The sequence below is a fragment of the Arachis stenosperma genome, chromosome 4, assembly GCF_014773155.1.
Source record: "Arachis stenosperma cultivar V10309 chromosome 4, arast.V10309.gnm1.PFL2, whole genome shotgun sequence".
In the NCBI taxonomy this organism is placed as follows: Eukaryota; Viridiplantae; Streptophyta; class Magnoliopsida; order Fabales; family Fabaceae; genus Arachis; species Arachis stenosperma.
Window position 1 is genome coordinate 141626806 of NC_080380.1, and position 72089 is coordinate 141698894.

At 32.6% G+C, this 72089-nt stretch overlaps 3 protein-coding genes across 3 annotated transcripts; all 3 read left to right on the forward strand.

Moving 5' to 3' along the window:
• Positions 1–14139: 14139 nt before the first annotated feature.
• On the forward strand, positions 14140–18162 carry LOC130975743 (TPR repeat-containing protein ZIP4). The gene is made up of 5 exons (XM_057900484.1): positions 14140–15494; positions 16037–16226; positions 16339–16371; positions 16776–17392; positions 17559–18162. The coding sequence occupies exons 1-5, from the start codon at positions 14140–14142 to the stop codon at positions 18160–18162; spliced, it is 2799 nt and encodes a 932-aa protein (XP_057756467.1).
• A 492-nt stretch (positions 18163–18654) lies between these two features.
• Positions 18655–22674, forward strand: LOC130973608 (rhodanese-like domain-containing protein 4A, chloroplastic). Its single transcript, XM_057898226.1, has 4 exons — positions 18655–19396; positions 20286–20388; positions 20654–20905; positions 22296–22674. The coding sequence occupies exons 1-4, from the start codon at positions 18693–18695 to the stop codon at positions 22344–22346; spliced, it is 1110 nt and encodes a 369-aa protein (XP_057754209.1). The 5' UTR covers positions 18655–18692; the 3' UTR covers positions 22347–22674.
• Positions 22675–34515: 11841 nt separating this feature from the next.
• LOC130973795 (polyphenol oxidase I, chloroplastic-like) lies at positions 34516–36535 on the forward strand. Its single transcript, XM_057898458.1, has one exon. It carries the CDS (start codon positions 34526–34528, stop codon positions 36359–36361), a length of 1836 nt encoding a protein of 611 aa, XP_057754441.1. The 5' UTR covers positions 34516–34525; the 3' UTR covers positions 36362–36535.
• The last annotated feature ends 35554 nt before the right edge of the window (positions 36536–72089 follow it).

Sequence of the window (72089 nt, forward strand, 5' to 3'; positions counted from 1 at the left end):
GGCGCGGGATCGACAAAAGATATCGACGTGATGGCTCTACTAGAGTATCCGACACGAACTCCTCGTCATCATCTTCTGACGAATCGCTGTCGTTATTCGCAACATAATCCTCGTTAGATTCCTCGCCGTCAACGTCCATGTCGTCCAACAGACTAGCAACATGGATCAACAGTGGTGCAAAAGGTGGATCATCCTGCACAAAGTTCGACTGTCCAAATCCACCACCACCTACATCACCAACCTCCGCGGACAGCTCCATCACTTATTCGGCCATGATTCTTCCATGGATGTAAAACATCAGTCGCACATGCTTATTGCCATGCAGCCAAAACAGACAAAACCGAAAATCTCCATTTTCTATCGATGCTAGTAGCCTATATCCTACCCGTTCGACCTCTTTTCTCCCACTACCATCGACATTCTTCAATATCAGATTCTTCAACTCCGACAACGAGGCAAGTCGCCGTGTACGGAACAACACGGGCTTCTCACACTCAAAAACGACCCCATTATCACCATTTTTCATAAGGTAATTGGAATACACACATACAACCAAATATCCACTACTATTAGACATTATGACTAATTTGTGAAAGAATAAGGTTTCAGAGAAGTAGTAAACTTGTTGTGAAGAATACAAATGGGTTGCACATCCTTTTATAGCAGATAAAAATTTGTCGTAACGTATTTCATTTACACAGTAAACGAATTAATTTTACACGTATTTTATTTACAGTGTAAACGAAATATACACGTCTCATTACACCCACCATATTTCGTTTACAGTATAAATAAAATATATGTAAAATTAATTCATTTACACTGTAAACGAATACAATGCGATGTAATTTGGTAAAAACGCGAGAAATTATCTATATTGGTAAATAATACAATTATTTAATGTATATAAAAAAATCCCATATATATGCTTGTGAAAATATTTTTCATTTTTTTCTTTTAATCAATATGTGATTTAAAATCTGTGGCGATATTGTATTGTTATATGAATATTACCATAATATGTGATAATCATACATCTATATCTAGATTTTATTTTATCTTATTGACCATATTGGATATTTCATATGAATATATGATGCATGTGATACATTATTTATTTATTCAAATTATATTAAAGTCTAATTTTGTTCTGCGAGTTGACTAACATAAAGCCACATATAATATTATGAGTTTGGAAGTTAGAGGATCTATATATATTTTAAAGATGAAATTAAAGGATACCTAGCTAGTAAATAGATCTCAATTGTTGGAAAATTAAATTAAGTATTAGCTTTGAGAAGAGTTATAATAATAAATTGGAATAAAAAATTAAACAAAAGAAAAAAACAATAATAAAAATTGACCTTATTTTGAGCCTTATTGGGAGTTTGTTTGTCTACCTTCGTTTGTGTGATTGTCCAAGTTATTTATAATAAAAAATTTTGTTATCCTGTCTTAAAGAGATTGGTTAATTATATTATAAAAAAATATTTTAATTTTATTTATCATAAATTTTTTTCATATTTTTAATATATTAAATATATCAAAAACATTAAAACATTTTTTTATGATATACTTAACTAATATGTTTAGAGCACAATATAACAAAACCCTATAATAAAAAAGTGAAGAATGAAAGACAAAATTAGGTGTTGCATGGTTATTACTTCAAGTCCTAGATGCCTTGGATTATTTGGTATTATTATATACTATTTGGAAATAATTCAGACTCCTAATTTATTATTCTAACTTTTTTATTTTTAAATGAAAAAATCTAATTTCTTAATATTTTAAAAAATAATATATATCTAAAATTTTATTTAAAATTTAATAAAAGAATTAAAAGAATAAATTAAAACTTCCAATCATTATTCATAAACAAGCATGAATATTAATCAATTGTTACACAGTAGAATGCAAAAATAATTATATAAAAGTAGACAAAAGTATGAGTATCGTAATGATCGGTTCGTTGATACTTAATATTCATGTTTGTCATATATATAGTGTAGATTCGCAGAAATTTCTTTCATGGTTGTTAGGATAAGCTCTTCCAAAGAAAGTAGTTTATTACTTTATTTAATTAATTACTTGCTTTTCTCATTAAAAATTCATTTCATGTGGCATGAATAAAAAGAGATGGGAGATTGTTAAAGTGAGGAATAGGTTTGGAAACATTGTTTTGGAACCAAAAAAATAAAAAGACAATGATTTCTGATTGAGGTTGCTGGGACCAAATTAAACCAAAGCTGCTTTATCATCATGCAAAGCTTTAGCTTTGAAAGCTTATCCAAAAGAGAAACTTTTTCACACGATCATTACAATTACGAAGTATATCATACAATAGTTAAGTGAATCAATCAAATCAACTAGGGAATCAAGAAAAACCATCTCATTTATTATGCAAGTTTTAACTTATGGAGATGGGTTAACTTAAAGAACACTAACATATAAAATTCGCTTTCAATAGCAATTCCAAAAATTTCTCTTAAGTGATCTCAATTTCAGAATTTGCTTTCTCAAAATCTTATCACATTTTGAAATTCTTCCAATATTTCAAAAAGTAACGCATGCATCTAATAATAATTTTATAAAAATAAAATATTTATAAAACATTTTGGGTTTAGTTAACACATATCCATCTCATGTTAATATTATCAATTAAAAATATTTGTATAAAAAATATAAAATCTAAATTTAAAGTAAAAATATAAAACTTTATATTAATATTCTTAACGTAAGTTCTTAAAATATATATTGACTAACAGAAATATTAAACAACTAATTTTTTTAACTAAGTTCAATCAAGTCAAATTTATATATTCTTGTTTATATTTTTGTTCTCGTTTTTTTTGTCTTTTTTTTTTCTCTATTTTCATTATCATCTTCATTATCATTATCATATCTTCCCTTCTTCTTCTTTTTTTTTCTTTTTTTTTTCATCATCTCTTTCTTTCTTCGTTTGATTTTTTCTCCTCTTTTTTTTTCCTTTTCCTCCTCTTTGGTTCTTATTATATATCATCATCATGATCTTATTTTTCTTTTTAGTTAGTTTAATATCACACAATTAATTTAACGATAACAAAAGTGACACAAAAATCTTAGGTTAATGGCATAAAAAAATTATTAAAAATGACATTGAAATTTTTTATAAATAATACAAGAAATTTTTAAAAAATTACATATCCAAATTCTTAACTCACTCAACCAACAAAATATATTCAAATATATTTTGGAACAAAAAATATAAAAATTTGTTATAAATGACATAGGAACGAAAAAATATTTTACATGTGAGTTCAATACCACTTAATTAGTTTAATGATAAGAAAAATTGGCTATAATTATTTTTATGTCGTGGTTAAGAAATTTCTATGCCAAAATTAAGAAGCTTTATATGTTACAGTTAAAAAATTTTGGTACTATTTTTTTAATAAATTCTACACAATTCAAAATTTTCATTTGTTTTCCTCTTCATCATCATCATCATCTTTTTCTTATTGTTTTACGTTTTCATGATTCTTTTTGTTTCACTCTTTTAACAAGAACCTGTGTCATGGTTAAAAAGTTTTGATGCTATTTCTAATAAATTTTGCACAATTCAAAACTTTCATTCTTCTTCCTCTTCTTCAACATCATCATTATCTCGTTTCACATTCTCATAATTTTTTTTATTTTACTCTCTTAACAAGAACTTGTGTGACGGTTAAAAAATCCGGTATCAAAATTAAGAAATTTATTGTGTCATGGTAAAAAATTTCGGTACTATTTTTCTGGATAAATTCTATACAATTCAAAACTTTTCATCCTTCTCTTTTTCTTCTTCTTCATCATCATCTTCTTTTTCTTTTTGTTCTTCATCTTATTTTTATTGTTTCACCTACTCATAATTTTTTTGTTTTACCTTCTTAACAAGAATAAAAACAAAAAAAAGAGAAGAAGAAATATCAAACAAAGAAGAAGAAATAAAAATGGTGCAACAAGGAAGAAAGAAGGATGAAAAGAAAAAAATCGCAACACCAAAAGAATGACAATAAGGAGGAAACATACGAAGAAGATGAGGTGTGTGATTCACGTGCATGTTTTGTGAGTAATTTTTATTGGGTTTGAGCTAACTTATTTAGACTTAGTTGACAAAAACGCTTGGATGTATAGCAAGACCAATTAATTAAACCCAAATATTTCAATCAAAACTAAATGAATAATTTAAGCATTTTTTTAGGAAAAATAACCATTTGTGCTCATGAACTTTACAAATGCTGAGAAAAGTACCATCAAATAAGAAAACTAATGCTGTACCTGTGAAAGATGGATTTCGTATGACAAAAGTACCAAAACCCTAATTTTTTGTTGACATTTTAATAAAATTTTTAAATTACTTCCACCATTTATTTTCAACCTCAACTCCACACCATCTCTTCTTCCTCAAATCCTAAGGTGGAGCTTCAGCGGTTATGGGCAATGACATAAAGCAAGCTGTCTTTGGGCATATAATCAGTAACGAAAAGCTTCTCTCCTCCCGATGGTAATCGGTAAACCAAAGGCCCTAATATATTCTTATGCCTCATCTCAGCATCAAACATATCCCTTCCCATTTTGTTCATATCCCTCATATTCTTCACCACTACCGACAGCCCGTTCGTCATCGTCGTCATGTACGTCGACCCCAACCCCCTGTTTTCCAATACCTTCGTTGACGCCTTCATCAAATCCTGCAAACCAAACACCCCTCTCTGGTCGTTCACCTTTACAAGGTCCCCTATTCTCCCTCCCCTCCCCTCCTCTCCCTCCTCTGGTTGAATTCCGTCTCTTCACCATCCCCACCTTCGCCATCGACCCCTCTCCCTCTGACACCCTCTAACTGTTCGTGCTTGTCACGTGAATGTCTACCATTAAATTCACATTGTTTATTCGAACTCGTCGTTTTTTTGCCGCACCTTTACGAAAACAAATAAAAGTGCTGTCACTACCGCTGGAGGCTCCAACTTGGGATTTGGGGAAGGAGAGATAGTGTGAAGTTGTGGTTAAAGATAAATGGTGGAGATAATTTAAAAATTTTATTAAAAAGTCAACAAAAAAATTAGGGTTTGGATACTTTTGTTACAAGAAACCAATCTTTCATGGGTATAATATTAGTTTTCTTGTTTGATGGGTCCTTTTGTCAGCGTTCGCAAAGTTTATGGATACAAATTATTGTTTTTTCTTAACAACACTTTATAGAAATTCGATTGAAAATAATTACTTGTTGTAAAGATTTAATTATAAATTTTTAAATCGTAATAACAAAATAAAAATTTAGTAAAATAAATTTACAAAATAATTATAACTATATTTAATACATTAAAAGTATTAAAAGCTTCTAATTTCCATCATTGAAAGTTTAGTTAATGGTGTTCAATATGATATCAGAAAAAATCCTTTGTTTATTGGGTAAAACACATACATAAACCAAAGTAATGCCAATATTACATGAATCTCTTAAAACAAATAATGTTATGTAGATGTTTTTAATCATACTTCTGTATAGATTGAATTAAAGAGATTCAAATTACACATTATAGTAATAAATCGAAACAAGTGTGTTCGAATTACATTGGAACATTGTAAATCGATATAATTAGCTTCGATTTACATGCGAATTCACCCATGGTATTATGGCACATAGTAATTCGATACTGCCTGATTCCATTTAACCCATGGTATTGTGTCCCATGAAAAATCGAATTATATAAATTTGAATTGCATCCCATATATAGTAATTCGAATGAACTCAATTCGATTTAGTAGTGGTGTCATGCTCATAGTAAATCGACACAGCTAAATTCGATTTAGCATAGATTTCGCTATATATAGAATTCGAATTTACTTGTTTTGAATTATATTTTACCATACCAAACTCCTCCAAAACGAAAAATTCAGAGTAACTTTAGAAATATATACTTCAAACTGTGAAAATGAAAGACGAGCCGAATCGAATTTATCGGTTGGACGGAGTTGTCCATATTGCTGGTAGTATCTATGAAGAGGTTAGTGAATACAATTTAATTTAATTTATTTTCTTAAAAAAATAAAGAATTGTTAGTGATATTAAATTTCTTAGAACTTGATTATTAGAATTACTAGAATTTTTAAACTTCAAATAGTAGTTAGAGTATTGATTTAAGGGTAGTAGTTTGTTAGAGCATTGAAATTACAAATGCATGTTAGATGCAAGATAACTAAGTGTGTTGACTGAGTAGTGATAATCGGTTTGGTTAGAATTTGTAAGTTTTTAATGTTAGACGTTTAATTTTTTGAGTTTGGTTTAATTTAATTTAGGTTTCTAAGTGTTAGATTAAGTAAGGAGTAGAAGACTAGCAAGGATCTGACATGATTTAATTTATTAAAAATATAAAATATTAAACGTTAGATTAACGAGGCACTACAAGTTTAATTATAGTTTAGAGTTCAGCTTTCCTTCCTAAATATTAGAGTAACTATGTTCCATTAGAATTTCATGTAATTTGAGTTAATTTGGTTTAATTTATTTTAACATAATTCAACAATATTAGGTTATTTATGTTCAGGTTTGCAATACTCGTTACATGAAAGATTTTTTTTGAATTATCTGTTTTAGGTGATTTTTATTTTCTAAATTGTTATGGTTCTTAGAGAATTTTTTCATCATCGTGCAGTTCTACCGATGTATCACGCGCATGAGTAGGCAGCATGATATGCCCCTAGACAAGAGGATCATGTCGTATCTGCAGATGGCAGAGTTAGCCCATCTATCGAGACTCAACGACTACTGGTTTAGGTTGAATGAGCCATTAGTGAGTGCAATTGTTGAGAGATGGCGTCCAGAGACGCATACTTTTCACATGCCATTCGCGCGAGTGTACAATTATGCTGCAGGATGTAGCGTACCAGCTAGGGTTCCCGATCGACGGACAGTACATCAGCGGATGTCTGATAGACTTCAAGCGGTACATCGACGGCGGTCATCCAGGGCCCAAACGAGGAGACAGTCAGGAGGTACGCGAGAGCGTACATCATGATGCGATTATCGATGCAGCACTTCGGTTACAAGTCCGGTACACGCATGCATATTAGGTAGCTGCCGTACGTAGCAAGATTAGTGGACAATGGCAGATATAATTGGGGACCTGCCACTCTGTCGTGGTTATACTGGTGCCTATACCGTGTTGCCAACAAGCACGTGGTTAAGTTGGTTAGTCCACTGTAGCTCCTCCAGTCATGGATTTTCTGGCGGTTCCTGGATTTTATGCCCGATGGATTTGACACCTTTCACTAGGTCTTGACAATGAGGTACTCAATGTTAATAGTTGTTTTGTTTGTTATTATTTTTACGGTTTATGCCAATTGTTGATAACATATCGTGGGTCGCAGGTGGTCAAGTTATCAGCCAACATTGAGCGAGAAGGGACCTTGAGTCACGCACTGCAGACTGAGGATAGATTTACTTTAGGTTGGCAATGTGAGTTTCTGACATTTTAATCTTTTATTGTTCAGTTATTTTGTCTCATTACTGGTCATGAAGCCTTTTTTGGAACTATTTCTCGACAGTTCGCTTGGATTCCATACAGCTTGCCAGATGTCGTACAAGTAGTGCATCCCGAGATACTAGAGCCACGGTACACGGTGTTATGGAGGTATGTGACGACATTGATCTACTTTGCTCTCATAGAATGGCATCATGTAGATCGGGTGCTACCACAGCTTAGAGGAGTATAGCATTGGCCGCTAGCCGCACTCAACATTGATTTCTTGATGTCAAAAGATGACAGAGACAGTGATAGGTGGTTTTCTTTTACCTTACAGATTTGGAACATCCATTAGACCAACCGGGTGTAGCATGTGTTACGATTTGATGTTGTTCTAGATCCAAGACTGTCACGTGTGTATTTAGAGTGGTGGCATCAGCATGGTTGGTGATTCTTGTTGCCTAAGCTATTCTTCAGTGACCCCAGAGCAGTTGCGATCCCGACAGAGGCATTGCAGAGAAGGTCAGGACAGGCTCTAGATATGGATTAGGTGCTTGATGTTCCAGACAACCGTCGTATTAAGCGAAAACGTCGTGTTGAGACACGTTCAAGTCAGCGTGAGTGAATGGGAGGGGTCGAGGTAGAGCACGATGTGGAGGGAGAGGCAGAGAGGATGAGGGTAGTAGTAGAGATGAGGGTGGTGATGGTGGAAATGATGGTGCCGATGACCTTAGTGATGGAGGTGGTGGTGGAGGATATGACAAAGGTGACGGTAGTGGAGATGGAGGTGGTTACGGAGGCCATAGTGGTGGACGTGATGGTGGTATGGTAGTGGTAGTAGAGTTGGTGATGGTAGTAGTTGTGGAAGAGGTAGTGGAGGTGGAGTTGGTCATGGTTATGATTGCGGTGGATATGATAGTTATGGTGGTAGCGGATTATGTGACGATGGAGGTGGCGGAAATGCCGGTGGAAGATTTGGTGATTATTTTGTTGGGGTTCCTAGCAATGACATGGCGGTGCACGATAGTTAGACGTACATTAGCACAGGTGAGATGCTATCCAACTTGCTTAGCAGTGAGGGCCTTGACCCGGAGTTCGGAGGGTCACACTTCCTTGAGAAGATTAACGTCATCATACAGGAGGATGATTTGACACGATGCAGATCTCAGGTAAGTGGATCCCATACACACCTAGATGTGAATCTAAATGAGCCTCCTACTGGACCTGTAGATGGTACATTTGCATTGGGTGGGACACTCCCCTCAGCATTTGCTACACATACATTGGATCATCCCGACCCATCAACTTCAAAGGAGTGCATACCAGACGAGATGGAGCATGACGGTGACAGAGACAAGGATGGGGTCCCTCTGACCCAGAGAGCACGATAGATCAGGCGCCCCCACCGCTGCTTTATAGGATCACATCTCTTTTAATTGGGGTTTATGACACTAGGCAGTTCATGTTACGTCTTCCATGTTGTTACATGTTATTAGATATTATTTAGTATTGCATCTATGGTCATGTTTTCTCTGAATATGGTTTTGAAGTTGTTAGTATGACATGTATGTTATGTTTTCATGATCTTTTCATTATCTGTTTTTTACGTTTCTTATGTACGAAATAACAATACTCAGAAGCACATGTATGTTAGACCATTTAGAAGCACATGTATGTTATATGACTATTTCATAATGAATTACCGCTATCTTATAACACGAGTCGATAATATGTAACATGTGCGAAAATCAAATGATAAAGTTCAATTAATTGTGGTCGGAGAATGCAAACAACAATAAGACTTACATGAAGACACCATCATTAACATAAACAACAACAAAATTAAAGACAAAACATTACACTAAATAAGCCCAACACTAAACATTATGGGCGGAAGCATAACCAACGTTGACTCCTCCCTGTGGACACACCTACGTGTGTGACCAGGCTATCTGCAAAGCCCACACTCTTAGGTATATTTGAGTCAGGCTCGTCCATTGTAGTCTGGATCCTAGTAGTCTTGGGATGCCCTTCAGACACACGTCTCTTGGTGGGATCGGTTATGACTGTCGGACTATCATATGGTAGCCAAAACCCCTCAGGAATTGGAGTTGTGAATCCCATCCAGTAGATATCGAACACCGAGTTAAGGCGATACACCTCATGAACATAGGTTCCCAATCCAGACGTGAGTATGCACAGCACGCTAAGGCATGGCGACATGGATAATGAAGTGCTTGAAAATATCTACAATCACAGGTCTGGTCTCTGAGGGACACTCTGTAAGAGTCAAGTGAGAAGCTCCCTATCGGAGTGGTCTCAGCTACAGTGAACTCAGAATTATCCCTGTCGTACAAAGTCATCATGAAACACATTGAGGCCTTCAAATTAATTTGTATTGCTTTCATCAGATGCTGACTAAACTGCTGCCCGGTTCTTAATTGTGCCTTTGCTTCTCTTCCTTTGCGAACAAATAGCTCTGCTAATCTCCCACAGGTGGACTTCACAAACAAACAAACTGGAAGGTTCCTTATACCCTTTAGTATCGAGTTTACACACTCGGAGATGTTCGTAGTCATATTCCCGAATCTCTGATCTTCATCTCGATGCTGAGTCCACTGCTTATACTTAATCTGATTAGCCTAGTCACACATTGCAAGGTCTCTGGATCAGAGGATGTCAAACTAATAGTCAAACTCGACCTCAGTCTTTGCATAAGCAACATTCACTAGAAATATCCATGCATCCTTGCCCTTAAAATTCAGGACAAAATTCGCCACCATGTATCGTATTCAAAATGCCCGGTATGCATTAGGTGGAAGCCAACTCCCATCAAAAGCCTCAAATGCATCCTTGATCCTATTATGTCTATCCGATATGACTAGAATATCCGACTGAGGCGTTACGTGTTGCCGAAAGTGAGATAGAAAGAGTGACCACGAATCTGCATTCTCACCCTCCATAAGTACGAATCCGACAAGAATGATATTGGAATTGTCGTCCTGAGCAATCGCAATGAGCAGTGTACCCCCGTATTTGCCGTACAAGTGGGTGTCGTCGACACTTACTAACGGCTTACAATGTCGGAAGACCTCGATACACAGTAGAAATGTCCAAAAAAGCCGGTGAAAATAAGCTGGCGACTTATCAACTTACCCACAAACTCGAACATGACTCATCCTCAACACTGTAACACTACCTGGCATCGTCATTTGCACACCTAGTACCCATCGCGACAACTCATTATATGACTCTTCCCAATCTTCGTAAATCTGAACCACGACCTTCTGCTTAGCCAACCAAACCCTCCTGTAAGTCGGTCTAAAACCGAAATGTGCCTTTGTCACATTCTGCAGTACTTTGATCGACACGGCAACATCAGCTCTAATGATAGGCAGTATGAAGGTTGAGATCACATGATAATCAGACATGTCCAGACAAGTATGAGGTCTATTGTACCGTTTCACCACCCAAATACCTTTATGCTAGCGGAGACGGGTCCGAATCAACCATGTGCAGTTGTTGCTAAACTCCTTACACTTCTCATAGTACTTGCGATAATCAGATTTCAACACTTTGTACTCAATCCCACGGTAGATGCTATAAGTCTTAACATTTAAGACGACCTCCTCTTTATCCTGAAACTATAGACCAACTTGGAACTCAGCTAGTCCTCCTGTATCCTATGTATCTCTGGCCCCAATTCCAACAGGTACGCCAAGTATCTCCTGCTGTGTCATGGCATCCAAGTCTAAAGTTGAAAAATGCGGAGGGTACTGTTGAATTTCTGAACTAGCTGCTCTACCACCCCCAGCTGAATTACTCCTCGCTATGTCATCATCACTGTCATCATCCTGCAGTACATCATCCATACCATCTGGGGCTCCACCCTCTCCGAAAACCGGGACCATAACAGAAGTACCGGCCATCGCAATCGCAAGCTCTTTGAAGGGTCGAGTATCACCTATTTCTCCATTATGATTTTTGTTTAGATCAGTTGCGAAAGATGGAGACACAACCAAAACTGCCTTAGGTGTAATCACGGGCACAGATGATGAGGCAGCAAGAGGCATTGAACTAGAGCAGGCTGGCAATGCTGAAGGTTGAGGATTCTGGTTTTGACCTCCTGAACTACATACCACATCTACAAGCTTGGCCAATAGCTTAAGGGTCCTCACCTCGAAAAACTAACGACAACAAAGAACATAACTTGCAAAACTTCGTTACTGCTTATAACGAATGAATCGTATTTCACATCATCCCCGTAATACAAAAATCGGAATTTTATAGAATAACTTCACCCATTTAACGTCTTGCATCCTCAGTTTTTGGATTATAGTATTTTAAAACTCGATGAAACTCGTTGAAAGTTTGAGGAAAATACTAAGCTGATCTTTATCAGTGAATTTAATTCCAGATCGCGTTGTTTTCTTAATCGACTTTCTATAGTGCACCAGAACTAAAAAACTATCATCACTAGCCATTGTGAGTCCCACTATGACGAGGAATTCAAGTTCAACTCCTATTTATATACGTTGGTATCATACTAAATCAAATTCTTTAAATTCAATTTATATATATAGTTCAATGCATACTAATTCGAACATAATGGATTCGATTTACCCCTCGTCACTATTGAGCATAAATCGAATTTGTTACATTTAATTTACTAAAAAAATATAAATTAAATTGACTTAATTCGATTTAGTAGTGCACCATGAAATTCAATTCGTTTTATACTTAAATTCGGATTCCCGTGTAATTCGAACACACTTGTTTTAATTTAGTACTATAATATGTAATTCGAATTTCTTTAATTCGATTTATATAAAAATATGAATAAAATCATCTATCTAACGTTATTTATTTTGGGAGATTCATATCATGGGAACGGATTCGGTAAGCCGGCCTCTTTTGAGCACCGAAATGCCAAAAGCTTATTTGGCTTATTGGTGCGCATTTTTAATAGGAAGCCATTAGATCTTTTATATTTTTATAGTTCTAACGGTGAAGATCATCCTAAATATAGTTTGATATATAATTAATTATTTAATACCTTTTTGGCTTTTTGCAGCTTTTGTGTCAGTGGGTTACTTTAAAAATATTTTTTTATGGTTATTGTTGTTATATCAGAAATATACGTGGGTTTATATTAAAAAATAAAAATATGTAAGATTAAATTAATTAGAGTTAAACATTTTCTATTATGTTAAGTGCCACCTTCAACTCCTTCAACAGCGAAGCCAAATCGTCTATTCCTTAATGCTTCCTTAACACTCTCCAACATCTCATTCGCCGCAAGAACTATTCTCACAAACCTTTAACAGCCTCACTCATCTCCTAATCTCTGCCACAACCTCGCACCTCGGCATCAACCACCTAGTCGGAGATGAGATTGAGGACTCCGGCGTGGTTGTCGGAGAAAAGTTGGGACTGAAAAACGACGCTATTGGCGAGTATACACGCGCCACTGCAGTAGGAGTTCTTGCCAGATGTGGAGGAAGGAGCGTGTCGGAGAAGACGGTGCCGAAACCGCCATGGGAGGGCACCGGAGAAGACGGTGTCGAAGCCGCCATGGCCGAATGGAGAGGAGAAGTAGTTGGTGGCGCGACGAAAGAGTGAGTAGGAGAGGTGGTGGAGAGGTTTGTTGTCGTCGCCGGCGGTGAAGATAATAGAAGAGGTGGTGTGCTTACGACGACGGAGGAAGAAAACGAGGAAGACGAGAGAAGTGGCGATGACAGTGATAAGAGGGAGAAGAATACTGTGGTAGTGGTGGTGAGGGAGGGAGATTTGATATTAGTTTTTGGAAGTTCAACATGAAAAGTAAGGGTGGAGGAAGTCGAAAGACATGGATGACCGACGAGGAGGTTCTAAGTTAATGATGGAAGGGACACTGTGATTAAAGTGAATAAAATAAAAAGATAAAAAATAAAAAAATATGAAAACATCCCCCTCTTAAAAAACGAATATGAGAAGCAAATGGAACGGTCCACGGTGAAGACTCTGGTGTGGTCACCGATGTAATGGAGCTCGCCATCGGTAGCACGTGGAAGGATCTTGCCGCCGTAGTTGCAGAGGAGCTTAATCGTATGGCCGGGACTCGTTTTCATGGCTTGCTACTCAGTTAATTAGGAAACAGAAGAAGTTTAGAAGATTCTAGAAACAGAAAACTGAAGAATAGGAGAGGCAGAGGAAATGTTTGAGTTATTGTTGGCGATGAAGATAATAGAAGGGGCAGCTTGCCATGGCGGAGGAAGGAGAGGAAGAGAACCAGGAGGACGAGAGAGCAGTAGTAATAATAATTAATGGTCCAACTAATTTTAACAATTAAACTAAATATATTCTTTTAAAAAATTAGTAACTAATTCCTCTATTTTTTAAGTAATTGCAAAAAAGACTCCACTAAAATGAATATTTTTATTTTGGCCTTCCCTAATTGATCGGTGCGCCAAACAAATTTTTAGCGTTTCGACGCACTATGATAAGCTGTGTACCGAATCCGTGCCCTCATATTATGCTGGCATTGCTTATGTACATCTTTTACCCTTATTTATTTATTCACCTAAAAATTTGCAATTTTTAACTATCAACAAAAAAACTACCCAAAATGTGAAAATCTTTTTCATTTTTTCAAATTTTCCCGCCAAAAAGCAAAATGAGAATCGCCGAGATCTCATCGCCGGACCTCAGGGCAAGTCCCCCTGACAAAACCGACACTTACCACCGACTCATCCCCAAAATTGAGTCCACCATCAAGCAACTCGAAGCCCAATCTGCCTCCGGAAAATCATCACTGGGAACTACCTCCGCCGCCGCAACCGAGCTCAGGCAACTCGTGACTCAGCTGACTCAATTCGCTCCGTTTCCCAACTCCCTCGTGCTCCAGATCTGGAAGCTCAGCTACCGCCTCTGGAACGCTTGCGTCGACATCTCCAACACCGCCGCCGCCACCATCTGCTCATCCGCCTCAGAAAACCATGCCGAACTCCGGCACATAGCAGCTGACTTCCTTTCCATCGCCGGCGACGTATCCGGCGTCCCTTCTCCGGCGATAAAGACGGCCTCGTTCTACCATAAAACCGGCCTGATCTGGCACAACCTCCGAAGGTTCGACCTCGCCTCCAAATGCTTCGAGAGAGCTACGGATCTTCTCTCGAAGCTCGACTTCTCTTCGATCTCAGACGCCGGAGAGCGAAAACTGCTCCTAGATCTGAACCTCGCTCGTTCCCGAACCGCGTGGGAGATTCGAGACCTGAATCTCGCGGTTGCGCTTCTGAATCGAAGCAAAAGCTTGCTCTTCGGTTCCTGCACTCACTACATCGAGCTCGCGAAGCAATGCATGGAGTTTGGGAAGCAATCGCTCTCGAGAAGCAACGAAGAAGAGAAAGAAAGCGGTTATAACGGTTTGGGCGAAGCGTTGAAGCTGATGAACGAGGCGTTGGAGGTTTTGGAGAAGGGATTGTGTGCGGCGAGAACACGGGAAGAGAAGTTGGAACTGAGAGGGTTGAGGTATAAGGCTTTGAGGTTCATTGCGGCGATTCATTTGCAAAAAGAAGAGTTTGAGAGTGTGATTAAGTGTGTAAAGGTTCTGAGAGATTCCAATGATGGCGGTGATGATCACCCTAGCATTTCGGTTTTGGCTATGAAGGCTTGGTTAGGGTTGGGGAGGCACGGAGAAGCGGAGAGGGAGCTGAGGGGGATGGTGATTGATAAGGGGATTCCGGAAGGGGTTTGGGTTTCAGCCGTGGAGGCCTATTTTGCTGCGGCGGGAACTGCCGGGGCAGAGACGGCGAAAGGGGTGTTCTTGGGGCTGTTAGGTAGGTGCCATGTTAGTGCCAGCGCAGCGGTGCGGGTGGCACATAGGGTGGCTGGAAATGGTGGTGGTGAAGGGGGTAGGGTGAGGGCTAAGGTGGTTGCTGAGCTGGTGTCTGATGAAAGGGTGGTGGCACTCTTTGCTGGGAAGGAAGCTGATAAGGATAAAGTGGCAATGCATGCGATTCTATGGAATTGGTATAATAATAATTCATTGATGGATTTGCTAGTTGTTTCTTGTTGCAAAGCTGCAAACAATTTCAGTATGACACATTAATGTTTTATTGAATTCAGGCATACTTTTTTGTGTAGAGTTTAGGGTTTAAGACATTTTTACATGAGATGCAAATATAACGACGATTCATACTCCATAAAACTGAACATTTTGTTTTTCCCCTCAAGGTACAGTCAACTGTTTCGGATTCTATGAACTTTATCATGAGTGCTATTATATATGAACTATTAGATTTGTTCTATAAGAAAGTTTCCTTTATTTAAGATTAATGGATGATAAACTAGATGGTTATTTGATAAATTGAACTAGAAGGACTCGTCATAATTCCAGAAGTAATAAATGAAACTCATTATGGGTCTGGCATAGAATTTCTAGCTGACATGATTTGTCGGAGCAGTGTGATAAGGTGGGGTGTGTCTTAAACTGTTGAACTTCAAATTCAGTAGTAGTTGGATTTGGTAGTCATCACCAGTTTTATCATTTCAAATTTTTATGTGATCGACAGTGCTGCTGATAATTTTCAATCAAAAGATTATGAGACAAGTGCAGAACTCTTTGAAAAATCAATGCTGTATATTCCGTATGATACAGAGAACAGAATACTTCGAGCCAAAGGCTTTAGAGTTTTGTGTCTCTGCTACCTTGGTCTCATGCGGCTTGATCGTGCTCAAGAATACATAGATGAGGCTGAAAAGGTATTGTACATGAGTCACGGACTAACGACAATGAGAATGTTGAATTTATTAATCTGATTTTTACCTACCTATGAAACCCTGATATATTATTCATAATTTTCAATTTCTGCAGCTTGAGCCCAACGTTGTTTGTGCTTTTCTTAAGGTGCTCTCTCTCTCTCTCTCTCGGGCTTCAATATCTAATCATACAAATATTTATGTTGAATTTATCTAACCATACAAATATTTGTTAATGATTTAATAATGGGAAGTTTATATTGAAAAACTAAAAGCTTAAGTGTCCAATGCATTAAATATAATCAAAATTTAAAAGCTTTCCCTGTCTAGAAAGTAGAATCATTTAACTCGTGACCTTAGCAAAGCACCATATTGTTTTAGGAGGTCTATAGTAGCAGAAAATTCATAAAGTTTACTGATAGGTCGATTTCCCATGTTATTCATTAGGTTGATCACACAACTTTAAGACCAACCTATTTTCTTTTCATTAGGATAACACTCTTGATTGATATGAAATGATAGCTTACAGTAGCGTTCATTTGTTCAAGTCAGTTCAAAATTTATCTCCAGAAGAATGACCACCAAGGTGCTATTGCTCAAATCGAAGCGATGACTGCATGCCTTGACTTTCAACCAGATTTTCTGTCACTTTCATCCCATGAAGCTGTTGCTTGCCATGCTCTTCCTGTTGCTGTTGCTTCTTTATCAAGTATGCTAAATTTATACACTTCAGGGAAGTCCATGCCAACAACAGAAGTAACAGTCCTTCGCACCTTGGTAACAGTCCTCTCTCAAGAACCAGGCAATGAGCAACAAGTCCTCAAATTCTTAAAACACGCTCATACCCGGGCATCTGATCTTGGTCCTGATTGTTTCTTTGGAAAAGAAGAGGTTGGAAGACGGGAACGGAATTGGTTTGCTGTGACTTCCTGGAACCTTGGTTCAAAAACAGGGAAGGATAAGAACTATGACTTATCTGCTGAGTTCTTAAGATTGGCATCAGATTTTTATGCCCTACTTGAAGGGTCCACTGAGAACAATATCATGGTTTGTAAGTCACTGGTACTTTCTGTATCATCAATGGTAGCTTTAGAATTTCAAAGGGAGGCTGCTATGTCAGAAAATGAAGTCAAGCGAGTTGTACAATTGCTAGAAAGAGCCGGGCAGGTATGAAATTTGAGGGGTTTTTATTTTTTATTTTTATTTTTCATTAAGTGTACTATGTTAATAAGTAGACATTGGAGAGTATTTAGTTTTTGGTTTTGTTTTAATTTGGAATCCTGTTGAATATTGTCTTGTTTCTCTGTTGTGTATGCAGATGCTGAAGTCAATTACAGCTGGGAACTCACTCAGCGATGATCAAGATACCATTGATCCTGAACTTTTTTTCATATACACTTTCTGTGCTTATGACATACAAGGCAGGCTGAATGATTTAGGTTCACAACTCCTCAGTGTGAGAAGTTTCGCCAAGTCAAAGGCCTGCAAACCCCACCACCTCCTTCAGATAGGCCTCTATGCCTCCCAGGGTGTGCGGTCGAATCATGAAGTAGCCACCTTTGCTCTAAATGAGTGCCTCTCATCTTTCCTTTCATCACCAACTCCAGATTATCAAAACGTTGCCCTTGTTGTTCGCAAGCTTATAGCCATTGCCAGCATTCACAAGGGCGATACAGACGATGATCTTGTGTATGGCATGTACAAGCAAGCATACCGGATAATGGTTGGTTTGAAGGAAGATGAGTATCCAGTTGAAGAAGGAAAATGGCTAGCTATGACTGCATGGAACCGAGCTGCAGTGCCAGTGCGGTTGGGTCAGATTGAATTGGGCAAGAAATGGATGACTGTTGGCTTAGACATTGCAAAGCATGTTTCGGGGATGGATGCTTACAAAGCATGCATGGAAGATCTCCTTGGAACATTGGAAAAGAAACCTTGATATGGAATGAATCTAAAATCCAGTTTCTGACAATTGAAAAAACTCTATATACATCTTGCACAGGAAGGAAGTCATATAGGACTAATAGAATAGGAGTGTATAAATTAAAAAATAGCTGGTGTTTATGCTTTGTGTGTTCCGTAAGATTTATAAATAGAATTTAACTAGAATTCTATTTTGGGGGGTTTTTCTTTCACCAAACAGTAAAATTGGCTGATTTTTGTCCTAACAATTAAGAATTAACAACTATTTTCATTACTTAAAAGAAAAGTAATACTTTTATACTCTTACACAGATAATAAACATCAAAATCGTAATAATTATGTTTTGTCTAGATTTTTTTTTGTATTTTTTATTTTAAATTAAATTATAAAATCCCCTCTGGAATTCCGGATATAGAAAGGAGTTTTGAATAGAATAAAATAATGTGTTCAAGTACAGGACATATATTTTATGTACATAACATAGATAAGATACACATAAAGTAAGCCCTATCTCTATCCTTGTGTATGTAATTTCTCTCCCTTGTCATGGATTCACCATCTCTATTCCTCTCCTCTTATCCACTCTTCAACAAAAACCACCCTAAAACCCAGAAATTCCCCATCTTCAAATCCTCCTCTTTACTCTCAAACCATCACACACCACACTCTTCACCCCAATCCTCTACATCTTCTCCTCAACCCTGCAAGAATATATCATTTTCCACACTCCAAACCCATTCTCCTAGCTCACTTCAAAACCTTCTCTTTCCCCAAAATCTCTTATCAAAATCTTGCTTTTCATTAACTGTGATTGACCTCTTTGCTTCTCTTCCATCCCTTGCTGATGAAGCTGCAGCATCATCCCCTTTAGTTGAGTCAGATGCAGGCAAAATCAACTTGGAAGAAATTCTGGTCTCCATTGATAATTTCTTCAACAGATACCCATTTTTTGTTGCTGGGGTTACCTTCATTTGGCTTGTTGTTATACCAATTGCACAAGAGTATTTCAGGAAGTACAAGTTTGTGTCAGCCATTGATGCTTTCAGGAAACTCAGGGATGACCCTGATTCGCAGCTCTTGGATATCAGGGACAGAAAGAATGTGAAGTTTTTGGGGTCTCCCAACTTGAAACTGTTGAATAAGGAAGCGGTGAAGGTTGAGTTCACAGAGGGAAACGAAGATGGGTTTGTGAAGAAGGTATTGGGGAGATTCAAGGAACCTCCAAACACTGTTCTCTGTGTTTTGGACAGGTAACAGGGTTCATAGAAAAGTAATTCAAATTGAATTCTGTATCACGTACAATCTGTGTGATCAAGATATTAAGATTTTTTGTTATTCATTTGGCATTTACAGGAATGGATGACACTAGTGAGTAGATATAAGATATGCTTAATATGTTTAGCTACCGAAGATGTTTAAATAATAAATTAACATTTTGTTTTCATTTTTCTTTTCTTCGTCATTTAGGGATATAATAAATTTTGGTGCAGATTTTCATTTTATATTTTGTATAAGATACACATACACCCCTCTGTGGCTTCTATTGTGTGTTTTGGCGAATTTGGATATAATTTGGAGAATAAAACTCCAGTTATCTAATCATTGTTCTCTCAAGTCTCAGAATGATTTTATTTAATGTCACACAACCTTTTTGTTGATTTTGCATGATAAAATCCAATTTTCTAAACATAATTTATGACTGAACATTATAACATCAATGTAGCTGTGTGGAGTTTGCAGTTAATAATAGCTTGTATCCTTTAACTTGATTTCTCAAATTTCTCTTTTTCATCTTTCAATATATTATTGTGAATGAATGCATAGTTGATTGATTCAAACTCTGGTTATCTTGCTTGGAAAGTGCTGCAAAATTCAAGTGCAGCAATAAGCTGATGATCTGTTTTAATCATAGATTTGGTTTGCCATTTCTGTTATATTGTCTTCTCCTTCACATTTTACATTTCAAATCAAGGATTGGAAAAGAATAAAAATAAATAAAAATCTGTTTACCGAAAGATTCTTAACTAAGATTATATAAGTCACTTTGTTGACTAAAGAATTTTCATTTCTTTTACCCTACATTATATAATACATGTTAGCAAACTTTTCTCATTTCTCTCTTTTTTGAGTGGAAGGTAGTTTTGACGGTAATTCATTGAAAGCTGCTGAGTTGCTATTCAAGAATGGCTTCAAAGAGGTCTATGCGATCAGAGGTGGAGTTAGAGGACAGCAAGGGTGGATGGTATGACCTTTCTCTTCTCTTTTGCATGTTGTTTTATTTAGCCGAATGCACAGTACATCCTGCGGATATTTTTCTTTGGTTAGAAAACTATTCAAATTTGATGTAACTTGACATTCTTACATATTACAATACATAGAACAATCTAAATATTACATTCCAAAATCAAATTTTAGTAAATTCAATACTGTGCTTCAACTTGAGTGAACTGAGAAATGATTGTATTTGGTTTTGGAAAATCTGGATTTACTTTATCTTTGTGCTTCAGGCTATACAGGATAGCCTTTTGCCGCCATCGGTGCACATTAAACGAAGGAAGAAGAAAAAAGCTTCACAAGAAGTCGGTGCAAATGGAAATGGAGCCATTCAGCAAAATGATAGTAATTATGAGAGCGCCTCAACCCCTGATATTCCTGCAGATGGAAATCAAGAAAAAGAGAATGGTCATGTGAAAAGGTCTGAAGAGTCTGTTCCAGAAGGGAAAATCAGTTCAGTAGTTTCTTCCTCTCCCTATCCCAATGTATGCCCTCTCTCTCTCATGTGCTAAAATGAATGTTGATTGCTGAGTTCTGCAATTTTTGTAACATATTTTAATTGTTTAGCAGATTTGTAAATTAGCAATAGCATTGTAGGCCTTAATGTTATCTTGGTTTTGAAGATTGACATTGAATTGGTTTACTGAAGTATAACTAATCCTAGGGATTTGTATTAACATTTTTCAAGATTGGATTTGTAAATAACCCTAGGCACAGCTCAATTCTTACCCAAGTGATGTTATTAATGCTGTTGTAGTAGATGACATACAATGACTACCTGTAGAGATTGGAAAGAGAATCAGGAAGATTGATGTGGAAGGATCATAAGATGGATTTTAGGGTGAAGCCCGTCGGTTCATCGGACCTATGGGGTGTTTTAATCCTTCCGACAATGGTTCTTTTAAGTCCAGGTTACTTGGTTAAGGGGAATGAGCAACTAATACTCCAACCAACCCTTCATTGGTAGAAACCTATATTATTTCAGTTAAAGGATGATGAATACATTTCTTGGATTTTATTGAACCTAGAATCTTTCAAGGCTGAAATAACCATAAGCAGCACTTCATATATGCTAATGCAGGACTAAGAATTACCTCTTTTTTTTTTTTAGTTTTCTTTCTATATGAATCTTCTAGTTGCTTCCCTTCGAATAACCTTATTGAATGACTGCATTTTCGGTTGAGGGAATGAACAATTGACAATTCCAATTCCAATCAATGTTTGTTAGTTGATTCAAATGGCAGAAAGAACACCATGCAATTGTAGGAAAGTAGGCCAGACTTGGCCATGAGTCTTCCTGGATGACCAGAGTGGCACTTGCACCTTCTTGGACAGCAGGACAGGCGGCCAAGTCTGGTCGGCCATAAATACTAAACCCTAAACTTAGAAAATATTAACATTAGCTCCTATGAACACTCTTGAGCACAGCTGGATGGCTCGAAATCGCATTATATGTATGATAGGATATTAATTATAGAAACGAAGACCTTGCTCATTAGCATGTTATTCATTTATTTTCTGTAGTTCACAACAACCTGAAAGCTTGAATAATTTAGTATTTACTTGTTGAGTGGTCACTGATTGTGTATTATATCTCTAATCATGATTAATCATATTGGTATATCAATCATGTTAAATAACTATTAGTATGTGAATGTTGTTATTTTATAAATTTAAGAATGAACTACATCTAACTATTTGTGTTCTCTCGTGTATATTATCATTTTAAAGACGATCATATTCTTCTATATAACTTTGATTAAATATGATTAAAGTGTTAAATACAATGATTTTAAAAACATGGGAATATGTTCAATCCTATTATTCTTATAAGGTGGGAGCCACCCTGATCATTCGTATCTTTCTTCTTTGCAGTACCCAGATTTGAAGCCACCATCATCACCAACTCCTTCAAAGCCACAATAGTGATGTTAGTTAATATTATCATACTCAACATGCATGCGTCTCTTGGATGGAAATGATTATGCAAGGAATAGTACAAAATGGTGGCTGTCAAACTATTCAATTTCTAATTTTATAACGGTGATCTATTATTCCTTACATGGCTGTCAAACTAGTACAAAATGGTGGATGTTTAGCCAGAGATTAAGTGGCGAGATGATCAAAGTACTTTGATTGAATTGAATATGACTTGGGAGATTAGTAAAATGATTTCCTCAACTTGAGGGCAAATCTTACTTTGTTCCTAACGTTATAAATGTCTTATTTTAATGTCAAAAAGTTTTTTAACGGATTCAATGTTGTGTTAAATTTGACTCGAATAATTAATGAAAAAACTTTTATATTAGTGATCATTGGCAGATCGATTTTATTTATGTACTAAAATTGAAGGGTAAAATACCTAAATAAATTAAGGAGCCACTAATATTACTTAATAGTCTCAATAAAAAACGTTACATAAATATCTCAATGCATGCATATATTTATGTAAATCGAATTGATTTAATTTGAATTACACATTTTGGTACTAAATCGAATCAATTTGATTCGAATTAGTAGGGTTATTGATAAATCGAAGTTATTTAATTCGAATTATCAAAGATTGATATTCGAAATATAGCCAATGAGTAGTGAATCGAATCTACTATTGAACAACTCATATATAGTAAATCGAATTAACTTAATTCGATTTAATACTGATACAGATTATTGACATTTACTACTTTTAAGTTAATTTATTAACTTTAAAACATAAATGTCAATAAAAAAATACTCCCATTTGGATTCAAATAAAATATTAAAAAAATCAAAATAAATAAGAATAGAAATCCAATTTGTGTTTTAGTTCAAATTCCAGAAAATCTATATTTTTATAAACTTATAAATTTAAAACGGAACAATAAACGATTTCTAAAAATTCAGTAAAAATCATTTTTTGACTCATTAGCATCTAAAGAATTATTACCGGGACTTTTGATGTTGAAAAAGTTAATATAAAGTATAGCCCTCTAAAGTAAAATAGGGGTTAAAACTTGAATTTTTTTAGAATAAAAAATAACAGATAGTTATACAGTATAAAAAGACTAACTATATTTATACAATATGTAATTTGAAACTTTCAATTAACTTTGAGAAACTTTAAATTTTGAGAAATAATATATTTAAAGTTTTAAATTACATATTGTATAAATGTAGTTAGTCTTTTTATATTGTATAACTATTTGTTATTTTTAATTCTAAAAAAAAATTTAAGTTTTAACCCCTATGCCACCTTAGAGAGCTATATTTTATATTAACTTTTTCAACATCAAAAGTCTCGATAATAATTCTTTAGATGCTAATGAGTCAAATAATGATTTTTAATTTTTTAGTGAATTTTTAGAAATTATTTATTGTTCTGTTTTAAATTTATAAGTTTATAAAAATATAGATTTTCTGGAATTTGAACTAAAACACAAAAATTAGATTTCTATTTATATTCGTTTTGATTTTTTTTTATATTTTATTTGAATCAAAATGGGGATATTTCCTTATTGATATATTAACTTTAAAGTAGTAAATGTCAAGAATTTGTATCAGTACTAAATCAAATTAAGCTAATTCGATTTATTATATATGGGTTGTTCAATAGTAAATCGAAGCAACTAGATTCGATTTATAGTTGATTCGATTTACTACTCATGAGCTATATTTCGAATATCAATAATTGATAATTCAAATTAAATAAGTTCGATTTACCAATAATCCTACTAATTCAAATCAAATTGATTCGATTTAGTACCAGAATGTGTAATTCGAATTAAATCAATTCGATTTACATAGATATATGTATTGGGACATCTAGGTAAAGTTTTTATTTTGGGACTATTAAGTAATATTGGTGGCTCAATGGTTTATTTAAGTGTTTTACCCGAAATTGAATGTTATATTGGCTTTTAAATATGCTAATTGTTCGTGTTGATTTTAACTGTAGGATAACATTAAAGTCCAATTTCGATAAATAGTTTAATTAAGTTTTTTTTTTTGAAAAAGAGCTTAAACAATAAATATTTATATTAAAAATAGTTTATAAATAAACTATTTTGTGTTTAGTTTTTTAATCTTAAAAATATTTATTTTAAAAGAAAAATAATAAAAAAAATTTATTATAAAAAAATTATTTTTTTTAATTTCTGTATAAATACTTAAATAACTTTTTAAAAAATTATAATTTGATTTTAAAAATTACACCAAATATTAATATTATAATTTTTTACTAAATTAAAAGTAAAAAACAAAAGTTACTTATGAACTTCTCCAAATTGGTCCTGAATCTATTTAAATTTTTTTACAACATTTGAAATGTTAGAAATTATAGTAAGATTTGACTTACATGTCAGAGACCAAAATAATTAGGTAACTAATGATTATAATTTTTTCCTCAAAATAAACGTTTTCTCTTCGTAGGTTCATTGAATAATGTATCTAGACAATTCTATTTTTTTAGATACATTGATTTTTTAATAAATCAAAAAGTGAAAACCTCATTCATTTTGAAACGAAAGGAGTAGTTTTTTGCTGGTTTATAAGTACTTCCATGGGTGCAACAACTAATTTACAATTTTTAAAGCTTTTCTATATCTAAACAAAAAATTTAACCTTCTACGTTCGGTTAGGTGAAAATCATAATAATTAATTTTTTTTTTACCAAAAATAGAAAAAACTCGAACCCACAACCTCTTAATTGAGTATAAAGAGACTATATTATTGGAGCTATTACTCATTGGTTAATAATTAGTTTTTCTGTTTTAAAATAACAGTAGTTTTTATTTTTTGGTTTAATTAAAAAAACTCATGTATCTAGATAATGGGTAAAAGTTGTGCATAAGACCAAGCTGTAATTGGCGAAACTAACTGTCTTACTGTGTGCATTGATAGATAGTGTATCAATTTGATAAATTTAGTACGAAAAATTATGTTGCCTCTCTTGATATCTATAAATAGAGTAAATGTCTAAAATGATCCCTAAATTTTAAATCGTTATTCAATTTAGTTCTTAACTTTTAAAAATGATCAATTAAATTTTTAAAATTCGAAAAAATGCAGCTCTATTAATCTCTCATAAAAATGCTGTATAAACGTGATGATGTGGAGCGTGAACTGCTGTATGAGAATTTCAAACGACGTCACTGAAGGAGAGAGATGCCCTAAGTGTGTGAAACGACGTCGTTCAACATCTTCTCCCCTTTTGAATAAACAATTCTCACTGGTCCCCTCACCCCCCATTTTCGAATTTTCCCACCAAAACCTCAAAAAAACATTCTCTTCTTCTCTGTCCGTTCGTTTCTCCGTACTTTTCACTCATATTTTTTTGCCGGCGATTATCCTTGAAATCTATTCTCTCCGATCAGTAAAGGGCTTATCGATGAAGCATCTCCTTCGCATACTACCGACGATGAGAGGTAATGGTTCATGTTGATCCTTCTCTTCTATTTTTTGTATTCCATTGAGAGTTCTTGATACTTATGTGTGAATGAGTCGTTGTATATGTAAATAAGTGATTTAGAATGCCGTGGTTGTTAGTGGCGCAAATGTTAGGATTTAGGGTTTCTGATATGAACCTTGTAAACACTATGATCATAATTTGGTTTAAGTTATATTCATTAGGAAGTAAATATATGTATTCTTATTACAAATATAGTGTTGATTTCTTGTTCTATGCAACATGGTTGTTTTGCTACAAAATGACTAATGCTCTTTGGTTTTGCATTGTGCTATAAACTTCATATGCCTGATCGATTAAAATTTATTTTTCACCATGGTAGAAAGTTTGAGACAGATCCTTATAGAAGTGTTATCTACACGTCTGACTTGTATGATGAATCGGTTGGAGTCGATAAAGACTATCTTGACGTGTTTGCGATAGCAAGTTATTATAAAAAATTGGGGTATGACAAGACTGAAGCATGTTGGTTTTTGGATCCTAAAGATGGGTTGAAATTTGGTCTTAGGAGATTACAAGTGGATTAGGACCTTGTTAATATGATCAGGCACTGTCATGAGAATAACAACGTCATCCACATCTATTTTGAGCACGGACCTTTGGTTCCTGATATAATTGATGTAATGGAATTGTGTGAGACTGAAGATGATGATGATCATGCTATAGGCCAGAAGGTTGGAATGAAAGGCATGGAAGAAGTTAAAGTAGAAGGTGTTGAAGCTATGAAGAAAAACAACACAATATTAAGTCAACTTGAAGAGCCAATTACTTTTATCCCAATTGAACTGAAACCCACTGCCTCCTGCCCACTGCCCCCAGTCCACTACCTCCAAGCCCACTTCACCAAAATCCACTGCTCTCAAGATAAATGCCCCCAAATCTTGCTCACAGGCCAAGTTTTCTAAATCTCTATCCCAACCAAATTTCATTACTTCCAAACTCATATATCACAAAGTCTTCTCTCAACCCAACCCCTCAACCAATAACGCAAACCAAAAAACCTAGTGCATCAAAGAAACAAGCCAAGCCTATTAACTTTAAATTCAATACATTTATAAAAATACCTAGAAGGTATATCAAAAGATCACAAGGCTGGAGAAAATAAGTAAACAAGGAGTCAGTTCACTTGAATGTTGATAGCTCATCTGATTCTTATGAGTCTGCAAAGGACAGTTTATACAAGCCATACATACCACTTGAGTGTGTAGAATCAAGCAGTGACAACGATGATGTTGGTCTTTTCAGCGATAAGAGGAAAAAGAAGGCTGATAATGACAATGATAAAGGCAAGAAAAAGGCTATTGGTGATGAAGATGTTCTCCATCCCCCTTCAATGGATGCATCTACTTATAAGAAGGAAGTAGATGATGATGAGGAAGAAGAAAACTAGCAATGTATGTAAATTATATGTTTTACTATAATTAATGCCATTTAAGTATAATTACTGATTTTATTCTTTTTTTTGCCGGTGGTGTAATGCATAAATCTGTATAGCAGTATCTTTTTCTGATGATAGTTAGAAATTTGATGAACTAAAGACTCTACCAGACTCTGAAGACGATGCAGACCCAGTTGTGAATTTCATCTTCAATGATGCTGTCAAGTTTGGACATATGAGGTTAGAGTTAGGTATGAAATTTACAACTAGGGATACTTTTAAGAAAGAGATTAGAAATTATACGTTGCAAGAGGGTAGGGGTGTTAGGTACAAGAAAAATGACACTACTAGATGTAGGATGGTATGCAAGAATGAAGATTGTCCCTGGATAGTGTTTTGTTTTTATAACAAAAAGAATGGATGTTGGTAGATTAAGACTTTTAAAGATGATCATACATGTGAGAGAACTTTCAAGAATAGATGTGCAACTATGTCTTAGATAACTGATATACTTGTTAAGAAGGTTAGGAAGCTCCCTACATTTAGACACTGTGAGGTTTTTAATTACTTTAAGGCAAAAACTGGAATAAAATTGTCTAGGACTACAATTACAAGAATTTTGGGTGATGCAAGAAAGATAGTGAGTGGTGATGAAGCCGCAGAATATGATAAACTCAGAGATTATGCAGAGGAGCTATTGAGATCTAATCCGCGTTCAACTATCAAGTTAGGTGTTAGTCCGATGCCTAACGGAGACGGTGTATTTAAAAGGTTTTATGTCTGTTTGGATGGATACAAGACAGGTTTTATGGGTGGCTGTAGACCCTGGGTAGGACTAGATGGGGCTTTTTTGAAGACCTATTATGGAGGTTGGTTGTTGTGCGCCATAAGTTAGGACGCGAATAATCATGTATACCCAATTGCATGGGCTATTGTTCATGTTGAAAACAAAGACAACTGGAAGTGCTTCTTGGAGCTCTTGCATGAAGATATTGGAAACCAGACAAAGCATGGTTGGTGCTTCATCTTTGACATGTAGAAGATAACCTATATGGTTCAATTAGAAGTACGATATATGATTTTAAGGATCATTTTAAATTAATAAACACAATTCGAAGGACTATTTTGTATTAATAAAAATATTTTTGTTCAAAACACACCCTTACAAAATTAATATCATTGACAATTTGCTTATTTAAAGGCCAAAAGAGGTTGTTTTTCATAATGTCTGCTATGTTTGGGGTGAACTCATAGTTACTATCACTTGATATATTAAGTTCTGGAGTACTTCATTTGATATATTAAGTTTTTGGTGTCCTTTGTTAACTTAGACTAGTTCTTATAGACTAACCTTGCTAGAATTCTTTTTTTTGTGACTAGCCTTGTTGGATTTATATAGCATAGAAACTTGATTAGAAACTTGCTGGATTGGTAATACTGATCCAAGAACTCCATCTGTTATCTGTCCTTTGTAGTTTGTAGCAATATTTATGCTACAATTGGATTAAATGAACATGAGTTGTTCTTAACCTGATATATTTTCTGATGAGAATGTCATTGAACTGCTACATTTCTTAAAAATGTTTAATTACGAAATATTGAACTATTGTTGTTTCAATTGCAGAATTTAGGAATCCTTAAGTGCACACACTTCAAATTAGCTCCTGTTTTTCAATTTATTATTATATAACTGGTAAAAGTCAAGAAGTCTTTATTTGCTCAAGTGTTTGATTTTGAAAATAGCATCCTGTCTTGTTGAAGGAGCTAAGGATGTTATTGGTGAATGTAACATATATTGAATGATTATTTTGTTACCTTGTAGGGTTTGATCCCAGTATCGCGTCAGGTTATGCCAGGTGCACATCGCCGCTTCTGTGCGTGGCACCTATAGCAAAACTTCCAGAAACAATGGAAGGACTCACACTTGAATAGCTTTCTTTGGAAATGTGTTAGAGCAATGACTGTCCAGAAATTCAACGGGCATATCCAGTTAATAAATAGGGTGAATGAGAAGACGTGAGGGTATTTAGACAAGTTTCCTAAGTAGGCATGCACCAGGGCTCACTACAAGAACTTTCCAAAGGTTGACAATATGTGTAACAACATGTCTGAGGTATTTAATGCTGCCATTAAACCATACAGATGCAATCCCATCTGGACTTTACTGGAGGAGGTTAGGAGGTATGCCATGACTAGTATGGCAAGGAAAAAACTGAAACTCTTTAGCCATGCGAGACACTTACTTCTGATTCAACAAAGTAAACTTGCGAAGGAGTGATATCACAGTAGGTATCATATACTAATATGGTCTGGAGATGCGGCTGAGGTCATGTTTGAAGTGCATGATGAACCACATAATGTGGTGGTTGATTTGGGAAACCAAACATGTAGCTGCAGGTCTTGGCAGTTATCGGGTAAATAATATTTTGTTTTTTGTGTGTAATTGCACGGTAGCATATCTATCCTAAACACTTAATTACTCAATTTAATTGTTTGCTAGAGTTACCTTGTCGTCCTGAAATAGCTGCAATTTCAGTCATGAATTGTAGGTCCGAGAATTATGTCTATGCATGGCTAACAATGGAATCATACAACAAGCCTTATGAGTACCATATCAACCCAGTAAGAGACCAAGAGTTGTGAGAGACCTCACAATACCTCCATTTTTTACTACCTGTAAGGAGCAAGCCCCGTGAAAGGCCATCACATTATGCAAGAAAAAAAATGCACATGAGGCACCTGTTCGGGGGAGCCAAGAACGCACTACAACAAAATTAAAAAAAAATATGGCAAATTCACTTGTTGTACATGTGGAGATGTTGGTCACACAACAAGGGGTTGTAAAATAGCAAAAAAACAAAAGGTTGATGAGCTAGCAGTTGCTGCAAAAGTTGTTGAAGATGCTACAAATGAGGATGACGCTAGTGTTAAAGGTAAGGAAGGTTAGGTTGTTGGTGCAGAAGATGAGGCTGGTGCTCAAGGAGGACAAACTAAAATTCAAACATAAGTTACCGCTGAAGGGGGTCAAGAAGCTGAACAAGAACCTGCAACTCAGGTAATAATAATAATAATAAAAACATTAATCAAAATTAGAGTTTGAGTTAATCAATTTGGATTGACTTGTGAAACAGATTAATCGTTAGAAACAAATCCATTTTCTTGTTCCTTGAGAGGATATATTTTTGGTTTCATGTTATGATTCTGGACAGTGTCGTCATCCATATAATTATACTTTTTATTGTCATAAGTCCTTCATCATTATTATTATTAGCATTACAAATGTTATTGTTGTTATTGCTATCACATGGTGTAAATACTACAAAGAATGCTAAGAAAGGGTTTTCGAGGACTAAAAGTGAGAGGCGCAACAAACTCCTTATCAAGAGGACAACTGTATCCACTACTGCTACTACTGCGGCTACTCCACATCCAACTGAGATTTCAAGAGAGACTATTCAGGGAACTAGTGCAGCAATCTCTAGAAAACTGGCTTTTTTCTTGAAGTTTGTTCCAACTCCAGGATTCAACCCAATGAGAAAAAATGTCTAGCTAGTACAATGTGAAGTCGCCTTTTGAGTTCATGTCGTTGTAGTTGAATGCTATGGTTAAACAATGTCATGTTTTTTGTAATTCAACTATTGAAACATGTATGCATGGCCTTTGATGTTGTTATGGTCTATGATGTTTTGGGTTGTTGTGATATTATGTTATGCACAATGTGCTTTAATACAAACAATACTTGTTTCATGCTCCGGAAAATGTTATGTTAAATTCAATTCATATTTAGCTTCGTTGAATGTTTTGATTTATCTCTTTTTTGTTTAATTGATCACAATTTTAGCAGAATAAGTGCAGCATTAAGAGTTGAACTCATGCAAAATTAGTATTTCATTTCATTGCATCTTCATCAAAACATTACATACCACTTAAAAAATTTAAAATTTCATAACATAATCATCATTTATTGACTATAAACCCCAACAAGCTAAAACCTAAACACACACCAAAAGTAACTACAAAAGCCACCAGCAGCACCATTGTCATTATTTTCAAGGTCTTAACATCACTCTCCAAACTTGTCATCCTCCAATTGAACTCATGCAAAATTTTTTGTAGAATAGGTATTACACAAACTGGTTCTTCACATCCATCAGTCCAGTAGAAAAAATTAAAATGAATTTCATATTGTAAATTAAAAAACGCTGGTGATCCAAACTCAAAGTGAAACCATCTTAACATTTTCTTCAGAGTTATAACCTTACTTCATAGTTTGGGCAACCATAAAATGGTCTACAAGATTCTCTGTCGTCGTTGAGTACTTCATCACCGTCCGAAGCCTGCAATTGCAGAAAACAATGTTCTTACCTCTCCTATTGCGCACTCCTTTGCTGCCATAAGGTCTCCTTGCAGAGTTGTTTTTACTTGAGCTACTTTAGCTTCTCTCCCCATCACCTATCATCATTCACGCAGACGAGAAAACAAGATGAACTGGAAGAGAGCGAAGAAGTCGAAGAAGAGAAGAAGACAATACCGAGGTCGAAAAAGAGAAGACAATAATTTTGGAATTAGGACTTTATAATTAAAAATGGACTCATTTGAATATTATTAAGCAATTTCAGATACTAATTTGAATCAAATTTAAATTTGGTATACATTAGCATACATCTAGAATTCTACATAACAGTTCACACTATTTTACATAATCAACATTTAGACGGAACTTTTACAAGAGACTAATAAAAATATACTTTTTTTAGAATTTTAAAAATTTAATTAATTATTTTTTAAAATTAAAGACTAAATTGAATAACAATTTAAAATTCAGAAAGTATTTTAAAGCATTTATTCTCTATTAATCTTTATAATGTGTTATGTTTTGTTTTTGTTACTCATGACTACGACTTGACCAATTTGATGTTAGTTTTGTTAGCTTTATAATATTTAGAAAAGTACTATAATATTAAATTTTAATAAAAATCTAATCTAATCCTCTAATTTACGTGGACTAGAAGTACAAATTGTGGGAACATATGGCATATAGATAGCATGTTAGTATTATCGTTCACCTGCATGCATTTATGACTAAACTGTGATTAATAACCCCCCACCTGCCTCCTCACCTACGTGCATTTATAATTCTAATGCCTCCCTCCCTCCTCCTTCAACTTTCTATAGAATTTATATTGCTTCTTGAGTATCAATGTGTGAACAGAGACAAATCAAGAAGAAAATTTAATTGGAGAAGTACTTCAACCTTGCGTGGAACTCGTTTATTTGTACGGCCGTTGAGACGGAAAACAACGTTCGTCAAATTATAAATGGGAACTACTTGTTAAAAATATTTTTTTATAAAAATATTTTTTAATAATTAAAATTTAATACATATAATCAATTAAATTGTATTATTTTTGTCAAAATTAGGTTAGATAAATTAATTGGATCAAAAAATAATTAATCAAATCTTGAACTGATTTAAATTAATATTATTCTTTTATAGAAAATAACTACAATATCTAAAAATGACTAAAATACTTCTATTATATATATTAATTTTGAGAATTCTAAATTTTAGTCTTTTATTTTTCTATCATAAGGTTAGGATTTAGAATTTTTAAAATTAATATATATATATATATATATATATATATATATATAATAAGAGTATTTTAATCATTCTCTATAATAAAGGTATTGTAGTCATTTTTTATAAAAAATAATATTAATTTAGATCAGTTCAAGATTTGATTCACTATTTTTTTGATTAAATTAATTTATCTAGCCTAATTTTAACAAAAATAACATGATTTAATCGATTATATATATTAAATTTTAATTACTAAAAAATATTTTAAAAAAAATATTTTAAATATTTTTATCTAAGCAACTCCCATTATAAATCCAAACCAATCATATTAAAAAATATTCTCATTTAACAGAGTAACATTGTAAGATAAAAGAAAAAGTAACATTCATTTTTATTTAAAATTAAACAATATTGTGCCCTCTTATTAATAAATTATAAAAAAAAGTTTTAAGATAGGTGAGACATTTTATATAATATGTAAAAAATATGTAATATTTATCATAATTTTATATATATATTGATATGTTACTGACACATCATCTTAAAATTATGAACGTATCATTTGTACGTCAATTTTAAATTATTATATAATTTTTTTAATTACGTGAGCTCCTAAGCGTATATAATTGAAAACATATTTAAATTATTAGAGACAAAATGAAAATAAGTTAAATATTAAAAGTATTTTTAAAATTGTTCAGAAAGTATATTTTTCCTTTAGGCTTTAGACAGTGGTGTAGTATTTATTTAGTTACACACTACACATTAGTTAATAAAGAGAAATAGATTCTCTCCAATTTTTTTAACACTTGAAAAAATGCAATGTGATCTTTTATCGTTAATTTTATAAATGAGACTAAAATTAAATATAAAAAAAAAACATTGAAAAATAAGAGATCACAATTGACACTATCCAATTTTTTTTCACTTGAGAGGATCCACTCCCGTTAATAAAGTGACAATAACAAATAATATATCGACAAGATTTTTTTTTAAATGACTATTATTGTAAAGAGGAAGAAACCTCATTTATATTAAGCCGATTTTTTATTTAATGTATCAAAATTCTTTTTTCTCATTTATATTAAGTCAATTTCTGATAACCATTCTTTTTCTTCTGTTTTCACCTTCTTATTCATCTTCTTATATATGTTGCTTTTTTTTTTGGCTGCTGCTTCTTCTTCCACTCATATTTTTATTGCCATTACATTTTTCTCTCTTAATACTTTTATCGTCTTCTTCTTTAATTATGTTATTTATACATAATTGGTTAGTTATATATATATATATTATTTTTTTTCAAAATTTTTTTATTTTTTATTTCAAAAGTTTATATATTTATTATAAAATATTTTATGTTTGTTTCATAAAGTTTCCATATTTCTATTATTTAAAAAATAATAACTGTTTAGAGACATACTTAGAATTTGATTTTAAAAAAACTTATTTATCCGATATTTTTCTTCTTTTTTTTTTTAAATATAGTACACGTTTATTGTATTTCATTATTCTGGTTATATTCAAATAAAAAATATATACAAAATCTTATAGTGGCAACACCAACCTTATACGAGTTCATTAATTGGTGGAGCAACGCTCTGGAATAACTTAATCCACACATTCCTTTTCCTACTCTTATTATTTATACAATTTCTTCAAGCATGCATGGAGATATAAACATCCACTAGGGAAAAGCTAGCATGGCAAATGTAATAAACCATCCTTCAAGGTTTCTCCATTTAGCCATCTACCTAATTATTCTCATAATCTTCCTAATACCCTTAATCACCTTTCTTAATAACAACTCATTGATCTTCACCATTATTACTAAGCCCTACTATTCTTATTACTTAGCCTCCTTCAATAATCAAAGCCACCAATCCCATTATCCTTGGAGATTTTCTTGGAGGAATACCTTTATCAATAGCTTAGAATTTGAAGGAAATGTTAATTATCCATCATCATCATCATCATCATCATCTAATTATTCCAATGATGTTTCTAGAGCAATTTCACCAGATTTTACAAAGTGTGGCCCAGTTGATTTACCTCCCAATGCAATAACATCACCCTATTGTTGTCCAACTTTGGCAACTCCCTTTAAATTCATAGATTTCAAAGATTATTTAATCAATGCCACTTACAACAAGTACAAAAATAATAGTTCAATTATTAGGGTTAGAAGGCCAGCACATTTGGTAGATGATGAGTTCATAGCCAAGTTAGAAAAAGGTATTGCCATCATGAAATCACTTCCTAATGATGACCCACGTAATTTCATACAACAAGCTAAAGTTCATTGTGCTTATTGCAATGGTGGATATCCTCAAAAACACCCCTTCCAAGATCAAAAGATTGATGTGCATAGGTCATGGCTTTTCTTCCCTTTCCATAGGTTTTACATTTATTTCTTTGAGAGAATCTTGGGAACCCTAATTGGGGATCCAAGTTTTGCTTTACCTTATTGGAATTGGGATTCCATTCAAGGTATGCAAATTCCATCATATTTCACCACTCCAAATTCTTCACTTTACCATAAACTTAGACACTACAAGCACATGCCACCCCACTTGGTTGATCTTAACTATGATATTCTATCTCCCAAGATTAGAACACAAGATCAACAAATTTCCTATAACCTTGCCTTCATGTACAAGCAAATGGTTTTAGCCAGCACCAAAGAGTTATTCATGGGAAGCCCTTATCGTCTCGGAGACCCAGCTCAACCGGGTCCTGGCTCGGTTGAGCTTGCTCCTCATAACACTATCCATGATTGGTTGGGTGCGGTCGATACACCCAACCATGAAGACATGGGAACTTTCTACACGGCCGCGAGAGATCCTATTTTCTATGCTCATCACTCCAACGTGGATAGATTGTGGGAGTTATGGACAAAATTGGAAGGTGGTAGAAGAGACTATAGGGATGATCCTAATTGGTTAGATTCCAAATTTTTCTTCTATGATGAGAATCTTAATCTTGTTCGAGTTAAGGTAAGAGATTGTCTTGATACTAAACTTTTGGGTTATGTTTATGAAGAAGTTGATCTTCCTTGGCTAAATGTTAATCCTAAACCAAGAAGAACAAAGATGCAAAGGGAAACAAAAAAGTCTTCAATTTTGGCCTCAAAGCCAATTACCAAATTTCCTTTTGTTTTGGATTCTAAGGTAAGCATTATTGTAAAGAGACCAAAGAAGTTGAGGAGCAAGGAAGAGAAAGAACAAGAGGAAGAGGTTTTAGTGATAGAAGTGACTGAATTACAAAGCTATGAAAATGTTAAATTTGATGTTCATATTGATGATGATGAAGACATGCTTAGTGATGAAAACCATGCAGAGTTTGTGGGTACTTTCGTGAGTTTGCCCCATGGAAATCATGGACATAAATCAAATACTCGCTTTATGGTTGGGATATCTAAGGTATTGGAGAATCTAGAAGCTGAAGAAGATGATCATATTGTTGTTACTTTGGTACCTATGATTGGGAAAGGAGATGTTACCATAGGAAGGATTAATATTCAGTTCATGTCAAAATAGTAAGTAAGATCCTTTTTGAAATGTAAGAGAAAAGTAATTAATTATAGTATTTATAAGACTATATGAAGTTAATTTTAGGAATTAAAAAGAATTGTGTAAAATAGTAATAGTTTAGACAGGTCATTATAGTATAGAATTCAGTGCAATATATATAATGGGCAAATGCTATTCGATATGGACAAGTAGTTAATTATCTAACTCTAGATTTTTTTTTCCATTATATAAGTTTTGATTTATGTTATAAAATTATCTATTCTAAAAGTTTAAACGATTGAATAAAAATACATAAATAATTATATATCTAACCATTAATCCATTATTTAAACTCATGCAAACTTGTTTTGGTATGATTGAGAAATAATGAGATGAACTTGCTGTTATTCTCTTTAATAAAAAAATTAACTAAAAATAATTAAAATTATTTTATTTATTAATTATTAATAAATATTAAATAAAATAAAATTTTACTTTTTTTTATTTTGTTAATATTATTATTTTAAATAATAATTCTAGTATAAACATGACACATCCAATATAGTGCTGGCAAAAAATTATGACTCACGGTGAGAGATTATTTCAATATAGAAGTATGTATCTTCATCATTGCATTAATTTTATCTATTAAAAAATTATTTTTAATAGTCATTTATTTTTTTTAATGATAATAAAAATTACTATTAATATATTTATTAACAACTAAATATTAATATTCATATACTTTATCGTAAAAAAATTTTGTTAACAATTATATATATAATTACTAGTAAAGATTTTTTAATGATCATTAAAAAAATATATTTATCTCAAAAATATATAATTACGATTTTAGTCCTTAAAATTTAACTCGAAAATTGAATTTGTTCCTAACTTTTTTTTTATTCGAATTTGTCCCTATAGTCCATTTTAATTTTAAAATTGTCATTTGGACAATTATATTCTTACCTCACCTTATCACCATCTCATTCTCTCTGTGCCATATCTCTTCCTACTTTCTCTCTTCTCTATCTCTGCAATCTCTTTCTCTCTCCATGTCTCTGTTCCTGGTCTCTCTAAAATTGTTGTGTTGAAACGGAAAAATAATCACAGCAAAGATGCTGAAAGATGCACACTACAAAAAAACGTTGAGTACCGTCGAAAGAAGAATAAAATACGATGCTAAGTTAATTATTAACGAATTTACCATCGGAAGTAATCCGAATGTATATACCTCGTCAGTAATCAATTATCGTCGGATTTTTCATCCGAAGATAATTACTATCAGATTCTGCGACAGACTACATGTCAGAAAAATTATTTGATTACCGACAGATTTTTTTAACGATAACGTTGGTGTCACAACATATAGTTTTCCGCACTATTACCGTTGGATTATGCCTTCGGTAAATCTAAGGGTAATGTCAATATTTTTTAAAAATATTTTGATGTAATCTTTTAAAAATTTTTCTTTTTAATTCTAATTTTTTATTTAAATTTATTTTTTACACAATTAGTGATCAAATTATAAATAATAGAAACCAATTATGTAATATTATTAAATATCAAATGTTTAAATAAAATTAAAAATAAAATAAATCAAATACAATAAAATAGTAAAACAAAGCTCTAATCCCTAAAGATTCTTATAGTCATCGTCGTCAATCCCGTGGTCCTGCTGATTCGACAAAGAAGGCGGTGATGTCTGTGTCCCGCCAGCAGCACTGCCACCACCAGCAGAGCAGTGCTGCTGCCATCAGCAGTGCCACTACTACTGGCGCGCATCTAAGTCTGGTACACCGCTATCTGCTACTCCATTCGTTGAAGCCGCTCCAGTTGCTCCTTCCACTCTAGCCTGATCTCATCCGTGTCCGTCATGCATGTGAGGATCCCCAGATACCTCTCTCGAGTCTCATTCAGCTCCCAAGCCTATTTGTGAAGGCTCCAGGTGAGCTCTTGCACTTGCAGCCTCAAATTAGTACCTTCCTTGTGATCGACGACTCGATTGGTGACAGAGGCGGACGTGGAGATGTGGAGGCTACTGGCGAAGAACAACTCCAGCCCGTATACACAGTTCTTGTACACCGCTGAGGCGCTCTCGCGCCAAACTGTATCGGGATCGATGACTAAAGCAGCAAAGCCACTAGCATCCTCCCCACTTTACTGAGATTTCTAAGTTGCGGCCTCCAGTCTCTATGTGTAAGTCTTCTGTGTAACACATGTTATTATGATTAGGACGATAGTTGTACAGTTAATTGAAAATTTTATATCACATGTTCAGATGTTTACTCACATAATGATCCGCAGAGCGCTGATCAGCAAATCTCTCTTTGTTCTCCTTCAAAGTGTGGGTATACTTGAAGGTCTCCGCCAATGTCGCATCAGGATCCAACGACTTCGAGTTCACATGTTGAATTAAAACAATAATTTAGGATGCATGCCTACTAATGATATGTCAAAGAATATAATTAAGTCAATAACAAAATTAGAGAAGCTACATACCAGCCTGCCTTAGTCTTCATGAAGGATGCTGAGCCGCTAATATACTTGGATGACCTGGCTGATGCTCTGTTAGCCCTATTTGTGAGACGCTGCTGCCTGAACCCCTCATCGGTCTCCCAGTGAACGTACGAAGCCTTCTTGAGTTCCGGGCGGAGCCAGGAAATGAGATGGTCGTGCCTCTCACGTACATCCTTCAGCATCTGTTGTAGCCGCATATCCATACGATGGTCTTATATCTTTCTAGTGATAAGATCGTGCTCCTTGTGCCGTATAAATTTCAGCTGCAAAAAGAAACTTTAAAATTAGTTAATCAAAATATATCGTATTAATAAACAAAATAGAAGATATAAACTAGCTAAGAAGGTTTGACTATATTAAGTTGTTACCGCCCACTTCTGAAACCATCGCTCTCTAGTCTCAGAGGGAATCTTCTTGTAACTCGGCCATGGATGGTCATACATCAACTTGATGACGTTGATCATCTCCTGAGTACATGTGTTGTTGTTTGGCGCAAACCTATCAACAATTCACAAACAAACCAATATGATGGCAATATAAATTAAAATTTCAGAAGCAAATAACCATAATATATAGAGAATATTTTAGAAATTTCAGCAGAGTTTCATCTATAACTAGAATGTGCCACAAACTCTATCCATAAACAATTAACTTAAACAGCACCAATTGTCAACAATCAATGAAAATTATATATCAAACACTTTTAGCAATTCAAACCTACAACCCTAAATCCACTAAAACTAGAATGAACTATCAAGAATCACTAATCACGATATATCAAACACTTCAGTAGTTTAAACCTACAACCCAAAATCTACTAAAATTGGAATCAATAATCTGACATTTTTAGCATATAGAAGACTTAAAGTAGTACTTATGTTGTTCCTCTATCAGGCTAAATCGTCAACCATACGATGGGAGGTGGCGGATGGACATCAGCTGGGTCACTTATGTGAGAGGATTCCGAGGCCGCAGTGTTCGTTGCTGGAGGCAGCGTCGCCGAGACATTGGGCTGCTAAGCGGATGGAGGCAGCAACATCGCCGTCACTACAAGAATTTGACAAATTAGCGACGAATTTTTGCGAGAAATATGTTTTGTCACTAATCCATCACTAACTTGCGAGGAATTAGTGACGCACTAACGACAAAATTAATGAGTGGTCACAAAATATCCGAACTTGAGAAAAATGACTGATTAGCGAGAGATTTATGAGTAAGTTTGTTTCTCGCAGATTGACTTTTGTGGCAAAAAAAAGAGCAGAGAAAATTTCCTTGCTAATTTGTCACAAATTAATTAGCGAGTGACAATGTTCTAGCAAATCAGTCGTTTAGGGGTTCAATCAAATAAAAGTAAAGTAACGAGTGATATTATTGTCACTATTCCGTCACAAGTGTTTCATATACAATTAGCGAGAAACAATTCACACACTAGTTCGTCGCTAAATAAACTTTGTGCGAAATGACTAATTAGTAAGGAACAACATTCCTAGCTAATCCATCACGAAGAATTGAAATGCATTTTGCGATGGATAATTTCCTAGCTAATTTGTCACCAAAGCTTTTATTTTTTAGCGAACAACTAGTTTCTCGTTAATTTGTCGCATAATATTGTAAAATTCAAAATAAGAGTAGCGACAAAAAACAGTCGTCGCTAACTTGTCGCAACAAATAATTAGTCGCTAAACTGTTCCTACGCGTAGACACAAGGACATAGTTGGGGTTAGGGACCATGATGAACGGCTGGTCTGATGCACCCAAAACCTATGAGGTCACCGGGGCAGTCGGAGTAAAGTGAGAGGATTCAGAATTCTCAGGAGTACCAGTACAAAAACCATCCCCCTACCACGACCACGAGCATGACCATGACCACTAGGCTGATTCGCAACACCTCTACATGTCATCATGTCTACAAAGTACATACAAATTAAACAAAGAGAACTAAATCAACTATAATCAACACAAATCAACAATAATTAGAAATTCAGAACAACAAATCAACCTTATAAATTATAATAACTAGTTCAAAACAAATCAACCATAATCAAAATATGTTTTAATTAGAACTGAAACAAGTTTAGTACCCTAAGTTCAAAACAAGTTCGTACCCTAAGTTCAGAACTAAATAAGGAACTCAAATCCGCCAATGTTATAATTAAAATTGAAACTACACAAGTTCAGTATCCTAAGTTCAGAATTTTAGAAAATCATAAGTTCAAAACAAGTTATGTACCCTAAGTTCAAAACTAAATAAGGAATAAAAACCAAAACATGTTCTAATTAAAATTGAAACTAAACAAGTTTAGTACCCTAAGTTTAGAACTAAATAATCAACAATATGTTCAAACATAAATGTAATTCTTATAACTAATACCACAAGATTAATTTCAACATTTGAAATTCATTCCTAATATAACCTAAAACCAATTAAACATACAAAGTTGATATAGTTGGGTTAAAAAGGACCAACTTAATTAATCTTGTACTATTAAATAAATGTCTCAATCATTAAAAAAAATCAAAAGTTTTGGTCAATAAAAAATAAATCAGATTCCATTATCAATACATAATAATAATCATAACATGCAAACGAGCATTGATTTTCAAGAATTAGAACAAAAGTTGCATTAAAAGCTCTAAAGCATATGGACGAACACTTGGCATGCACAAACATCAAACATGCAAAATCAATATCAAATAGCAATTAACAGCCCCAATTTCAAATCACCAATAAACACCAACAACAAATAATTCAAAACCAGCAACAACCAAGCATAATCCAAATAATCCGTCAATCAAATCTCAGCAAAACCAGCCGTAACATAGTGAATCAATATAATTCAGACAATTTTAAACAACTCTAACAACAATATTTAGCAATTCAATTCAATAATCCAAACACTTTTCAATAATTTAGAACCTAATAACCTAATCTAACCTATCCTAACCACCTAAAATCTACTAACAGAAAATTAATTCTAACTAACTAACTAGAAATCAAAATAATGAAACTAAAATTAACTAAAACAGAAATTAAAAATAGAGTAGTAACCTGGGTTGCCAAGACAGAATAGAATGAAGAATAGGAAAGGAGTTACAATGGCACTATGATGTTGCCGGTGCAAGAAGCGGCAAATGAATGCTCACCGTAGTTGGAAGCTAGCCAGAACAAGGAACAGGGGATATGTTGTTGTTCTGTTCTGCGAACGAGAATGAGAGACAGGGGTCAAGCTAGAGCAGATTAGAGAGAGAAGGGAAAAAAGAGAAGGTAGCCACGACTGCTTAGGGTGGCCGACGGTGACAGGGAAGGAGGAGAAACAGGGGAAGAGAAAGAGAGAAGGGATAGAGGGTTAGAGAGAGAGAGAGAGAGGGGAGAGAGAGAGAGAGAGAAATTCAGATGAGGGAAAAGAGGGTTCGTGCTTAAAATTACAGTACAGTTACCGCCAAAAAACTCCGACTGTAAACCATTGCGGGTTACCAAAATGCAACTTCACTAAGTGGGTTTACTGTCATTTTTTCCAACGGTAAATCTGACCCTAAAGGACGCGCCAATTTATTTTTGTTTTCCTCCAATTATTATCGGCAAATTTTCTATCAGAAACTTAAATCCGTCGGTAACTACTTAACCTTACAAATTCAACACCGTTATCGCCGGTAAATCAGCCACTACTCAACGACGCTAAACCCGACGATAAATCCAACAGTGCTCATCATTTTTCTTATAGTGGCACATGAGCAGAGGCTGTCGCAGCACAAAAGTGGCAGAGACACAAGGTCAAAGTAGCGATGCAGGATGAGAGGTTGAATAGAGCAACGATATCAGTGATGGAAGTCGGCAACGGCGTAACTTCCATCGATTACAGAAAAAGAGAAGGAAGGAGAGGTGAGCGATGGAACGATGTCGATTACAGAATAAGAACAATTTTAGCAATGGTGGACGAGGCCATTGATGCGAGCAAGGTGAGCGGCTTGGACAACACCAATGATAGTCGCCTTCTAAAGCCGTTGCAGCATCACCAACCACAGCATCGACAAAGCAGCGGCGGTAACACCCACAATCGAAGGCAACAACCCTCTCTCTGTTTGCATCACTCCCCTTTCTCTATTCAGTGAACCAACGATGACTTCTCTCGCTGTCACACCTTCCTTCTTCTTCTTCTCTTTTCAATTTTGCTTCCCGCTCTTGCCATTTCTCTCCTTCGTTCTACCCCTTTCACTCTCGCTATTGTTGCCTCTCTGAGAAGGGAGAAGAAGAGAAGAAAACATTGACAGAGAGAGAGAGAGAGAATGTGTGTAAAATCTCTAAAATACCCTTCTCTTTTTTTTCCAAACCGAAATCATAACCCTAATTTTGACATAACACACTCCCTCACACACACTCAACAAAACCCTAGCAACCCTTACCCTTTACCCAACAGCAGAACAAAAGAACAAAAAGGGAAATGAAAAGAGGGGGAGAACTGAAAAGGGAAGAGAAGAGGAAGGAAGGGAGGTGGCGCGGTGGGCGTCATTGCCACCGTCGCCACCGTCGTGTCGTCACGAGGAATCTAGAACCGAGGGAGAGAGAGATCACGCGAGGAGAATGAGGCGTCACCGTCAAGGTCTTCATCGTCGCCGTCGATGGAGGTTCGTGAACAGAGGGAAGACGTGCCGTTCTACCCAGAGACGCTACGGGAAGGGTCGTCGCCGTCAAGCCCAGCCACCATTGCTGTCGTTCGTGCCTCCGTTTCGTGCCGCCAGATCTATCGCTGTCGCCGGGAGAGAGACAGAACACGCGTGGAGAGAGAAGGGGTTGCATGGAGGTTCTGCCACTGTTGGAACTTCGCTGCTGCTGCTGCCATGGCTGCCGTGCCTCTGCCACCAAGAAACGCCTAGCCACCGCCGTCAGAGCCAGCCTCATCGTCGTTGTCGTAGTTGCAAATTTGTAGCTTCGAACACAGAGGAGTTCCCGGAGAGAGAGAAACGCCAAGTAGGAGGGATCGTCCACTGCTGCGCTGTTCCTATCGCCGTTCGGATGTACCTGAACTAAGCCATCGTCCTTGCCGCCGGAGTTGTTGGTGCTGCAGGAGCTGAACCGTTCCTGTCATTATCCCGGTCCAGCCCTTTTCCTTGATTCTGCTCTAGCTTTCATGTCTTATTATGCCACCATTTAATCTGTCTTGTCCTTGTTTTAATTCGATTTTAGTTCTGTCTATTTTAGATTCCTAGAACTATCGCCAGCTCCATCTTGTCGCTACTCCGGTCCAAATTCTACGCTCATTCGTTTTATTCTACTTCAATCCTCCTCACCTTGAATTTGGCACTTCGAGTTTGGTATCTTCGGTCTCTTGGAATCACATTGTGAGTAGACTTTACATTTATAATTAGTTGACTTTGCATCTATAATTATTTTAATTTGATATACATTATTTTGAACTTATAATTACACTTACATATTATTATCAAAGGATTTTAATTACACTTACATGATACTGTATATTTTTATGAGGTTATATGCATGTTTGATGAAGCTTTATATTATTTTAAAATATTTGATTTTATTCGAATATATATTTTTTTAAAGCATTGAAGTATTTGTTGCTACTCACTTATTTTGAAACTGTGAAATATTTTTAAAATGTTTTAAGATTGAGAAAATATGATTGAAAAGGATTTGGATGAAAAAGTTTTACTTGATTTGATTTGATACATTATATGTTTGAAGACTGAAGAATTTATTATATTTGAAATTATATGTTTTGAATTGGTTTGGGAGGCTCGTATTAGAAAATCGTAGTTAATGGCCGTTATGACGTTAACCTAGATGCATCTGGCTCAGTCCTCAGCTAGCAGGGGCATTGCTAGCCTAACGTGTAGGCCACAAGTTGGATCTGTTATTCCATACGGATACACTAGAGAAAAGGACTACCTATAGAGGTGGAGCCGCCCAAGTGTGAACTTTTGTTTTGATTTCTGTATGAGAACTCCCTTATTGATTCACATATTATTATCAACTATTATTTTCTAATTAAAATTATTTTGATGATAATGTTTGTATAGTCTCATGTCAATTATAGATGTATTGTCTAGTCACTGAGTTGTAAAACTCACTCCGTTTTTTTAAAATATTTTTCAGGAAACAAATATTTAACTATATGAGACTTTCTATTCAAGATTAATGGTCTGCAATGAGTACCTATCTTTTGTCGAATTCCTAGAAGTATATACTCCATACGTCACAGGCAAGATCCAACCATTCTTAGTTATTTTAATTTTTTTGTTAAAATATATACACTACAACAATATAAATTATTTTTGAGGGTTATATGTGTAAAAAAAGAATTAAAATTTGTCAAAAAAATAAATTTTGACACTATTTTAACTATGAAAATATGTTAGTAAAAGTTTTGTCAAAAATAGTATTTTTAACATATAAGTAATTGTGAAAAAAGTTTAAATCTTATTTTGATAAATAATGGCTGTCAAAAATAATTTGTTAGAAAAATTTGAGAATATATTTTCTGTGATGCTTATTAACCGTCAAAAATACTATTTATTTTGACACTTATTGACCATAAAATATTCTCAACAAAAGTTTTTAAGAAAGAATGAGATGAAATGTTGAAACTGAAGAATAAATTGAGAATTTGAAGATAAAGAATGAGTAGTATAATCCCAAACTGAGAGCAGTATGATGTCAAAATTGACAGAGCCCAAAAAAAGAAAAATACTGGAGTAAATTGAAAACAAATGAGTGTCAAAATTGAGAAGTAATTTTCTACGGTCAAATTATTTATCAAGAAAACAAAGAGAATTTGACATTTGTGATATTTGTCAAAAATATATATTAATTTTGACATTTAATTATGGTATTAAAAAATAAAGTGTTAAAATAGCTCTCTTTTCTTGTAGTGATAAATATTTATTTTAGAACTTACAAAATATTTGTAACTTACTTACTCAACTTATATTTGAATATGTTAGTCTTGTTATAGGATTATTTTCATGAGCACTGGTTGTGACTCATTTTGGATCTTGACGGAGAGAAAGAGGGGAGTATAGTGGAGGGATAATGGTAGGAGTATTTTTGTCATTTAAAAAATTATTGTCTTCAAAATAATAATTTTAATATTAAATTGAACGTTCGAAATCATTTCGAACCCAAAAAAAGATTAGGGACGATTTCAATTTTCATGTTAACTCTAGGGATCAAAATCGTATGTATTTTATTATAATATATAATAATAACGATAAATATATAATTATTTTAAAAATATAAATTAAATAAAATATATAGTTATTGTTATGTTATTTGCCACTAAATTTTTGTTGTAGTGATATACATTTGATTATCTGTATGGAGACTACTTTAAAAAAGATACTAAAATATCTTTGTTTTAAGATGTTTATATGTATCACGTTATTATTGGACATCTTTATTAAATCGGTTAATAATTTATTTTTTAATAAATTAGAACAAAATCGGTTTATTATAACAACAATAATAAACCCAATTGTCTGTATTATAATTATTAGACCTAATTTGATCCGATCAAATTAAATAATCTAAATCGAATATCTTTAAATTTTTTGATAAAAAGACAAATATATCTTTGACTTTTGTTTTGCAGACATTTAAATCCCTAAAAATTTAAAAATACAATTAGATCTTTAAAAAAAAACTAGGTTTATTATTATTATTATTATTATTATTATTATTATTATTATTATAAAAAAATCGGTTTTATTCTAATTTGTTAAGAAATTAAAAAATAACTAATTCATTAATACGTCCAATAATAATGCGGTATGTAAGCGTCTTTACAAAAAAACATTTTACGCTTCTTTACGGAAGCATCCCCTATTTGTATTTGTACTGTTTTGGTAGGTAATAATTTTTTTGTCTACGCTATCTCTCAATTCGACAGATCAAGAATTAATTTATTACGGATCTAAATCACATACACAAAACAGAATTTAAATCTCCAACATTTATTTAAGCAGACGAGTGAACTAACTACTTACAATCCAAATTAATTACTGGTTCTAATTTAATATGTATACGAGTAACAATCTTAATTAACATATAACGTTATTATATATGAAAGAATGGAAAGATGTGTAAATCACTATTACGTACAAAGTATTTATATCTGATACAGTGTGATAGATATATGTCCTAATTAACCATTAATGAAGGGAAGAAACAATCATTTTCAGTTACACAGTATACATAAAGCTTTGTTGTTAGGCGATTAATAATGGCTTTTAATAAGCCATTGAAAAATTCAATAATGTCGGCAAGAACATGGGAGTATACATATAAAGCATTCAAAACACATTTGTAAGTTTTATGTTTTAGCTAGTTTTGTTTCGGAGTAAGATTAGAATCATCTTTTATTGTCGTAGAACATGAACATACAGTATCAGAATATAAAGCTGCAATGAATTTTTTTTGTTTTAAGTTGGCAGATCTACTGGTGACTGGTGAGATTGTATTTTTATAAGACTCCAATATGTATGTCAATAATAAAATTTTAAAATATATATATATATATTTTGGTGAGTGCTAATTGCTAAGGGTTTGTTTGGGTGAGTTTTTAAGAAAATATTATTTTTAAATTATTTTTTTCTAAAAGATCTTATGAAAAAGTAAAAATAATTTTATGTTTGGATATCTCATGCAAAAAGATCTATTTATCTATCAATTATATTTGGGTATAATAATATAAAAGTACTTTTTATTTATTTATTACATATTTCTTAAAGAAAAAATAAAAAAAGATGTAAATTGCAGCTTCTAAATTTTTTTTTATTTTTCTAGTATTTTTATTTTTATTATTAAAAATTTGTCAAACACACTAAAAAATAAAAAAATGATATTTTTTCTTTAAAAAAAAATTTATCAAAATAATAACGTCCAAACAAATACTAAGTTCTTTATGTATAATATTTAAAAGAAAAAAATTAAAAAAATGTAATTAGATTTTACAATATAAATAAAATTTTACGTAAATATAATCTGAATTACGTTTTTTATGAGTTGACATATCTAAATAAAAAATTTTTTTGATCAACTACCATTTTAGACCCAACTTGAGAATTAAATAATTGTATTAGCATTGAATCCTTTGAGCTTCTTGTAATTAACTTAGATTAAAGAATAAAATCACTCTCATATTGTTTAGGATAAGGATTTCTTATTAAAAGAAAGAGTTAATGTAACTACCAATTTCGTTCCCGACTTATGATAATACTACAAAAATTCCCAAATATGAAATAGCCTTCTCTTTCTCTGGTAACAAAATTAGTTGAGGTGGCAAACGAAAATGATAATTGTTTTGTTACACCCAAGGTTGCGAGAACCGGATCGGTCATTGAACCGGTCAAGTGACCGATTCAATGATTTAATGGTCCAACCGTGGTTCAACCAGAATTCAACCGGTTTAATTAAAATATACAATAAAATTATAAAAAAAATTCAATATATAATAACAAATTAACAATAAATTGAGTTTTCTTAATAGTTAACCAAAGTACCAAACATTTGTTCCTTTCATAAGACTATCTTAATCTTTAGATTCATTGAACAATGAACAATACATTGCCATGGCAATTGATTGTTACAGCTTCCATATGCAGCAATCATGAGTTTTCTTAATAGCAGAAGGTTTGTTAACCAAACATTTGTTCCTTTCATAAGATCATCTTAATCTTAGATTCATTGAACAATACATTGTCATGGCAGTTGATTGTTACAGCTTTCATATGCAGCAATCATAAGGAGGGAGAACCATTAAACAGAGGATGTCCCTGTCTTCAGTAAAACCGTATCAAATATTATCACAATTTTCGTTTCTTTTAATCAATAGAGACAGTAAGAATTAAAAAACAAATATATACAGTAGCAGAAACTCAAATTCAGTACTTCCACATATCAATAAAACCTCAGCAACAAGAAGAAATAAGAGATCAGAGCTCAATTTTTGTTAGATGATGAAGAAACAGAGGAAGAAGACTTTAATCTAATCGCAGATCCAATTGCGATACGAACTCGCAAAGTTAACACAACAACATGCAAGCAAAAGGATATGGAGATTGCGGTGAGGAACATGCAGTTGCGATGGCGCCTGGCGAAAAGAGGCAGACGAAGGAGGAGATTGAGGGTGCTCTACCACCATCTCCAATCTTCAGTGGTGATGTCACTAACGATGCTAGTAGCAGCGTCACGGTCGACGCCTCTGCAGAAGGGAAAGGGAAGGCTGTTGCAGTGATGGAGATGGTGAACGCGACTCCACTAGATCTGATCTGCGACACCAGTGGTGCAGTGCTCCGAAAACCGAGATGAGCAAACGGCAGCTACATCGTTGCAAAGAGGAAGCAAGCGAACTTCTCTGGCGCGTGGGATTATGGAACCTATCTGGGAGAAGATCGCAGAAGAAGATGAGGCTGGTGTGGTGGAACTTGGAAGAGAAATTAGGGTTGAGGTGTGGTGGCTGGTGAATGAGAGAATGAGTCTCTCTGTTTGCATAAGGGGTAGGGTAATTGGGTTACCGGGTCAGCTTGTAAGTGGGTTGGGCTTGTTTTTTTTTTCGGGTCAGCTTGTAAGTGGGTTGGGCTTATATTTTTTATCCATTGTAAAAACCATTAAAAACCCGACCAGTTTGACCGGTTAACCACCAGTTCGACCGGTTTTTTGCAGACTGGTTTTTGGAATCAACCGGACTGGCCTGATGACCGGTTCCCGGTTAATCCGGTTGAACCGGCCGGTCCGGTCCGATTTTCAGAACCATGGTTACAATCCTCCTCTTTTTTCGCAGTTGTTCTCTCTCACTCTTTCCCGCCCCAAATCTCTCTGAAGTCATTACAACGACGACAACAATAATAATATCTGTTTCTCTCTTCCTTTCTCCCCATGCTTATGTTTTTAATAAGTTCAATTTGTTGGGAAAAAATATTTTTTTTTCAAAAATAATTTTATTATAATTTATGCAATTAAATAAACAATGTCAAAGATACTTTAAACAGCAAATATAATGATAGAAATTAAATATTCAAATATCATAATTTTTATAGTAGAAAAATTTTTAAAAGATGGACAAAAAAATCTACGAGATCTAATCTAGTAAAATTTTTCACTATCAAAATAATGGATACACAATTATTTTTTCTAAGGCATCTCAATAATCAACAGAATACATCATCAAAACTGATGAAATCAACATAAACCCTCCACAAAAGTGGATATCTCAAATCAGATAAAAGAGAAGGCAATATAAATAGCAAGTTATATCCTAATGTTCATCTTAACACCAGAAACAATATACTAAAATTTCATAAAAAATGCAACAAGTTTATTAGTTCAGTAGGATCAAAATAGCACTACTCTTTTCTCCTAATTTCTTCTTCTCTTTGACGATGATGATCTCTCTCTCTCCCCTATATTTCTTTTTCGTTCTTTCAAAAGTGAGAGATTCAAATTCTCTCTCTCTTCTTACCATAGCTTAAAGTCACTTTCTTTTTTTTTATTATTATTTTGTTTTAAAATGTGGGTTCCACTTGAGTTGGAATCCACCAACAAATCTCTTTTTCACCGACTCAAATGGAAATAGGCTGTCCATCAAGCCTTCCTTCTCTTTGCAGGAAACAAACTTCACTGCAAGTAAATTCTTAGTCATCATATTTGAACCATTATCATAAGTATGGATCTTCTCAAGTGCATATGACTTCATCTCAAGTGCTTGACGTATCTAATGATAACTCACTTCTATGTGCTTCAATCTAGAATGAAACGTCAGATTCTTGTTGAGATGGATAACACTTTAACTGTCACAAAATAACACAAACTTTTCTTGAATGATGCCTAACTCTTGTAGAAATTTTTTCATCCACAAGTAGAGTTCCTTAGAAACTTCATATCAATAACAGCAATATATTCTGCCTCTCTAATAGACAAAGCAACACATTTCTGAAGTCGGGATTGCCACGACACAGCTCCCTCTGCAAAAGTCATCATATAACCAGAAGTAGACTTTCTTGAATCAAGATCCCTGACCATATCCACATCTGTATAACCATCCAATACAGGTTGGCCACTCTCAAAATTAAACATAAACAAACTTTAAAAGAACCATTTAGGTATCTGAGAATCTACTTCATTGCTTGCCAGTGTTCCTTGCCAAGATTAGAGAGAAACTGACTAACAACTCCAACAGCATGAGAATTATCTGGCTTGATACAAACCATAGCATACATCAAACTACTAACTGCAGATGCATACGAAATCTTCTTTATTTTTTCTTTTACTTTTTCATTTGTAGGACATTACTACAAACTCAACTTGAAATGACTAGTAAGTGGAGTACTAACAAGTTTGAAATTATTTATGTTAAACCTCTCTAAAACCTTCTCAATGTACTTCTACTACAACAACCACAGTTTTCCATTCTTCCTGTCATGAGTGATACTCATGCTAAGAATTTTTTTTGCAGGACCTAAATCCTTCATAGTAAGGGATTTGTTCAAGTCTTTCTTAACACTTTCAATCTTCTTAGTGTCATGATCAACAATCAACATGTCATCAATATAAAGCAAAGAATTATAAAGTTACTATCAAAGGATTTCTTATCATACACACAATGATCAGAAGAAGCTTTCTAGTAGCTTTTTGGCTCCCTAGTCTCAGTGTTTATCACATACTCATGAGAAAAGTATCTCTAAAAAGGATGATGTTCTCTAGTAGATCTTCTCAATTCAGGCTCAACTAGTGGTTAAGGTAAAATTTCAACATCTGGTGGACCTTCTGCGTCTAAAACCTCAGGTTGAGGTATAGGTTCATCATGCAAATCATCACCATTAACTTGTACATCTTCTCCATCAACAGGAGGTCTAGTGGAAGGACACGGTTCATCATCAGCAGACGTCTAACAGTTATTGTTAGCTTATCTGTCTTTTCAAGATCTTCAATAGTTTGGTCTTCAAGAAAAATTACATCTCGACTTCTAATTTTTTTCTCACCGGATCCCATAATTTGTAGCCAAAGTCTTTGTGACCATGACCCATGAAAATACACTACTTTAACTTTCCATCAAGTTTGGACCTTTCATCTCTTGGAATGTAAACAAAAATCATGCAGCCAAACACTCGCAAGTGACTATAGGAGACATATTTTTATCTCCAAACTTTCTTTGGAACATCACTATTTAGTGGAACTAAAGGAGAAATGTTGATGAAATCTACTACAATCCTCATCGCTTCACCTCAAAAGAATTTAGATAACTTTGAATAAGAGAGCATACACCTAACATTGATAGTGTGATTTATTCTTTCTGCAACTCCATTATGTTGAGGAGTCTTAAGAACTATCTTCTCAAGATTAATCCTATGTCCTTTGCAATACTCTTCAAACGGACTCCTGTATTCTTCACCATTATCTGCTCAAACACATTTCAATTTCCTTCTTTTTTCTCTTTCAACACTTGCATAAAATTGCTTGAAGACACTAAGTGATGCGTGAGCATCTTTCCTATCTTTTCCTAGTGAATTTGCATATAATTTGTTGAGTTTAATAAAGAATTAATTATCTTTTAGCCAATATGGATGCTACTTTGAGTCTTTTGTAATTTTGTTTATCTTAGGTAGCATTCGACTGGATTTGATGGAGTTTCTGCAGCTCAAGAATTAAAGGAGATAGCAGCGAGAAGCGACGCGTACGCGTGATTTGGAGCTTTCCACGATGACGCGTGCGCGTGACTGACGCGTACGCGTGAATTGAAGATTTGCTCAGCGACACGTCCGCGTGACTTGCGAAAAATACCATCGACGCGTACGCGTGACTGACGCATACGCGTGACATGCACCACATGCAGAAAACGCAGAAAAATGTTGGGGGCGATTTCTGGGATGTTTTAACTCAGTTTTCAGCCTAGAAAACATAGATTAAAAGTTGCAGAATAGACAAAACATGTAGTCCCCACCCATCAACTGAAGACTTGTCAATTAAATTCAAATTTAAATTCAAATCTTATTTTTAGGAAAAGATATTATTTTTAATATTAGATAATTAGATTTTAAATTTATTAGGATTAGTTATAAATAGGAATTTAGATGCCATCAGATAGGAACTCTGTACATTTTACCAGAATCCTAGTTTTCTTCTCTAAACTATGAGCAACTAATCCTTCATTGTTAAGGTTAGGAGCTCTGTCTATTTGTATGGATTGATTCGTTTGATCTTTCTAATTTAATCCATGTTTTGATTTATATTTCAATAATTGTTTTCGTTCTTTATTTTATGAATTTGGGTGGAACGGAAGTATGACCCATGTTCTAATTGAGTTCTTGTAAAACTTGAAAAGGCTCTTTACTTGAACAACAGCTTGAAAACATATTATCCTGAATTTCTAATTATTTGTATTTAATGGGATACGTGACATATAATCCCCTTATTTTTGGATAATTAGGACTCTTGTGGCATATAAACTGGAATTTGATCATCACCTTCTAATTGGAATTAATTGACCAAGGAATTGGCAGTTAATGAATTTTAGAGGAGACTAAGAAGGTCTAAGGAATTAGGGTCTAGTCACATATAGTTTGCCATGAATTAAATCTTGCATGATTAAAATGGTTAGTAAGAAAAATCAATCTGGAAAAATAGATAACTCTGAAACCTTAACTGTTTTCCCCATACTTTATTCCCAACTCATTGCTGCTTGCTTCCTGAAATTCTTAATTTACTTTTTAATGCTCTTTGAATACCAAAACACTCTTCTCTATTTGTCTAACTAAGCCAATCACTTAACCATTGTTGCTTAGTCCATCAATCCTCGTGGGATCGACCCTTACTCACGTAAGGTATTACTTGGTACGACCCGGTGCACTTGCCAGTTAGTCTGTGGTTGTAAAACACTGCACCACTAAGCACCTAGTCTTTAGATTTCAAAACAAAAGCTCACACTTTTTGAGAATAATCATCAATAAAAGTAACAAAGTATGATGCACCGCCTAGTGTCTTAGTATCCATAGTGCAAACATCAGTGTGAACTAAATCTAGAACATATGATCTCCTATGAGATCCAGAACTATGAAATGAAACTCTAGCTTGCTTTCCAACAAAATAATGAGTACAAATATTTAAAGTTGTACCTTTCATGGAAAGTGAGTGCTTCTTGTCTAAGACGCATATGCCAAAAATCAGAAGAAGAATCATCACCTACATTCACCTCTTCTTTTCACAACTTTACTTGCAATCGGTAAAGAGTAGTAAGACTATTATCTTCTTTAGAAACAATGAGAGTCCTTTTGGTAATCTTATTTTTCACTCCCAAAAAAAGTGCAATACCCTTCTTAATTCAGTGCCTTCACTAAAATCAGATTGAACTACATATCTGATGTATGCTTAATATTCTTCAACTACAACTTGCACTCCTTATTAGTTTCAAGACACACATCACCCATGTCAATGATATCACACACCTCTTTATCTTCCAATTTAATCTTATCAAAATTTTCAATAGTATAAGAAGTGAAAAATTCACGCCTCAAAGTGACATGACATGAGGCACCAGAGTCCATAATCCAAGTGAAATCATCACAAACAAAATTAACATCATTTTCATCATAGGTGATAAGAACATCTTCATAAACAATAGCAGCAGTTTTTTATCACTTTCTTTACTTTTGTCTTCATGTCTTCTCCTTAATTGCTCTCTTTTCAGGATCCCGTCATACCTCTTGATATGCTCCGATTTGCCACAATGGTGACAAATGAACTCCTTTCTTGACTTGTACTTTTCTCTTGACTTGCTTCAACTATCTGACCTGTCAAAGCTGTGACGGTTTCTATTTTGCCTTCTCTCTCGTGACACTGAAACAAGTGCTTCTGACTGGGAGGAGGCATTAATTAAACCCCACTCTCTTCTTCTGGTTTCTTCATTCAACATGCTCTTTTTAACCATTGCTAACGTTAACTTTCTTTTTGGAGCTGAATTGGTCAGTGTTACAACCAAAACTTTTCAACTATCAGGCAAAGAACTCAACAACAACAAGGCTTGCAACTCATTATTTAAGGTGATTTCATTATTTGTCAGTTAGTTTACTGTCTCATGAAAAATGCTCAAGTGCTCTGGCCTTGATTTATCTTTAATATATTTCATATTGACTAGCTTCCGAATCAAGAATGCTTTATTTTACATATTCTTTCTCTTATGTAACTCCTTCAATTTCTTTCACATCTTCTCGGTATTAGTTTTGGTGTCAACATGTGGATACATGCTAAGATCAAGCCATTGCCTAATCAAAGCAACTGCCTTTTAATTCAACTTCTTCCATTCAGCATCGGATTTGGTACCTTTAAATTTATCCCCCTCCACAGGATCATACAAGTCCTTGTTGTACATCATATCTTTCATGAGGATCTTCCAAATCGAGTAATTTTTGAAATTTAATTTGACCATATTTGTCCCATAAGTATTTTTCTCTATTTAATCAGCACGGAAATAAACAACCAAAACTCTGGATACTACTTTGTTGGAAAAAAATCAAGGTTCAGATAAGAACCTGTCTAATAGCAGAACTGTGGAAACACCAAAAATAATTTTTTCACAACCTGTGCGATTAAATAGATAACACCAAAAATATTCCAAGCAGTAAATATAATGGCAGAAATTAAATAATCAAATACTAGAATTTTTATCGTAAAAAAATCCAAAAGAGAGACAAAAAATTCACAAGACCTAGTCTAGTAAAATCTTCTACTATCAAAATAATGGGTACACAATCGGTCTTCCTAATAATACTAGGGCGTCTCAACAATCAATAAAATATATCATCAAAATTGATAGAATCAACATAAACTCTTCACAAAATTAGGTATTTTAAATTAGGCAAAAAAAAAAAGATAATATAACTAGCAAGTTATATTTTAATGTTTATCTCTATATCAGAAACAACATTCTAAACTTTTATAAGAAATGGAACAAATTTATCAATTCAATAGAATCAAAATGATATTGCTTTTTTTTCTCAATTTTTGTTTTCTCTTTGGTGACGATAATCTCTCTCGTCTGTTTCTTTTTCTTTATTTCAAAAGTGAAAGATTCAAATTTTCTTTTTTTTTTATCGTGACTTAAAGTCACTTTTTTTAAATGTAGATTCTATTTGAAGTAGGGATTCACCAACAGAATTTACTCTCACAAATAGTTGGCAGCATAACGAAAGAAGAAGTAGGAAAAGAGAGTCATCGGCACGATAGAAGTGATGAAAGGAGTTGAGGGAGAAGGAAAATAACAAGCAGTAGAACAAGTGAGGCGGTGTGTGACGATAATGAAAGGAGAAAGGAAAGAGAAAGTCTATTGCGGCAGTGGTAACTTTGGTAATAGTTTGGGAGGATTAGAATTTTAATAAAAAATTTAGGAGGTTTGAGTTATTAAATGAAAATAGTGCCATATTATTAATTAGGAAACGTTTCAAGTGCTCCAGGATATTTTTTTAAAGATCAGTATGCCAGGTACGATTATATTGCAAATTTTATTTTATCTTAGAGTGATACAGGAAATGACCAGTTTATTCTTGAAAAGTAAATGAAAAGGACAATAATAGACAGCTGCTATAGGAGACGGAGAAAGAGAAAAATTTTAAATTCATCTATTTTATGACCACATTTTTTTTAAAAGAAAAAAAAAATCTAGTTCAACATCAAATCTACTATCAATAGAAAAGGAAAATTTTTTTTCTTTAGTTTTTCTTTGAAAAATAAAATTTGCAAATTTTAGTTAAATTAAAATAAAAAAAAGTTGAGAACCTTATTTTTTATCAGACTTATTGAATATTAAATTTAAGTATTCATATATATAATTATATTTTTTCTATAAAAAATGAATATAAACATTTTTATTTTAATAATATTATTTAAAAAATACAAATATACAATATAAAAAATTATGTGTGAAATGACATTATCAAAAATAGAAGAACGATTATTATTTATTTTTGTATGAATTATTTAGATAAAAATATTGTTGTATATACTAAAAATTAGCTATTAAATTAACTATTGTATATTTATGTATATTTATATATAGGTTCATATATATATTTTCTCACTGAATGAATAATTAGTTATAAGAGGAAATAACCAAAAAAGAAAAAAGACTCTATTATTAAGAATGATGACTAAGTAAATAGAAAAGAAATTTTAAAAGAGTTCTACTAACAAAAAATTATTTTTTGTTTGTAAAAAAAATAAATTAAAAAAATTCAACTTCTATATTAATATTAATATTTTTATAAAAATAGCAAGACTAACGTAGAAATGCTGAAATGATTTTATATATGAAATATTAAGTAGTATAATTTAAATATTATATTTTTTTCTTTTAAATGCTAAGATTGATGAACATAGTTAAAATAGTTAAATTCTAGAAATTTTTGTGTGTTAAAATATCTAAATTAAGAATAACACTTCATTGAAATTATAATAAAAAAAATTTTTATTAGCAAAATAGCAAATTATTTCTAATAAAATAAAATATTTTTTGTTTTTTAAAATTATAAATAATTTAATTCCTCAATAATATTATTTTTTTTAATGAGAATTAATTTATACTTTATAAAATTTTACAACAGATTATTTTTTAAAATAAAAATCTTAATTTTTAATTTTGTATTATAAAAAGGTAATTTTTATTTATCTATATTATTTATTAATTTTATTGTACAGACTAAAAAATTAAGAAAGAAATGAGTATTTCAAAAACACAAACTATAAAATTATAAAACAGCAAAAAAAATCACTTTTATTTTTGCATGTTATGCAAGTAAAATCATATAATAAAAGATATTCTAATCATAAATTTTAATAAAAAATATTTTCGTTTTTATTTAAATAAAATAAAAAGTAAAAACTAATACAAATTGAAATCTATTATTTTAAAATCAAATTTATTTATAAATTTGTGTTTTTTATAAATTTATAACTTTAAATTACACATTTTGATTTTAAAATAATTTATCTAATAATATATAACTTTTTAAGGTAGCACGAAAATTTAAACTTAAGAGTTTAGAATAACAAATAATTATAATAAAATAAAGTAAGAATACTAACTAAATTTATGCAATTATGATTTTGAAAATAATTAAAGCATAACATTAGTTAAATTACTATTTAATTTGTAAAATAAATATAGTATAACAAATGTTTAGATATTATTATATGTTAGTTCAAACTCTAAAAATTTTAACTTTAAATTCATATGTCATATGTAGGATTATATGTTAGGTGTATCTATTTAAAATAAAAAATTTTGGTAATGATTCCATGGATGATGATAACTTAAAGGATGATTTATAATAAAACTTAAGAAATATGAATTTGTTTTAAATTGATAAACTTATAAAAAGTATCATTTTTAATGAATTTAAATTAAAACACAAAATTTAGCTTTTTATTATATTTTATTTTTATATTTTATTTGAATTCAAATAGAAGTATATATTTTTTTATTGACATTTATATTTTAAAAATTATGAAAAATACATTTTTAATTTAAAATAATATTTTAATATAATTAAAATTTCTTTTATGTGATTTTACATGCATAGTTTGTGAAATAAAGATGAATTTTTTGTTTTGGTTTTTAATTTTGCAAAAAATACTACTTATGAAATATTTTTTTAAAATTTATCAATATATCTCAACAAAATAAGACTATTTGTTAAATAAAATTATCCACAAAATTGACAAATAATATGCATAAGACTATAGTAAATTTGTTCTTTTTAACACAAATTAGAATTTTTTTTAAATAAAAACTCCTAATATGTTTGGTATTCTAAAAGATTAAAAACTAATTTATTTTTCTATATTAAAAACTACTTTGTAGAGAAAAAATTATTAAAAACCAATTGAAGTATTACTAAAAAATAAATGAACGAATTAAAGTCTTAAAATTAATGTTTTCTAATATAAGCCAATGTTATTTTTTTATTGTGTTATGCAAATTTTGAATATTTTATCAATTGAAAGTGTTATTATTAGTTGATAAATTGTCAATACGTGTGTATAATAAATTGAGTAAAGATGCAAGAGTAATGAGAATTAGATGAATATAAAATTTGTGATAGATATAATCGAAAATTGGTTTAAATGGGCAAAATTACAGAACTTTTTTTTGTGTGTTTTTAGGAAAAAAAATTTTAGTGATTTTTTTAAAAGGTAAAAATAATTTTATATTTAAATATTTTGTGCAAAAATATTTTATTCTTTGTTTCATATGAAACTATAAAAATATTTTTTATTTATTTATAATATTAAAATTAAAATATTTTTTTAAGTCATTCTTTAAAAATTATAAATTATAATTTAAAAAATATTTTTAAAGTTTTTAAATTTTTATTGTTAAAATTTTATTAAATATATTAAAAAATTATTAAAAACTATTTTTATTTAACAATTTAATTACAACCAAATAAATTTTGGCTCACCATTTTATTGTAAGCCAACTACAGAGGGCACATGACATAAGTCATAAGCTAGTCCACATCATCACACCGTAGTGGATATTATGGACTTTTTCCATACCTATGAACTTGACAATGAAAAAACAGGTTAACGGTCCATTATGCACCCATTTATCTCATTTTCACAACATTCCTCTCTCCCATAATCTCATTCCTTTATATATTTTATATTATATCTTAATGGTTCACAGACATGGCGTACTAGACTTTCAATATAGTACAATGCCTCACCTGAAATGCTTCCATATAATTATCAATGTCATTTATTTATTTTGTTTTGTCAACTCAGCTGATTCTATTAACAGAAAACATTGTTTATTGTTAAGTATTTTTTTAGTGTTTTAAAATATAGAGACATTTTTATTATTAACGAAAATAAAAATGATTTTTGTCAACATTTTTATAAGAGGTGGAATTTGTGGTTTACTGTTAATTATTCAAATAATAAATCCCACTACTTTTTTTCAGACATATTTGATGTTATTAATAATATAAATATCAAATTCTAACCATTATTCATTTAGTACTTAAAGTTTATAAGTTCTAAACTAAATAAATTGTTAAATTTGGTATCTACATTGTTGATAGCATAACTATAAATTTGTAGTTATGTATAACTCATATTAATTACTTTTTTTTAATTATTGGTAAATTTTGGATTGATTCTCAGACAGAAAAATCAAGTATAAAATTTTAGGATATTATCCAACACTCTAGAACTTGAAAATTAAATCTGATATAAGAATATAATTATCAAATTAAATAAAACTAAAACTAAATATCATAAAATCACTCATTTTAAATGTTTAAACTAATAGGAGAAGGCAACATAAATAACTATAACTTTAACACTAATTAAATCTTAAATCTAAGATGTAAAATCATAAGAAAATGATAAAAACCTTATTAGGAATCATTCAAATTTGTTTCAGCAAATACTCTAACCATGTCATCATATCATGCATAGTTCCTTTTTTTTATTATTTTTATAATTTTTTTTTTGGTAAACTAAAAATTTGTGAATCAAAATTTAATTTAAAAATTTATTATTAATCAATAAATTACTGTATATATAAAATGAAATTTAAATTTTTAATATTTAATTAAACGGACTAACTAATAAACTTTTTTTTTGAAATAAAAGAAGCTCAACACTGTAAAGTGGAGCAAACAATCCAAACAACAAGTGCTACATGAAAATACCGAACATTTCTGTCAATTCTGGCATTGTATCAACAACCCAAACAGTCATTATCGTTCCATTCATTGTAGCTCAGGAATGTCCTCCTTATTACGATGTCAACACCTGCTTCCTTGTTATTGAAGATCCTAGTATTACGTTCCACCCAAATGTTCCAAATCACTGCAAAGAACGCAGTCAGCCACCGCTTCTGCTCTTCTTTTCTCTTATGCCAACCAGTCTAACTCTCAAACAGTTCCTTTATGGTACCAGGAATAGCCTAATCTTCACCAAAGACCCGCAACCAACTGCACCACACCTGCCATGTTAGTTCACAGAGGAGAAATAAATGCTTGACCGATTCTATTTTCTTGTTACAAAGTACACAAATGTTATCAGCTGGCAGAATGACACCTATCTTGCTTAACCTCTCCTTGGTATTAACTCTACCCACAAGCACAAACCATCCAAAAAGCTCAATTCTCAGAGGTACCACCCCTCTCAGACTGAACTTGTAAAACTGTAGCTCGTGATCTCAGCTGACATGGTCTCCGATTGTAATACATGCACCACAGATTTGGTAGAAAATGTCCCTTTGCAGTCAAACTTCCACACTATATGATCCTCTTGGCTTTCTGCTATCTTCACCACCCGAAGCCTCTCATGAAGCTAGTTTACAAGCTCCAGTTCCCATTGGAATAACTCTCTTCTCCACTGGAAATTCCATATCCACTCTAGTCCATCCCAAAAACCATAATCCCCTATCATAGATCCTTGTTGGTTTGAAATAGTAAAGAGTCTTGGAAAAGTCAGTTTTAGGGGCTCACCTCGCAGCCAGTTATCTACCCAAAACATGGTGCTCCTTCCATTCCCTACCTCCATCTCCAGGCCAGCAAGCATTTTGTCTTTTATTCTCTGCTCTGTAATGTTCAAATGACAGATGTCTTTCCATGGTCCTCCTTTATTCGGTAGCTGCTGAGTTGCTAACATTGCATCAGAGTTCAGGTTGTTACACGAGCATACAATCCTTTTCCACAATGGACAATCCTCCTTTGAAAATCGCCACCACCATTTAAACAATAGCGCTGTGTTTCGAAGCATTGCATCTCCAATCCCCAAGCCCCCAGCCTTTTTCGGTGCCTAGACCAGCTCCCACTTAACTAACGGGATACCATCATTACCATCCCCCTTGCACCACATAAATCTCCTTTGTAACGCAATCAGCTTATCCGCAACCGCCTTTGGCATCCTATACAAGCTAAGGTAATATATTGGTAAGCTATTCAGCACTGATTTGATTAGCACCAGCTTGCCCGCTTTGCTTAGGACCTTTGCTTTCCACAGGCTGAGTTTCTCTTCCACCTTATCTAGTATCGGTTTCCAAGTCTTCACCAAACAGGGATTCGCACCCAAGGAAATCCCAAGGTATCTAACTGGTAAAACCGCTTCGTTGCACCCCAGTAGGCCACATGCCTGATCTACCCATTCCTGCTCACAGTTCACCGATATCAGATTTGATTTCTCAAAATTGATGCTCAGCCCTGACATCAACTTGAAACACCGCAGCAGTCTCTTATAATTCACGATTGTGTCTGTTACCGGGGGGCAAAACAATATCGTATCATCTGCAAACTGTAAGTGCGACAATGCGATATGTTCTCCTTCGACCAGTAGCGGAGCAATGCGCCCGTTCCTGACAGCTTCTTCCAACATCCGATGTAACACATTGACCACAAGCACAAACAAAAATGGAGAAAGGGGATCCCCTTGTTTGAGGCCTCTTTCCATGTGAAACGGCTTGGATGGTGACCCATTTACCAGAACAGACATAGTGGCCGTATTGACACACTCTTTCACCCATTTCCTCCAACGCTGTCCAAATCCCATTTTCTGCAACACTAAATCCACAAAACTCCATCGAACTCTATCATAAGCTTTATGAAAATCTAGCTTAATGATTGCCACTTTCTTTCGCCGCGCCTTCAGCTAATGGACCGTCTCACAAGCAATGAGAGCACCGTCATAAATTTTTCTGCCCTTGACAAACGCAGTCTGAGTCTCTCCCACCAGATCTGACATAACCGATCTCATCCTTCTCACCAGTACTTTCGAAATCACCTTATATACACAACCTACCAAACTTATTGGCCGAAGATCTTTAATCTCCTTAGCTCCCACAAATTTTGGTGCCAGCGTCACCCATGTTATATTCGCATCAGAAGGTAACTTTGTGCTTTGGAAGAATTCCATTGCCGCCGTAGTGAACTCCTAACCAATCTCTTCCCAGCATTTCTTGATGAAATTCATATTGTACCCATCACTTCTTGGGGCTTTAGAAGACTCACAATCCCATATTGCCTTCCTAATTTCCTCCGCTGTTGGTAGAGCCTCCAATGCCTCTGCCTCAATTCTGCCTACTTGCTTCAACAACCCATCCCGGACACCGATCCTTGGAGCAACCTCCTGATGATACAATTCCTTGTAGAATCCCCTGATTGCATGCTTTATTCTTGCCTGATTCCTCACAAGCCGTCCATGAATCATCAAAACATCGATCCTGTTGTTCCACCGTCTAGCTGAGACAATATTATGAAAATACCGAGTATTTCTATTTATTTTCTTAGCATGTTTGGACCAAGACATCTGCTTCCAATAAATTTCCTTCTTTATATAAATCAACCCAAGGTGGTTATCATCATCGGTTGTTAATTATTCCCAAACTCTTACCAAGCTCCCAAATGCATGGCATTCCTTATAGTTCTTCCACAATTCCACTCCACTTAACCCAACCTTGAACCTATCATCCATAGGCGAGTTCCTTTTTTTTTTTCTCAATTGAGAGAGGAGTTTTTGTTATTATTACCAGCAATTTCATTAAAGTCTAAACACATGGCCTATATCTTCCATCCAACAAGCTTAATTCTTATCTTACCTCGTAGCACAAGTGATTTCTTTGTCCGAATGATATGTTAGTGTATACATCTTAATTTAACGTATATATATAAGAACTTAATTTTGATGTATTATCGTTTTAGACATGTATCTAATTATATAATAATAATATTATTATATTAATAAAAATAATTAATTTTTATATTAATCACGTAAATGATCATTTAAAAAAATAATATAATTAAATGATAGTATAAAACTTTTATACTATTAATACATACATCAAAATTAAATTATATATCTAATTGGGTCTACAATTTAAATCAATTCAATTTTGAACAAAATATATTTTTTGTCTTTAATAATTAATTTAATTTAATTTTATTATTAAAATTTAAAATTATATTATCTAGGATATGATTTAAAATTGTGATAATAGAATAGTAGTCTAAATATACAATTTTTTTCTATTGCTACATTCACATAAAAAAAACACACATTTTTCTTAATAATCTTACATAAAAAAATAAAGTTAGGACAAGTTAAAAAAATTGATGAATTATATAACTATATGGGAATTTTTTTGGTATTTATGAACATTTTGCCTAAATTATTTAAAAATAGAAATAGAGTAAAGTGGAATCTGCCCTTTTATTTTTTAATCTTATGAGTAAAATTTAGAGTTAGATTTGGTTTTAAATTATATAACAATATAATCTTAATTGTATATTTAATAGTACAGATGTGGTATATACATAGGTAGAACCACTTAGACCAAAAACAAGAAGAAATTGATATTCTTCACTAAGAACGCATCAACAACGTCAAAACAAATTGGATCAAATTAAACTAAGAAGAAGATCCTTTCATGTTTTTTATTTAAAGTATCAATTTTTTTTTAATAAGTTTCAGGTAAAAGAGAAAAAAGAAAAAAGAAAAAAAAAAGCCATAGACAAGTACACTAGCAAATTGGAGCTTAAAATCTTCCCTCGATTAGATACAGAACAACCCAATATGGACAACAGACTCCAACCGATAGGTGAATAAGAAGCTACAACTGGCGATTACATTATCAAAGAAGTAATTTGGCACGTGCATCTTAAGTAGTTATTTAGATTTCTCACTTATTTATTTGTAGCGTGTACATACGTCTGCTTTACTAGCGTAAACATATTTTTCTATATCTTTGTGTTTCTTTTTTTTATTCACGTTTATTCTTCTTCTTTGTCGCATTTTATTTTTTTTTGTGTGTGTTTTTTTCATTGTCATTATTTTATTGCTGCGGTTGTTGTTGTGTTTTTTCTTTTTCTCCTTTCTTCTTAGTAATTTTGCAGCATTGATTTTTTTTATTCATTTTAAAAGAGTGAAACAAGAAAAATTATGAGAAAATGAAATAAGAAGAAGATGAAGAAGAAGAAGAAGCCTTAGAATATAAGGAGTAAGAAAGAGGAAGAGTTTTGAATGATCTAAAATTTATTAAAATAAAAATACACCGAAATTTCTTAAAGTTTTTACACTAAGATTTTGTTATAAAAGCAAAAAATGTCTTCTTTAATGTTGTATTTTTTCTTCTTCTTTTTTCTTTATATCTTTCTTTTTTTTAATTGAATGAACGTAGGTTCATTGTTTTTATTATTGTTAAGAGAATAAAATAAGAAGAAAATTGAAAAGATAAAATAAAAAAAAGATGAATAAAAAAGAATACGATGATGAAAAAGAAGAATAGGAAGCAGTTGCAAGACCTAGAGTAATTTATGATGGCCTAACGCAAGTAGTTATGGAATTATTAATACTTTAGTACTTCGACATCTTGTTAGCAAGTTAATGTGTAAGAATAATCAGATAAATTGTGTACTTTTTGGTCGGGTTGTAGATAATATTCTCGCTCACCTTAAAGAATGAAGGGTTGAATCCATTTGTGCTGAGTTTTGAATTATGTATTATCAGAATAAAAATACACCAAAATTTTTTAACAATACACATAAATTTCTTAGTTTTTACACCAAAATTACTTAATAATTGCGACACGCAAATTCAATTCGAAAACAAACACACAAATAAGACTGAATCATGAACAAAACCACATCCAAATTAATTTTGGATCAGACAACGTCATTAATATGACAAAAATTCAACGATAACAATAATAATAATAATAACGACAATACCGATAAAGAAGATGACGATAATGATAATGATAACGATGATGACGATGACGATTTGATGGTGATGATGATGAAAAAAGGAGGAGGAGGAAAAAAATGAACGAAAAGAAAAAATCAAATAAAAAAAAGGGAAAAATGAGGAGGAGAAGACAATGATAGTAGTGGTGACAGCGATGATGAAAAAAAAAAGAGAGAAAAAAGAAGAAGAAGAAGAAAATAGCAATTGAGATGTTATTAGTAAGAAGAAGAAGGAGAAAGAGAATATGCGTGGTTTAAAAAAAAGTTATAACAATTTAGTTAGATTTGATTAAGCATTTTACTTGGATATAGAACGTTATTCTATTTATTCAGTTATTCATTTATTGTCATGATAAAAAATTAAATTATATAATAAACTTAAAAACTTTTAATGAGAATTTTTAAAAAATTTAATTTTAATATTTATTAATATAAAATAATTTTATACGTATATTTAATCATTTAATATTGTGTTAATAAAAAACTTATATTTTATATTTAATTATATAAATAATTATCAAAAAATAATATAATTAAAAGACTACGTAAAATTTTATAATATTAGTACATTAAGATTAAATAAACTAATTTCAAACTTTTGAAAATATAAAAATTCTAATATTAATATAACAGAAATTTAATCGAGATTATAATATTATATACAGTATACACTTACATCCAAAAGAAACCACACAAATTTGTTTCGCTCGAAATGAAAACTTTCTGGCTATCAAAAAGATCATACAACAACCACCCCATTTCACAGTCTCTAGAACTCGGATGGTTATTCTAAATAGTACAAGGATGTTCATTTTGTAGTTCAATAATCCTGTACACATTGTACAAATAGTCTATTGTCTCCCACTCTCCCTAGCAGGATCCATAAAGTTTTCTCTCCAAAGTGAAGAAGAAAATTTAGATTAGAGTGGAAAAATGGGTAAAATTACAAATTTATCCTTATATCATTAGTAAATTATAATTTATAAAGGATATTAATGTAATTTCATTTAAATATAATTTTCTCTCCTCTTATTTTTTCTTCTATCCAAACAAAAGAAACATTTTTTTCTACTTTCTCTTCTTCTATTTTTTCTTCATCCAAACAACACAAAAAAATTAACTTTTCTTTCTATTTTCTTTCCTCTCATTTTTTTTTCACCCATTTTTCATTTTACATCCAAACAAAGTGTTAAGGTTGTCATGTCCCCGTAAGCTGTGACTAATGAAACTCAACACATTAGACTTTGCAATTCAATTCCAATGGCTTTGAAAACTTGCTTCACTCATCTCCACAGTTCACAACACTCTTCTTCCAGAACCTTCTTCTCATTCCCCTCTTCCAATTCTGCTACCTGCATTTTTCACGATGAACCTCACAACAACTACATCCTACATTTCTCAACATTTTTTACTAAGAGGAAGCTCCATCTTTCTCTTCTTCTCACAACTTTTCCAGAATTCAGTTCGTCTTGCAAATCTTGGAGACTTCGGGAGTCCTGAATTTGTAGCTGATAAACTTTTACAAGCAGAAAGGTGTAAGGTAAGATTCTTGTTTCCATTGCTGGAACTTTGTATGACTAATGCAAAATTTGAGTGAAGTGATGATGATATTGAATAGGAGAATGAGCTGAAAGATTTACCTTGGATTACTTTGACTCTATTGTGAACATCATTTTGTTAATACTAAGCAGTAAGCACTAAGACACTAAAAGCCTAACTATTATATAATAAAAAGGACTCTAGAACCTTCCCTTCCTATCACAAACTATTGGCACCTCACCTGTGCTCTAAAGTATTCCTATAATTATTTATTTTTATCCATAGGTGATTCTCCGTTGATCTTTACTTAATTAAATCAAAAGTAGCAATGGTCAATTGGTTTCTTGTTGAGATTGAGGTGTAGAAGTTAACCACTTTTTGTTTATATAACAATAATTTGATTTGATATTAATTTACAAGAGAACATCAAATTTAAATAGAATCAACTCTTTTATTTTTATTTAAATAGATAATTTGTAATTAAAGTATGTTGTATAAGGAGCGAAACAGAATATCAAAAAAATAAAATATTATGTAATCTAAACGAGTGAAATTTACTATCCTGATTAGTTACAATAACAATAATTTGTTATTGTTAATTTAGAAGAATTTTGCATTGAAAACATAAAACTTAAATAGAGTCAACTCTTTTATTTTTTATTTTTATTTAAATAGATAATTTGTAATTAAAGTATGTTGTATAAAGAGCGAAACAGAATATAAAAAAAAATATTATGTAATCTAAATGAGTCAAATATACTATCCCGATTAGTTACAATTATTTAATTCCTTCTCTTTGAGTTTCAGTCCCGTTTATCCAAAAAGAAAAAAAAAAGATAATTTGTAATTTAAAAAATTGGATTAAAATATTAATTTGAGAGTAAAAAATTATCTTTAACGCTTTGATTTTAGACTTCAAGATTAAGTAGTCCTTCTATAATGCCTTCTGAGAGTCTTTTGCTTTAATTAAAACTATCTATATTTACATAATAGAAAAGATAAAAAAAATTCTAAAATGAATTTTTAAAATAAAATTATTTAATTTTTATTCATAATGTAATATAAATTAATTGACACAGTCTATTTTAGAAAGTGAAGCTTACATAAATAAATAAATACTATATCTAAAAATAGGAAACCAATAAAGAAGAAAAAGTAGGAAACCAAGAAAGAAGAAGGAGGAGGAGAAGAAGAAGAGAAGAAGAAGGAGCTAAGAGCAATCAAATTCTGCAATGATGAATTCGTGGGATATCAGAGACCCGTACGAAATGATAGACTTTGATGCCGATGAAGCACCGCAGTTTCAGTTTGAGTTTCCGCCTCTGCCTGAGCCCGTCTGGAATGGGGACGAAAACAATGTAGGTGAGCCGTGTGCCATGGACGTGAGTGGTAATGAACCACCTCAGCCGGTTATTGATTCATGTTTCCCGGAAGCTATGAAGAGGACAGATCACTATTGGGGAAGCCCATTATCTGATTATCAACCACTTCAGTCTCAGCCTGAGCCATATGCCATGGACGTGAGTGGTAATCAACCACCTCAGCCAGTTATTGATGAGTGTTTCCCGGAAGTTATGAAGCATAGTTATCAAATCCGGACCGGATCGGTCGGTTCGACCGGAAAACCGTGAACCGGACCGATCAGACCGCAAATGACGTCAGCACGTGCATTTTAAAAAATGTAAGGCAGTGTCACCTGCTGGGTTCAAACCTAGCACTCCTAGAGAAGAAAAGGATTTGTAACCACCAGGCTACCATGCATTTTAAAGTTATTAATACCTTTTTATAAATATATTATAACTTATAAGACGTATCCTAATTAATAACTTTATCTTATTAACTCTTTTACTCATGTAAAATTTAAAATCTCCTTACACTTTTATCTTTTATTCTAATGAGTAATTTTATATTTAATTTAATTAATTTTTTATTTTATATTTACTAACTTAAATTAATTATTTTTTAATTTTACATAATTATTAAAAATATTAAATGTTGTTAAATATTCTTTAAATTAAAAGATAAACAAAAATAGTTTTATTAATCATACCATATTTTTGTTATTGATAATTATATAATATTTATTAATATTAACTCTTTTTCAACATATATTTGATTAATATAATTAATTAATAAATTATTGAAATATTAAAATAATTTAATTTTATATAAAAAAATCTTATTATAAAAAAAATAAATTTTATATAATTATTTAATTATAACCGAGTCAACCGGTTGAACCAGTGATCCGGTGACCCAATAGTCTCACCGGGTTGATTACCGGTTCGGTTTTGATAACTATGATCTCTAGAACTCGGATGGTTATTCTAAATAGTACAAGGATGTTCATTTTGTAGTTCAATAACCCTGTACACATTGTACAAATAGTCTATTGTCTCCCACTCTCCCTAGCGGGATCCATAAAGTTTTCTCTCCAAAGTGAAGAAGAAAATTTAGATTAGAGTGAAAAAATGGGTAAAATTACAAATTTATCCTTATATCATTAGTAAATTATAATTTATAAAGGATATTAATGTAATTTCATTTAAATATAATTTTCTCTCCTCTTATTTTTTCTTCTATCCAAACAAAAGAAACATTTTCTTCTACTTTCTCTTCTTCTATTTTCTCTTCATCCAAACAACACAAAAAAATTAACTTTTCTTTCTATTTCCTTTCCTCTCATTTTTTTTCACCCATTTTTCATTTTACATCCAAACAAAGTGTTAAGGTTGTCATGTCCCTGTGAGCTGTGACTAATGAAATCCAACACATTAGACTTTGTAATTCAATTCCAATGGCTTTGAAAACTTGCTTCACTCTTCTCCACAGTTCACAACACTCTTCTTCCAGAACTTTCTTCTCATTCCCCTCTTCCAATTCTGCTACCTGCATTTTTCCGTTGATCTTTACTTAATTAAATCAAAAGTAGCAATGGTCAATTGGTTTCTTATTAAGATTGAGGTGTAGAAGTTAACCACTTTTTGTTTATATAACAATAATTTGATTTGATATTAATTTACAAGAGAACATAAAATTTAAATAGAATCAACTCTTTTATTTTTATTTAAATAGATAATTTGTAATTAAAGTATGTTGTATAAGGAGCGAAACAGAGTATCAAAAAAAGAAAATATTATGTAATCTAAACGAGTGAAATTTACTATCCTGATTAGTTACAATAACAATAATTTGTTATTGTTAATTTAGAAGAATTTTGCATTGAAAACATAAAACTTAAATAGAGTCAACTCTTTTATTTTTTATTTTTATTTAAATAGATAATTTGTAATTAAAGTATGTTGTATAAAGAGCGAAACAGAATATAAAAAAAATATTATGTAATCTAAATGAGTCAAATATACTATCCCGATTAGTTACAATTATTTAATTCCTTCTCTTTGAGTTTCAGTCCCGTTTATCCAAAAAGAAAAAAAAAAGAAGATAATTTGTAATTTAAAAAATTGGATTAAAATATTAATTTGAGAGTAAAAAATTATCTTTAACGCTTTGATTTTAGACTTCAAGATTAAGTAGTCCTTCTATAATGCCTTCTGAGAGTCTTTTGCTTTAATTAAAATTATCTATATTTACATAATAGAAAAGATAAAAAAAATCCTAAAATGAATTTTTAAAATAAAATTATTTAATTTTTATTCATAATGTAATATAAATTAATTGACACAGTCTATTTTAGAATAAATAAATACTATATCTAAAAATAGGAAACCAATAAAGAAGAAGAAGGAGGAAAAAAAGAGAAGAAGAAGGAGCTAAAAGACCAACCACCTCACCTCAGCCAGTTATTAATGACGTCAGCACGTGCAACGTAGTGTCACCTGCTGGGTTCGAACCTGGCACTCCTAGAGAAGAAAAGGATTTGTAACCTCCAGGCTACCATGCATTTTAAAATTATTAATACCTTTTTATAAATATATTATAACTTATAAGACGTATCCTAATTAATAACTTTATCTTATTAACTCTTTTACTCATGTAAAATTTAAAATCTCCTTACACTTTTATCTTTTATTCTAATGAGTAATTTTATATTTAATTTAATTAATTTTTTATTTTATATTTACTAACTTAAATTAATTATTTTTTAATTTTACATAATTATTAAAAATATTAAATGTTGTTAAATATTCTTTAAATTAAAAGATAAACAAAAATAATTTTATTAATCATACCATATTTTTGTTATTGATAATTATATAATATTTATTGATATTAACTCTTTTTCAACATATATTTGATTAATATAATTAATTAATAAATTATTGAAATATTAAAATAATTTAATTTTATATAAAAAAATCTTATTATAAAAAAATAAATTTTATATAATTATTTAATTATAACTGAGTCAACCGGTTGAACCAGTAACTCAACGGTTGAACTAGTGACCCGGTGACCCAATAGTCTCACCGGATTGATTACCGGTTCGGTTCTGATAACTATGTTGCACACTACTGGCATCTCCAGTGCCACGTTATTACGATAAAGGCCTATTAATAAGAACATCAACTATTAGCAATTTACATCTTTGAAAAAAGTGCATTGTATTTAAAATAAAATAAACGGAAAAAAGACAAAAATCTAAAGAAAAGGACAACTAGGGTGCATTTAACCAATAGTAGCTAGTCTTCATAATTTCCAAATGCAATTTGATAAATGGATGATTGAGTTCACAGAGTCCGTATATATAATCAGTTAGTTATTTTATATTATATAATTCGTATAAATAATCTTATTTATTATTAAAAATTTAAACAAAATAGGTCACTATTATTATTAATTTAAATTTACATAAAAATAAAATTAAATATTTTATTTTATTTAAACCTTTAAAATTTAATAAGAATTAATATTTAAATATAAATAAAATTTTAAAATTTTAATCTTTAATATACTAAAATTATCTTGCAGCTTTTGTTTT

Excerpts from the sequence above, each read along its gene's own strand:
- LOC130975743 (XM_057900484.1), top strand. The coding sequence starts at position 14,140 with ATGAGAATCGCCGAGATCTCATCGCCGGACCTCAGGGCAAGTCCCCCT. Across the intron at positions 16,227-16,338 it reads ACATAGATGAGGCTGAAAAG|CTTGAGCCCAACGTTGTTTG; the intron begins GTATTGTACATG and ends CAATTTCTGCAG. Across the intron at positions 17,393-17,558 it reads CTAGAAAGAGCCGGGCAGGT|AGCTGGGAACTCACTCAGCG; the intron begins ATGAAATTTGAG and ends GAAGTCAATTAC.
- LOC130973608 (XM_057898226.1), top strand. The coding sequence starts at position 18,693 with ATGGATTCACCATCTCTATTCCTCTCCTCTTATCCACTCTTCAACAAA. Across the intron at positions 19,397-20,285 it reads GTTCTCTGTGTTTTGGACAG|TTTTGACGGTAATTCATTGA; the intron begins GTAACAGGGTTC and ends AGTGGAAGGTAG. Across the intron at positions 20,906-22,295 it reads CTTCCTCTCCCTATCCCAAT|TACCCAGATTTGAAGCCACC; the intron begins GTATGCCCTCTC and ends TCTTCTTTGCAG.
- LOC130973795 (XM_057898458.1), top strand. The coding sequence starts at position 34,526 with ATGGCAAATGTAATAAACCATCCTTCAAGGTTTCTCCATTTAGCCATC.